The following is a 71,139-nucleotide window of genomic DNA, read 5'->3' on the forward strand; positions in this document are numbered from 1 at the left end:
GGAAATCAGAAACTACCCCCCTTGGCTATTGGTGTGCCTTGAAGGTTGGAAAAACAATTTACAGATAAATATTTTCTACCTTGTCAATATTTCTTCTTCATTGCTCTGATATTAATAATTAGCATCTTAAATATTGTGCTAAGCACGTTATGAATACTTTAGATCTTGCAATACTCTTATGAGGTAGGTTTTCTTATTATCCCTATACTGCAGATAGCAAACAGAGGCTTGGCAGTCTTTTTTTTTTTTTGAGGCTTGGCAGTCTTAAGCAAGGTTACACAGCTAGTAAATGGTGTACTGGAATTAAATGACTTCTCTTGCGTTTGCTATGAATAAATAAATAAATAAACAAATAAGCATAGATCTGTGTGTGTATATATAAAGCATGTGTATATTAAGAATGTCTATGAGCACCTGGATGGCTCAGTGGTTGAGCATCTGCCTTTGGCTCAGGTTGTGATCCCAGGGTCCTGGGATGGACTCTTGAATCAGGCTCCCCACAGGAAGCCTGCTTCTCCCTCTGCCTATGTTTCTGCCTCCCTCTCTGTGTGTCTCATGAATAAATAAATGAAATCTTTAAAAAAAGAAAGAATATCATCTATCTACTTATCTTTGTTTGAACTGAGTTTTCTCCTAAGAATTTTCATCTGTCTAAAGGGAGCATTTGTCATTTTTGGCTACCCCGCATGTGGATGTCCTTATTTTGATGGGCTTCCCAGCATTGTGAATCTTGATGGAAGAGGATCCCACCTTTCAGCAGGAAGCTGTGGGATATACCCTCTCCAGCATCAGGAGCAGCTTGGACAATGAATGATATGTGGCTTAAGTAAATCAATCAGATGCTCCAGCCCAGGACTTTGAATTTCCAAGCAAGTGATACAATTCAAGGGCAGTTTAGAATTCACTTTTCCAGCAGTGGTAATGGCAGTGGCATCTATGGTCCAGTAGTTGTGCTGGAGCCGGTACAACATCTGCTGGACAGTGCCACTGATGAGTGGCTGGCTAACTGGATCCTTCCTGGAGTCTGATTTTGACTTTGGTGCTAGCAGCCCAGCCAGTATCACTCCTCTGCTTCCTACCCGTTGGAATGAGAGTTGCAGCCAATGCAGCATCTACTTCTTCCCTTGCTGCTCTCTTAAGAAACTTCCCTCTCCTTTAGTTTATTTCAGGGGGCTGCCCCAACGTCAGCTCCAAGGCAGGTCCAGTCCAGTGAGTGCACAGCATTCCCCTGGTGGCACTAACTCACGATGGACCAGTCAGACCTAGAGGAGGGTTTATATGGCATGGTGGAAGAAGGTGCTCTCTTTCTTCTTTCTTCTCTGCTCTATATGGACAAGAGGACATGCCCCCCTGATCACTGATAGTGATCTTCAGGAGGCCACCTTCCTAGGGTTGAAACCAAAACTATGGTAGCAGGGCAGAGCGATTGTTAGGTCCAGGGTCCTCGACATCATGTAGTTGCTGAATCAGCTAATCCTGGAGCATCCCTATCTGGGACTTCCTTTATGTGAGAAGAGATTTCCTTTTTTGTTTAAATCAATTCAAATTGAGTTTTCTGTTTTCCATAGCAGCAAGTATCCTAACTGATCTTGCTTTTTGTCCCCCCCAGAACTGAATCTCTAGGCTCAACCTTTCTCGAACAGTTTTTTAGTCTCAGAATGTTTTGGTTTCTTTTTGATTTCCAGTCTTAATCAAGATGAAGGACCTCAAAGAGCTTTTGTGATGTAGGTTATACTTATTGGTATTTACTGCATTAGAAATTAAATTTTTTTTGAAATTTATTTTATGTTAAGTAATTTCCACTCCCCACCATGGGGCTTGAACTAACGGCCCTGAGATCAAGAGTCATTTGCTCTATGAACTGAGTCAGCCAGGAAACTGCATTAGAACTTTAAAATTGAGAAAACTGGAGTGTCTGGGTGGCTCAGTTGGTTAAGCATCTGATTCTTGCCTTTGGCTTGGGTCGTGGTGTCAGGGTCATGAGTTCGAGCCCTGTGCCTGGCTCTGCACTCAGCAGAGAGTCTGCTTGAGATTTTCTCCCTCTCCCTCTGTCCCATAAATAAATAAATCTTTTAAAAAATAAAATGGAGAAAACTTAAAAATACTTACTAATTCATTTAAAAACAAAACTACAAATACATTAACATGTTAACATCAACATTGTCATGAAAAATAACTGCTTTCTCAAAAAAAAATTGAACAGTGGCATTCTTTTAACTTTATTCCTTGCAAATCTCTTTAATGTCTGTCGTAAGAGAAGATAGATGAATTTTCATATCTACTTTTGCTTTCAATCTGTTATGATTTGTTGTTTTGGTTGAAGAATATGAAGAAAATCCAGCCTCATTCAGATACATGGTCAAAAAAGGGAGGAGAATTTTAATAGCCTTTTCAGAGAGTATGAACATTCTTTGATACTACACCAAAACTTGCAACTAGAAGTTTCTTTTTTTGAGATAGACAGAGAGGCAGGGAGTGAGAGGAAGAGAGAGAGAGAGAGAGCTAGTGAGCACAGGAGCAGGGGGGAGGCGCAGAGGGAGAGAGAGAATCTTAAACAGTCTCCATGCTCAGCATGGAGACCAATGTGGGGCTGATCCCATGATCAAAACCTGAACCCAAGTTGAGTCAGATGCTTAACCAACTAAGCCACCCAGGTGCCCTGAAACTGGTAGTTTCTTAGAGATCAGTTGCAACATGAAATCTAAAACCATGACAATGAACTTCTGTGCTTTGTTTCATTGAAATCCATTTCTGTACCTCACACTGTGAATGGATCTGTTACCCACACGCGATTTTTAGAACATTGCCCATTGGCCATTTAGAAAAGTTGGCTTGTTGATTTATGCAGATCTTCTAAATTTTTACATATTTCCTTATATAATTCTAAATCAGAAAGCTAATCAGAAAAAGTCTTGAAAGATTGGGAAGCAGTCTAGCTCGCTGCAAAAAGCATCCTAATTGACAAGTTTTCTAAGAATTCAAATTTTCACTTGAAGGTTTGAATTTTTTAATTGGCTACAATACTGTCAGTTGTTGTCCTTGAAGTGACAGGCTCATCCTGCTCATTTTTGAGAAAATCCCTGCCAAAGACTAGGTCTGAAAGTTTGTCAAGGACTCTTTTGATTGGAAATGGTATTCTGTGAAAAAACTGGCTGTTTGGTTTGCAACTCTAAGAACTGCACATGTGCTTTTTCTTAAGACAATCATTATGCTTCAGTGTGCAGAAGTGATTTATTCATACTTCCCATTTAACCACATGTAGTATTAAAATGTTCTGTTCTCAGGGGTCAAGATTTAATAATTTCATGGCTAAATCAAGGATATTCTAAAGTGAAACTGGCTCTTTTTTTTTTTTTTAGCAATTGTGCAGGTTGTGAAGAATACAATTACTATGAGTATAGTTTGTCATGATACACGATAAGAAACCATCAGTTTTAAGGTTTAAATTTTATTTTAATTTATTTTATTTTAGTTGACAGTGTTATAGTAGTGTCAGGTGTACAATATAGTGATTCAACACTTCCATACATCATCCAGTGCTCATCATGACACCTGCCCTCCTTAATCCCCATCACCTGTTTCACCCATCCCCCACCCCCTCCCCTCTGGTAACCATCAGCTTGTTCTTTTTACTTTTTTTATTTTTTTTATTTATGATAGTCACAGAGAGAGAGAGAGAGGCAGAGACACAGGCAGAGGGAGAAGCAGGCTCCATGCACTGGGAGCCTGACGTGGGATTCAATCCCGGGTCTCCAGGATCGCGCCCTGGGTCAAAGGCAGGCGCCAAACCGCTGCGCCACCCAGGGATCCCCAGCTTGTTCTTTATAGTTAAGAGTCTGTTTCTTGAATTGTCTCTCTTTTCTTAAGATTTCATTTACTTATTCATGAGAGGCAGAGAGAGAGAGAGAGAGAGAGAGAGGCAGAGACATAGGCAGAGGGAGAAGCAGGCTCCATGCAGGGAGCCTGATGTGGGACTTGATCCCTGGACTCCGGGATCACGCCCTGAGCCAAAGGCAGATGCTCAACTGCTGAGCCACCCCAGGCATCCCTGTCTCTCTTTTTCTTCCCTTTGTTTGTTTCTTTTGTTTCTTAAATTCCATATATGAGTGAAGTCATATGGTATTTGTCTTTCTTACCTGACTTACTTTTCTTAGCGTAATATACTCTAGCTCCATCCATGTCCTTGAGATTGGCAAGATTTCATCCTTTTTTTTATGGAAAAATACTATTCCATTGTATATCAATCTATCTCACATCTTCTTTATCCATTCATCAATCAGTGGACACTTGGACTGCTTCCATATCTTGGCTATGGTAGATAAGGCTGCTATAAACATTGGGGGGCATGTATCCCTTTGAATTACTGTTTTTGTATTCTTTGGGTAAATACCTAATAGTGTGACTGCTGGATTGTAAGGTAGTTCTATTTTTCACTTTTTGAGGAGCTTCCACACTGGCTGCACCAGTTTGCATTCCCACCAACAGTGCATAAAGGTTGCTTTAAAAAAAAAAGATTTTATTCATTTATTTATGAGAGACACACAGAGAGAGAGGCAGAGACATAGGAAGAGGGAGAAGAAGGCGGGGAGCCTGACATGGGACTCGATCCAGGACCCCAGGATCATGACCTGAGCCAAAGGCAGATGCTCAACCACTGAGCCACCCAGGTGCCTGACAGTTCTTTTTTTCTCCACATCCTCACCAACACCTGTCATGTCTTGTAAGTTGTTGATTTTAGCCATTCTGACAGGTGTGAGGTGATATCTTATTGTAGTTTTGATTTGCATTTCCCTGATAAGTGATGATGAGCATCTTTTCATGTGTCCGTTGGCCATCTGGATGTCCTCTTTGGAGAAATAAGACACCACCAGTTTTCATCATCATTGCTTTTGCACCATTAGTGCAAATGTTAACTCCATGAAAAACTCAAATAACATTTTACTATCATAATGGCATTAGTTTTCACTTAGAAAATTCCTTGGAAGGGTCTCAGAGACCCCAGGAGTCCACAGACCACACTTTTAGAACTTCTACTATAGGTTACAGTTGATTCTAGAAGCAACACAATATGCTGCCGATTAACTCCCTTTTTCTGAAATCAGCCAGAGTTGGTTTCTGTTTGATGTCACCAGTGTTCCATGTTAAAAATGTCACTGTTTATGGATGGTTGAATCTAAATGTTTAAGGAGCTCTAATTTAGGGCAATTTATAAATGTGTCCTTTGTTATAATGATTTGCACAGCAAATAATTAGGAAGGATGAAAGATTCTAAAGTTTCATTTTACTAAAAAAATCTAACATTGATGCTTTTTACAGTATTGGTGTTAAATCAATGTTAAATAATCAAATAAGTCTACATAGGTCCAGGAATTGTGGCAAAATAAGGATAAGGGTACTAATATTTTTCTCCTTTCTAATGAGTGCTTCAAATGATCTTATGGAGCTAAGTATTATTGTCCTTATTTTAGACATTAATAAGAACTTAGATTTGCTGGTTAAGTACCTTGGCCAAGGCCACTTATGGTCAAACCTCTCACCCTGGCTGAGAGATTCTAAAGCCCAGGACCTCTTTGCTCTACTTCATAGGAATTTCTGATAAGGACACAAATATGAGCCCATGACATAGGAGGTTTATGCCTTTGAAGGTGGTGTCGCAAAGTCATGGGCGTCAGAGATAGCACTTTAAGGAACTTCTTTTATAAATTCTCTCATGGTGATATGATAATGCTGGCTTTCTACCAAAGCAACATTTCTGACATACCATAAAGTGGTATTTTAGAGTTGGGAGAGATTCTGTCCAAATTTATCACCACTGGCGCATGCCCCAATACTCAACACACATTTCAAATAGCATTCCCTGGGTGCTAACCCGATTATTGCTCATTCCACTAAATCAAAATGAATCACATACAGTGGCAGGCATCTTCTTGGATGGCCCAAATAATCCCTGCTTCCTGATATTCACACCCTTGTGTCATCCCTTCCCCTGTGACCGTGGACAAGAGCTGTAACTTGCCCCCAAGCAATAGAATATAGCAAAGGTGTTGGAATGTCACTTCTATGATAAGTGTCATAAGATAGTGACTTCTTCCTTGCTAGCAGACTCTTGGCTTGCATATTTGTACGTTTTAATGAAGCAGCCTGCCACATAGGAAAGCCCCATGTGGTAAGGAACAGAGGGCAGCCTCTTGCCATCAATCAGGGAAGAGCTGAGGCTGTCAGTCCAACAGCCTGGGAAGAGTCGAATCTGACCAACAGCCACTGATTGAGCTTCAAAGCAGCTCCTTTATTCCCAGTTGAACCTTTGGACAAGACCCCAGCACCTGCTAAGGCCAGAGTACACCTATGCGAGAGATCCTAAAACAGAGAACTCAGCTATGTCCAGATTCCTGGCCCACACAAACTGTGAGATAATATATTGTGTGCTGTTTTAAGCCTCAAAGTTTTGGGGTAACTTGTTAGGCAGCAGCAGGTAACTGATACACATTAGTAGCTTTATTTATCTGTGTCTTTCTCTAGCAGGATCAGGAGAGAGCTGTTTGAAGTTAGTTCTTTTCAATGTCTTTACCTGTTCGGCCACCACTACAAAGTATCCTGTCAGGATCCATCTTCAAGGTCAAAGGTGGAAGGTTCTCAGCCTAGTTGCTAATGCTCTAGGAAAGCCCTCTGTGCCCTCCATCAGTACCCACACTGGAACCCTCCGCTACTGTCTTTCTCCACTTAAGCATCATTTAGCTTAAGATGGAAGCAAGTGAGTTACTTCTTGAGTCCTTAAAACTTCAGCCTGGGATGGAGATTATTCATCCCCCCAACCGCTGTCCCGCAGCAAAAGGACGAAGGCAGAAGTGCACCTCCCAAGCCATTTCATAAGTAGAGGTGCAACATGTCTGAAAATTGACAAGGAACTCTTTTGAGAGAAAGAAGGAAAATGGGGAGATGCTAAAATATAATGCAACGCATAGACATGGGGGCAACCCCTTCCCTCGGGAGGCTTGATTCGTCGTCTGTAAAGCGGGGGTTTACCTCCAGGTCCCATGGACGTTGGTTCTTAGTCCGCCACAATCTAGGCTGCTGTGCGCTGGCTCTCTGAGTCCTAAATCAACGGTTAAATGAGAATGAAGAAATACCTGTTTCCTAAAGGGGTTTTAGGCTCCGATGAAAGAAAGAAGAGGTAAACGCCGCAGCACAGCGCTCGCACAATAGCGAGCCCGACCGCGGCTTGCTGCCGGGCAGGGGTCCCAGGGCCCGGGGCGGCGCAGCGTGGGGGGGGGGGGCGGGGCCCCGGGGGAGCGGGCGCAGCGCGCACCCGGGCCCCGGGGCCTGCCCCGCCCACGTGGGGCCGCGGCCCGTCGAATGACTCGGTGCAACGTGGTGGCGGCGGCGGCGGCGGCTCCGGCTCGGGTTCTTCCGGGCGCCGCAGCTTCCTGCCGAGCACCGCGCACCGCGCACCGCGCAGCCGCCTCCGCCGCGGAAGCCCCGGGTGCAGGCCTCGGCGCGGGGGGCCCCGGGCTGAGCCGCGCGCGCACCCCCGCGGGGCCCGGGCCGCCGACCGCACGATGCGCGCCGCGCCGCCCCCGCCCCCGCCGCTGCTGCTGCTGCTGCTCGCGCTCCTGGCCGCGCCCGCCGCCCGCGCCCGCAGAGCCGAGTCCGCCGCGGCGCCGCAGCCCCGACCCGAGCGCCCGCCGCGGCCGTCGGCCGGCCCGGGGCCCGGGAACGCCACCCGCACGGGGTCTGGGGCGCCGGCGGGCGGCGGCGGCGGCGGCGGCGGCGGCGGCGGCTCCAACAGCAGCGGCGACGCCCTGGTGACCCGCCTGTCCAGCCTGCTCCGCGACCTGCCCACCCTGAAGGCGGCCGTGATCGTGGCGTGCGCCTTCACCGCGCTGCTCATCGCCTGCCTGCTGCTCCGCGTCTTCAGGTGGGTCTGGCCGCCCGCGCCCTGCCCCCCGGCCCCGCGCTCCCGCCGCACCTGCGCGCACCGAGGCTCCGCGGGGGAGCGTCCCGGCCTGGCCCGCGGGACCGACGCGTCTGGTTTCGCCGCCTTTAGCAACGGCTCTCGTGAATCCTGGATCCTGAGCTCCGCCGATCCTTAGTGCTAACAGTAGCGCCACCAATTCGGACAACGAAGCATTCATATTTACACGGAATTTATTTTTATACCCATTTGACAGATGGAGGAAAAAAAAAAAAAAAAAAAAGCCCGGGAGAGGAGGGGTGGTTTATGCAAGTAGACTTAGCGGTGGTGGTAGAATTTGACCCAGGTCCGTGTGCCTTTAACTTACCCACCTTACTATTGTTCCCTCCCTTGCCTCTGCGCCCCCTCAATGCCCCAGCTGCCTTCTCCCTCTTCCTTCCCTGTGCTGCCAAAAAAAGCAGTGTCTAGCGCCCGGTGATGTGCCCAGGACCTGTGTTGGATGTGCGCTCGGCGCTGGGGATTCCAGCTGGACTCCAGGATGCTTGGTGACCCTGGGTGGTCCCAGCGACTTTCTGTTGGCGGGGGATACCGATGGAGAGGCTCTCCGTGCTCCTGCCTGAGAGCTTGCCCCCTCGAGACTCACAAGGGCCTGAGGGGTCTTGGAGAGGCTTTTGTGGGTTGCTTAAGTTCAGGGAGAAAGTGTCTGGGCAATGAGGAAGGAGGACCTGGGTCCCTGGAGTCGAGGCAGAGCTACCTGGGATGCCAGGAGGGCGTCCCAGAATGCCTGGGAGATCCTGTTTTTGCAGGAAATGAACCAAATGTATCCTGTTGCTTAGGCGGTGCTGCTGGGAAGTCTGGGTGTGTGTGTCTGTTATTCACTGCCCACCGCCCCATTCCAAGTGTACACAGCGTCCTTTGCTGTTTGATCAGCTGTTGGAGGTTTGGGGCCAGGGGCTGGCTCTCCCCGGGGGAACATTTTCAGCATAGCAGCGGAAACCAGACCTGGAAAGGCAGGGTCTGGAATTATCTGTGGAGGTTTTGCTGTTGCCATGTGATTCCGAGTCAAGGTGTTTCCTTGTGGGTCTGTAGGATTAAATGTCAGAGGTCCTGAGAAAATGGGGAAGGGGGTGCTGTGTTTCCACATCCATCCCCCCATCCCCTGCCCTGGCATAGCTCACATTCCTCACTGTGTTGGCCTCCTCTGTGTGCTTTTGGCATTGAATTGCTGCCCCCCTCCTTTGCCCCATCCTTTCCACTGCCCTCACTCCTCTACTTAAAAACTTCAGTAGCTCCCGGTGTAGCTGTCACCTGGGTGTGGCATTCAGGGCTCTTACAAACCCGCCCCAGCCCATCTGGCAGCCATCAGCCAGCCCTTCTCAGCCTCCTTGCTGCCACTTGCTTATTTCCTTATTCTCCATGGCATAAGCCTCTGCTTTCCCACTCCCGGGTCAGTTTCTGTTGTGTATCCGCCATGAGGGCACCAAGGCCCAGCTCCCATGCTCCTTCCTCTGTGTGGTTTTTGGGACATCCGAGTGAGGCCCTTGTTTCCTTTTCTGGCCTGCCCCAGCCCTAGCCTTGCGCATCTTCTGCACAACCCTTCTCACGCTGTGCTGGGTGGCTGGGTTTAGTGCCAAGCTCCCATGCTCAGCAGACAGCCCTGGGGGACACGGGTGTCCTGTCCTCCTTGTGTCTCGGTGCCTGATGCCAGCCTGGCATTCAGTGGAGGCACCTTTACTGATTCCGGATTGTTCAGTTGGAGGTGAGCTTTGATGCCCGGAGCAGCTCTGAGCATGGAGGTTTGAAACATTTAGCTCAAAATAGGCCTCCCAGCCTACAAGGCAGTGTGCTTTTTAAGAAGGTATTTGAACTATTTTGCCAGTCTGCTCCTTATTACCCAGGGGTGGAGGAGAAAAGCAAGCAGCATGTGGCCAGATGTGAGCTGCGTGTTTGAGGGGGGCAGGGGGAGCTGATACTCAGCCCTCATTGACTTGTTGGCACAGTGTTGGGAGGAGGTTCTGATTTCACAGAAGCTGGTTATGTACATGATCTACCTCTTCTTCCAGGGAAGATGCTGTTGTTGGGGTGAGTGTGCAGGTGGACCGCTGCCACTCTAGTTTCTGATGCAGACAGGAACTCCCAGCATTTTACAGCTGGAAGGGGCCTCAATGACACACATTGAGCAGAGTTAGTTACCCACCCACTAGTTTAGAGAATCTTCTAGAACGTGGCATAAATCTGTGGCTGAGGCAGGGCCCATGCCCCATCTTGCTGTTGGTCTGTACTGTGGCCTTTCCTCTTCCATGGTCCTCAGCAGGGTCAGTTCATCAGGACTCCGGACCACCTGCTGCCCTGGCTGAGTGTCCTGCTTTCCTTTAGTCACTGAGTCCTGGCCATTCCACCCTTGGTGTAACCGCGAGGCTTTCTGGCCTGTGCTCACATCTCTCCCCCTGTGGTAGTGCCCCCACCTGCCAGCATTTCGGCCTGGCTTGTCTCCCCACTTCTTGTGTCCAAGTCATAGCAAGAGCCTTCATGTACACTGCTGTTCTTGCTGCCAACCCTGTCCCTGCCCATCTCCCATCCCTGGTCTCATCCTTCCTCTGCCCATCTGCACCCCCAAGCACAGCTCCTTAGTCTACGGACAATGCTGGCTTTTCATCAACAGGGCCCTGCCTCACTCTCGAGCCCCCTAAGTCGGCTCTGCCTGCAGCTCCAGCCCTGCTGGGCTTCCAGAGGCTCTCCAGTGGTATCACGTGGCCCGGGACCTGCATGTCTTGCCCCACTCTGACCCTCTGCCTGGGGTCTCTGCCACCATGACTACAGGGCCAGCTCATTGCCCTCCTCTGTTCCCTCTGAAAAGCTTCCACAAAAAAAAAAAAAAAAAAAAAAAAAGAAAAGAAAAAAGAAAAGCTTCCACAGCCAGGAGTCCAGGGCTCCCAGAGCATACTGGAGTTTTGAAGTTCCCATGTGTAGTTGTAACAGCCACTGAACATATGTCCCTCTGCTTTCCAGCCTGGGGGCTCCCAAGAGCAGAGCTGGACCTTGATCATTTTGTGTCTCTCTAACACCAGGTAGCCTCCAAGCACATGCTGGCATCTAATGAAGATATTTTTAGCAAATGAATGTTGAACTCGTAAGTAATTTATGTTACTGATCCTCCTCAGAAAGTCCTCTGTGACCAAATGCATGGCTGATGCCGGAAGCCTGCGAGGTAGGAATTTGCTTGGATGGTGACCCTCCATTTCCTTAGCAACGCAGACCAGGGAGGAAGAGTATAGTCAGGTTACTGCTTATAAAGCAGCAACCCAAGCCCATTTGTCTTTTCCGTGAAGGAGCTACCTTGCCAGACAACAGAAACAATGTGGATCCAAGGAAACTATTAAAATTGAAAGCACAGAATATATGTAATAATGAAAAAGATATATACGTTTTAAAAAAGATTTTATTTATTTACTCATGAGAGACACACAGAGGCAGAGACATAGGCAAAGGGAGAAGCAGGCTCCATGCGGGGAACCTGATGCGGGACTTGGTCCCAGGACTCCGGGATCACACCCTGAGCCAAAGGCAGATGCTCAACCACTGAGCCACCCAGGTGCCCCAAGATGTATACTTCTTAATGGAGCAGTTCCATCCCCCAGGTACACATGTTTTTCATGTACTATATCTTTCTTCCAATTTTATTCATTAGAAGAGGAAGCAAAGATGCATGGCTAGTGAAGTTCAGAGAAGTTCTGTTTGGTAGTGAAAATATTTCGATAACCTAAGTAATAATTGGGTCTTGGTTAAATAATTTATGGAAAGTACGCAATACTGTACAGCTCTTAAATATTGTGACTATGGGGGTGCCTGGGTGGCTCAGTCAGTTGGGTGTCTGACTTTTGATCTCAGCTCAGTTCTTGATCTCAGGGTCATGAGTTCAAGCCCCGTGTTGGGCTTCGTCCTGGGCATGGCACCTACTTAAAAGAAATGATGACATTGATCTGATACTATATATTATCAAGTGGAATGGGTTACAAAGCAGCATATTTAGGGCAGCCCGGGTGGCTCAGCGATTTAGCGCCACCTTCAGCCCAGGATGTGATCTTGGAGCTCCAGGATCAAGTCCCATGTCAGGTTGCCTGCATGGAGCCTGCTTCTCCCTCTGCCTGTGTCTCTGCCTCTTTCTTTATGTCTTTCATGAATAAAATCTAAGATTTAAAAACAAACAAACAAAAAAACCAAAGCAGCATATTTAGTATGATTTCATTTAAATAATAAACATATGATGAATATGCAAAGAAATTCATGCGTGCATGCACATTTGTGGATGTGGGTAATTATTATTTTTCAGGTCATGTTTTTACATGATCTGAATTTCTGTACAATGGGCATATGTTCATTACTGCTCTCCCTGTCTGTACTGTTGGCTCCTGGCTGTGTCTTTGGATGTGCCTTCCTAAGGACCTGTATGAAAGAGTCTGGGTTATACATCACAAGTGAATTTTTGGGTCTCAGGGCTGCTCATCCTTGATTTTCTTGAGACTGTACCAGTCAACCCTCCCTCCTGCAGTGCCCAAGGGTTCTCCCGTCAGAGATGGGAGATGCTTAGTACCATCTGACTTTCTCATTGTTCCAGTTAGGTGGTGTAATTTGGTCCCATGTTGGTTTGCTTGGCATTTTCTCATTTTCTACTGAGATTGAGCAGCGCCCTCTTTCCTGTACTTATTAATCAAGCACATCTCTCCATCTGCAGAATCCTTGACACCTTTTTCATGTATCTGAATAATTAAGGAAGACTGTTTTAAGACTGGTGGCAAAATGGAAGGAGAGAAAGGCAGTTTGTATGCAGGGTACCCTCTGTGTGTGTGTGTGTGTGCGTATGCATGTGTTCACGTGCCCCTCTCACCCATGTCTTTGCACGCGGTTCTGCACAGCTGGCAATGGGGCTGCCCCCCAGGTCTGATACCTGATATGTTTCTCTGAGAGCTAGAAGGAAATCAACAAGGAGGCTGTGTCTAGGAAGTAGAAAACTGCAATTCCTCTCATTTTTGATGTTTAGAAATATCCAGTGGATTGCGTGGAGTTGGGGATGGTACAATGTAGCCAGGATTGTGCCCCAGGTGCTTTCTCTCTTTCTTTTTTTTAAAAAAAGATGTTATGTATTTATTCATGAGAGACACAGAGACACAGGCAGAGGGAGAAGCAGGCTCCCCACAAGAGCCCAATGTGGGACTCGATCCAGGACTCTGGGATCATGCCCTGAGCCAAAGGCAGATGCTCAACCACTGAGCCACCCAGGTGCCCCTCTCCACCTGCTCTCTGGGGTCCAGCTTTACCCTTCGAGATCTGGAAGGAGTCTGACTTGACTCTCTAGCACCTTACGAACAGAACAGGGCAGAGACAAGGCAGGGAAACCATTACCTCCACCACGACTCTCCTTTTCCATCCTGGCAAGCCTCTGAGCTCTGCTGCCCAGGCCACATTTCTCCCAGATCTCTGCTGGCTGCTTTCCCAGCCACTTCTTATTTCAAAAGCTTTGTAAAATCCTCTTATGTGGAAGGAGGGTTTTGGTGCTTCCTGGGGGATGGGCAGGCAGTTGAATCCTAGGTGGTCTGACACTGCCTGGCTGTCCCACTTGCATTGGTGGCAGGTGTGTACCACCACGTCCTGAAGGTGTTGGGACTGCAGAAGCTCATTTACTTTCCTATGCCAGCACTTTGGAAAGGAATAGAGACTTTCCTGCTTATCCCAGATTCTCCCAATTTCCCATCATCTGTGTATTTACACTTATAATAAGAACAAATGTTATTGAGAGAAAACGTAACAGCTTCATACTTTTTGGGATTTGGGGAGACTTAACCATTCTGACATGTTTTTAGTTATGGCTTGTTAATATGAGAATATTATTTTATTTTATTTTTTTTAGAAGATTTTATTTTATTCATGAGAGACATAGGCAGAGGGAGAAGCAGGCTCCCCATGGGGATCCTGATGTGGGACTTGATCCTAGGACCCTGGGATCACAACCTGAGCCAAAGGCAGATGCTCAACCACTGAGCCACCTAGGCGTCCCGAGAATATTATTTTAATAAACCAGAGCTTGAAGTGGAGCGTGGTTAGCAAGCGAAGTCACTTTTTATGAGTTCAAGAGAGATTCGGGAGCTTGTGTAGTGTCAGGTTATTTTTTGATGATGTGACCAAGGTTTTTTTTTTTTTTTTTTTTAATTTTTTTATTTATTTATGATAGTCACAGAGAGAGAGAGAGAGAGGCGCAGAGACATAGGCAGAGGGAGAAGCAGGCTCCATGCACCGGGAGCCTGATGTGGGATTCGATCCCGGGTCTCCAGGATCGCGCCCTGGGCCAAAGGCAGGCGCCAAACCGCTGCGCCACCCAGGGATCCCTGTGACCAAGGTTTTGAATTGAGGGAAAAGCTATAGAAGTGAAACCTATTTATCCTGATTTGATTTTAATTTTTAGTGGGTTTTCTGCTTGATTGCTTTTCTCATTTCATTGAGATAAGATGGACGTAGTGCTTTGTAAGTTGATGGTGGACTGCCTAGTGGTTTGACTTACATTTATTATGAAAGGATTAGCACGATAAGTTTAATGAACATCTGTCACCTCACAGAGGTACTAAACAAACAAAAACATTTATTTTTCTTTATGATAAGAACTTTGGGGATCTACTCGTTTACCAGCTCTTGGGTACAAAGTACAACATCATGTTTACATTACACCCCTGGGGCTTACTGTCTTATAACTGGAAGTTTATACTTTTTGGCCGCTTTCATCCAATTTCCCTCCCACATTTAATTTTATATACCACAGAGAAGAAAGAACATTAAATAAATCTAAGACAGCAGAAATACAGATTAAAAAAAGAGTGTAGAGTGGTCCTTTGATTCTGTTTTCCACCAAGTTAAAAAAACAAAGTCATAGCACATAGAGGTTCCCTCAAATTGTTCTCAACCAGCGAGGACTTTTGCCCTCCTGGGGTCACTTGGCAAATGTCTGCAGATATTTTTGATCGTCATGACTTGCGATGAGGGATGCTATTGGCATCTAGTATTTAGAACCAGGGATGATGCAGAACATCGTGCAGTGCACAGGGCAACCCCTTAACAAAGAACAGTTCAGCCTGAGATGTCAGTAGTGCCAACGCTCCCTGAGAGTCCGGGCTGCAGGCTGTTGGTTGTCTGACGTGAGCGGTTTACTGAGCCTTTCCGGGCTTTCACGGGCTAGCTCTAATTGCAGTACATGCCTCCGAGGCCTATCGGGATTATTTAGAATGACATGGAGTCAACCAAGCCCCTGGCTCCCTGTTAAATAGCTAAGTGTCCTATTATATTTAAAAATACAGACCTGAAAACAGATGTAATTTATACCAGACCTTTTGGTCTTGCTTCTGCCTGTAAATGAGGATATGGCCATATGGCCAAAGTTGTCAGGCAGGTGCATCTGCCTCTGGGCCTCTTTCAAATGTAATTGGTGACTCTTTAACCTGCGTGAGCCTCCCTGGACACGGCGGACCCTGGGTGGAGGAGGTACCTCATGACTACCCTTATAAATGCGCCTGTGAGGATCTGGCACCTGTCACCTCTTTCTTCTATCAGATTGGAAAGGGAGAAAAAAAATCCCTCTTTAATTTAACCCTGAGCCCTCTGCCTTATATGGCTTCTTTACCCGTAAACTCTCATGCCCACAAATGCGTTGGTTTCACAGGGCTTTGCAAACGCAGATCCTTCTTGGCACACGAGGCACCCCTAGGGTGGGACTCTCCCTGTTAGCGTCTACATAGCACACTCCTGGGTTTAAGGAGAGAAAGCTTCAGGGGTTGTGCTGGTATTTTAGTCTTATGGCTGATGCTTTAGTTCTTATTCTTTGCAGAGGGAATTTCTGGGACCATGAATTTAGAATCATGTTGTCATGGTTTCACTTAAAAAAAAATCTGTGCTTAATCTAAGGGTGATCTGCCAGGAACCTGGACTTGGTATTTATTTTCCCCTGGGTGGGGCGAGGGTTAGGGAGAGGAAATCCATGCCCACTGGCAAGTGTGGAGCAGAGAGAGGCTGTAGCACACAGAGCTCTCCTGACCTCCCTCCTTCTACTCCATTGTACAGATGAAGAAACTGAGGCCCTGGAGGGGGAAGGGTTTGTTGAGGTCATCCAGTGAGTTTGTAGGAAAAGCAGAACTAAGGCACAGGTGTTCTGATGCTCAGCTTGGTCCTTTCTGGGCCTCTAAGCTGCGGTGGGCTGGATTTTGGTCTGGTACAGCTGGGTCTCTCCACCAAGGACCCAGGAGAAAACGTGGCTGAATGGATGGAGCTTTCTTTTCACTGTGAGCATAGGGGGCACATGCTATGGGGAACACCCCAGAGGCTAAGGAGCTTCCAGTTCAATCTGGGAGGTGGGATAATGCTCTTGGATGATTCTACTGGGTAGGTAAGAAGGACTCCAATTCAATTGGGGAAGGATGTATCAAAAGTAATATTTGCAAACAAAAGTATAAATTGCAAAAGGATGGCCTCAGGTGCTTTGACTGGGGACAGGATGGTCTGGGAAGGAAAATGCGGGAGGAGGAGGATTAGGCTTGGTGCAGGGATAGGATGAGGAAGTTCTTCCTGGACCAGATGGCCAAGCAGGATTTGCCATGGGGAGGGTTGAGGAAAGGGATTGCTTGGAAATGGTGATGATGTGGGACACCTGGGTGGCTCAGTGGTTGAGCGTCTGCCTTTGGCTTGGGTCGTGACCCTGGGGTCCTGGGATTGAGTTCCGCATCGAGGAGCTGCTTCTCCCTCTGCCTATGGCTCTGCCTCTCTCTCTCTCTGTCTCTCAAGAATAAATTCTTTAGTATATGTGCTGCCAAAATGAGCACTAAATAAAATCCTTAAAAAAAAAAAAGGAAATGGTGTTAATAATAGTAGCAGCTGATCCTTATTAAGCCCTTACTATATAGCAGGCTATGTACTAAATGTTTTCTCTGCATTTCCTCATTCCTATGATCGGTGTGCCGCTGGAGCCTCTTCAATTTACAGATAAGTAAATCAAGGCACAGAGGATGGAGTCTTGCTCAAGGCCAAGCAGCTGGGGAAGGGTCAGGGTCTGACTTTGGAGCCAGCGGTCCCCACCCTTTCCTTTCGCAGCTGGATTTTGATTTTGGAAGATGCAGATTCTAGTTGTAGGATACGGGGACTTGTATTGGGTCAGAGGAGCAGATGGAGTAATCCAAGTGCTGCTTTTAGTACTGCCAACCCTGCTAGGGGTTTCATAAGTATTTGCTGAGTGAGTGGGTGAATTGGGATGTGGTTTATAGTGGGGACTCAGGATGGCCACGGAGATAGGTAGAAGGTGCCGGAAGGACAGGTGGGGAGGACTGGATGCCTGAGTGGATGAACAGAAAGAGGGAGAGGGGAGTGTCAGGGAGTTCCCTGGAGGTCCTGGAGGAGGGCTAAGGTGAAGGGAGTGGTCAGATAGGGCAGAAGGGGAAGCAGAGGATGGTGTGCTGTGGAACTGCTCACAGAAGTGCCAGCCACACATCCGGACATCTGGGCCTGGGGTGAGGAGGTTGGGAGCTTCTGTGAGAAGTGACTGTCCCTGAAGTGGGGGTGGTGGCGGTGAGTAGTGACATTCCCACGTCTCCTCTACCATGTGACAGGGACAAGTGGATGCAGAAAAGGTTGCTCATGACATATGTCCTAAAGCATAGTGACCTCAGAGTTTCCAAGCTGTGGTTGGGTCTGCAGGGTCCAAAAGTGTCCCTCTTGGCCATCTTGCCACTGCCCTTGAACCAAGGGAGCCGCTTCTAGAGGGCACGTGTTGCATGCCTTGCTTCCCTCACCTGGCACCTCATACAAAAACTAGGAGGACCCAGCCCTTTGCAAACACACCTGGGAGCCGGAGAAACAGGTCTTGGTGTATTTGTTGTACTCATGTTGCATGTGACTCTTCAAACAGGTTTAAATCCGGGGAGTGCTTATTTTGTCTTGAAAGAATGAAAGTTGATGTGTCCCTCAGGTATTGACAGAGGGAAAGAGGAACAAGTGTGGAGAGCAGATGGAGGCCAGAAGCTGTAGCGTTGTTACTGGAGAAAAGCCCTAAGGCTTGTGATTGAGCTCTTTGGGGTTGCGTGGTCCATGTTGTATGATCTGTGCTTATAGGAACTGTAAGCGCGCCCAGGGCACAATGTGCATTGTGTGCTGGATGCCAGTGTCAGGCTCAGTCAGAAATGGCACCTTTCTGTTAACCCCAAGGGGGTGGTGCCCAAAGGGGAGGGAAGCAGATAGGTTGTATAAATGACTGGTCCCCTTAATCAAATGAACTGCTGGTGAGCAAGTACGAGGAAGACCTCTGGTGAACAGGTGTATCATTCCATCTTGCTGGGCTCATGATCTTTAGTTGAGTTGTTCAGTATCACCCATGCTTGGCGTCTGTGACTATGGCCAGGAGAGTCAGGGGTTGCAAACTCATGGTCCCCAGATGAGTTCTTTTTGTTTTGTTTTAATGTGCACAGTGTTTTTAACAACTGAGATGGTTCAGAAGTCTTTGCATAAAAATCTAGGTCTGCTTCTCTGGACAGATCAGAATATCTGGAAACACAGGGCCTGTGTTCCATGTGACAGTAACGGGGGGCATCCGTCTCGGCCGGGCTCTTGAGCACCGTTCCTTGTGTCTTTGGCTCTGAGACAGAGGATTGGTTGTCCTGTTTGTTCAAATGTTTGTGTCACACCAGACCTGCTTCCTGGGTTTCCTGTGTCCTGTGGGGCTCTGGGGCACTTGAGGTTGTTTTTTTTTTTTTTTTTTTTGACATGGTGCTTTGAGGCATTGTGCTTGCCTGGGATCTGGGTGCTGGAATGGAGGAGCCCTGGCATGGTGGGGAGGGTGCAGTGCTGGCACAGGGGTAAGGTGTGGAGGTGCTTCTGACCATGTCTGGATGGTTCTCACTGTGTTCTGGATGGTTTGACCAGAACCGTCCTAGGGCAGGGTCCCTGGTGACCCTGAAGCTCATGCTGCAACTGGAGGAAAAGCTGTGTCTCCTGTAACTGAACGGCAGATGCCCATCTGGAGCAGGGCGAGACAAGGTTCATATTGCACTGGGTTCACCGCATTCAGTGGCTGGCTTAAACTACTTTATTTTTTATTTTTTAAAGATTTTATTTATTTATTCATGAGAGACACACACACAGAGAGAGGCAGAGACACAGGCAGAGGGAGAAGCAGGCTCCATGCAGGGAGCCCAATGTAGGACTCAATCCCAGGTCTCCAGGATCACGCCCTGGGCTGAAGGCGGCGCAACAACCACTGAGCCACCAGGGCTGCCCTCGCTTAAACTACTTTAAAAAGAAGGTGTGGGGTGGAGCACAGAGGCCCCCCAAGGCAGGGTGGGAAGGAAGGTTGGACTTGGGAATTGTATCCTGACTACCTGCCATGGTGGGAGGCAGTGGTGGCCTCACCGCTGGAGCTTGGAGTCACCCCTACTGATTGCCCATTCTCCAGGGACCCCGTTGTCATCCCTGCCTCTCCTGGCACTTGCTTCCCTGCAGGGAAGCTGCAAGGTGGTTTTAGAATTGGGTTCTTTCTTTCTTCAAGTTTCCTTAGTTTTCTAGGGAAGGCTCAGTTATGTCTTAGGCTCTGGGGCCGCAGGTGCGGAGTAGAGATCAGAGTGAAAAATGGGAAAAGCCTCTGACCCCAGAGCAGAAGCCCCACCAGGCATGAAGGCTGCGTGGCCGCTCAGCCAACTACCAGCAGCTGCTTGATCTGGCCTCCCCCTCATTTTGTTCTCATTTTCTTTATTAATTTTTCTAAATGTCAAAGGGGACATATGTCCTCTGTGACAAGTAGTGTGGTTTTGGCCACAGACTGGTCCTTGAGCCAAAGGACCACTTAAAACAAATTGGCTTAAAAACAAAATCAGCCAGGTTGGAGGGAAGGTGTGGCTGTTGGGTTTGACTCCTAAAGTCATGGGATGTGCAGAGGTGACCTGCAGTCTCTGGGCTGAGTAGAGGGGCCTGGGCCAGCTCCAGGGAAGAGCAGGCCTGACTCATGGCTGCTGCATTGAAAAACATTATCTTCGGGGCACCTGCGGGGCTCAGTCGGATAAGTATCTGCCTTCAGTTAGGGTCATGATCCCAGGGTCGTGCATTGGGCTCCCTGCATTGGGCTTGCTGCTCAGTGGGGAATCTCCTTCTCCCCATCCCTCTGCCTGCTGCTCCCCTGCTCCTGCTTTCTCTTTCTCTGTCAAATAAATAAATAAAATCTAAAAAAAAAAAAGTTATACCATTAGTGACTTCAAATTTTTACTTCCCTGTTTGTTCATTTTAAAAATAGGTCGTATATTCACATGGTTCAAAATTCCTGAGAAGCCAGAGAATATAATTTGAATAATCTTCTCACCTCTTATTCCCTCAGCCACCATGCCTCCTTCCCTGGATGCTATCAGTTTCCTGTGAATCTTTCCAGAGGTTTAAAGTGTAGAAATGAATGTAACGTGTGTACATATTCATATAAATATATATGTACCTTTCCCTATTTTTATTTATTTAATTATTTATTCACTTATTTTTTTAAAAGATTTATTGTTTATTTTTTCATGAGACACACACACACACACAGAGAAAGAGAGAGAGAGAGTCAGAGACACAGGCAGAGGGAGAAGCAGGCTCCCCACAGAGAGCCTGATGTGGGATTTGATCCAAGGATCTGGGATCATGCCCTGAGCCCAAGGCAGACACTCAACCACTGAGCCACCAGGCGTCCCCTTTCCCTATTTTTAATAATAGCATTATGAGATATAATTCCCATATCATACAGTTTACCCATTTAGAGGGTCCGAGTCATGGTTTTTAGTGTATGCACAGTCACCATCACCTCAGTAGATTTTAGAGGGTTTTCATCACCTCAGAAAAAAGCTCTAAGGCCATGAGCAGAACGCCCATTTACCTCCCAACCCCCAGGCTTGGGTAAACATGCAATTGGGATTGGTTTCCTTTCATACTCCTCTTTTTCAGAATTTTCTTGGCTGTTCTCACTACGTTTTAAAAATTTTTCCTTCTCTGAGCTTTGGCATCAACTTGCCTAGATTCCCCAGCAAAAATCTGTCAGTATTTTATTGGATTTAATTAAACCTGTAGATTACTTCAGGAGCCCTGACATCAGTACGGAGGTTGAAACTTTCTTGTCAAAAGTACGGCGTGTCCTCTATTTGTTGACACAGTCATCCTGCTGGTGGCCTCTGGCGGTGGCAGGAGGTGGCGGGCACTCACTGTTGGACGATCAGCTGCCTGAGAATGACGTGGCGACACCAGGTGTCTCGGCTGCATTTCCTGTTCTCCTGAGTTGGAGGTTCTGGCATGTGGTAGACCTAGATTTGAGTCCCCCTTGTGGGCCGGGTCACTCAGCGCTTTCTGGCTTTTGTGTCCTTGACTCCACGAGGCCTTGCTGGCTGGAGGCTCCGTTAAGACCATGCCTGTGATGCCTGGCACTGAGTGTGCCCCATCGTGGTGGCTGCCATTATTGTCACCTCGGTGCAGTGATGAGGCAAGAGGGCCACATGGGTTTCAGAGTTGCATGTAGATGGTGCCCCACAGTGGGGGCAAGGCCCATGAATGGAGATCCCAGGAGTCTGAAGAAGGGGTAAACCAGACTCGTGTCGGGTGTCCTGGGGATGTCTTGTCAGGGAAACAGGAAAGCTGTGGCTCCAGGGGGTGATTGGTGGTTGGGGTAGGGAGGTACCACGAGGATTCATCTCTGGAGCCCCAACTGAACCTGGCAAGTGGTAGAAATTGATATGAAGGTAGGATTCGGGTGAGTGAGTCGCCCAGAGGCACTTAACAAAGGAAGTGCAGAGCTGAGGTCCAAACCCCACCTCGGGACGTGTAGTCTGTGGATCTTCCCTCTGTGCCCCCAAGCCAACATCTCATTACAAGCTAACCCTTTAAAGGTCTGTGTGGTTGGGTTCCTCTTATGGGGCAGGGCTGGGACAGAAGGCCCCACTCCTTGCTGGCCTGCTGGGCTCCGATGCTCTGCTCCGGGCCTTCGTGTTTGCACAGGCGGGGCAGGCTCAGTCTCTCTGGGAAACCCACTTCTGACCAGATGCTGAAAGGGCCTTTGAGTAAACAAATCCTCTGGCTTTCGGATTACATTTCCGAGGACAAGAATCTTGAACTTCTCCTCTGTCTTGTTAAAAATGTGTGTTTTGGCTTGTGTGGAAGGGTCCTTTGTCTCCTAGAACTTCTCTGGTCTTGCCTATTCTGTGAAGCACAATGTGAGCATTGACTTAAAGCCACCATTTGCCATCTCTTCGTTGAGGCCACTCAGTTTAAAGGGACCTTGTTCCAGGAGGGAGAAATAGTGTCAAGGGGCCGTGCTGGGGAGCACAGGCCAACTGTATCTTTTCCCTTCTTTGATTCTCCAGATCTCCTTCCTTAACCAGAAGCTATATGGCCGACAGTTTGGGCAAGCTGCTGTCCTGCCTTGTGTCCCCCCCACCATGATGGTTGGGTTACCAACTCAGGTCTGACTCTACACCTGGGCCCTAGAACCAGGTGTCTAGAGCCTTCTTCCTTGGGCTGGTGACTGAGAGGAGGGCCGTGTCCACAGGCTGACCCGCTGTCCCCTGAAGAGATGTAGGGGACCTCAGAGTCTTTGTGGCCATGTAGCCTTTGCCTTCTCCTCCGGCCTCATAAACTGCCCTGTGGGAAGGAGTCACCGGGATGTTTGTCTTCTTGGAAAACCTGTTGCCTGGTGGCCCTAAAGGCAAAAAATTTTGTGATATTGTCACTGAAGCACTTTGTGTGGTTCTTTGTGTCTAGTGCAGGGATGAGTCCCAAAATTTGAAAGGGTTTGATGAAGTGAGAAAATGATATTTACATGTGGAAGTTTTACTATTAGAATGTCAGAAAATCCCAAGATGGTGTGCAGTGTGACAGCACTGGTTTCCCAGCATGCTGTGCCTGCTGCCTGCTTTCCTTCCAGACCCTGTGGCATTCTGGATTCTCTACATTGTGTGTCATAAAAACCCTGGCCCAGATTGGCTTTGGGAGCTGTCAAGGAGGTCTGGCTTTCTAGTAGATTTGGAACTTGGTCTCTTTCTCTCCCTATCTGCCTTCTGCTATGTTGGCTTTCTTTTCCATTTCTAGAAAGTGGCAGGATGGCTTACTTCACTGGGGTCTCAAGGCCAGTGGACAGAACACTTACTGCCCTGTCCTAGCCTTGCTGGCAAAGGCCCATTGGCTCGGATTGGCCCCCACTCCCCACTCTCTTGCCCTGGCCTGGGGATTGTGACACACTTATTGGCTCCGGCTTTGGTCCCGTGTCTACTCCTGGAGCTGGGCGTGTGGTCAGTGGCCAGGCCTCCTCCACCACGGGGCCCTTGTGGGAAGGGGATTCACCCAAGCCACTGAAGACACAGATGCCAAAAGGAAGGCAGAGGTAGCCTGCCTCAAAGGAACTCCTGTCCTCAGGGATCCATGATTCAGAAAGAGTTTATTAGAAGTGTGCACTGATCAATTCCAAGTAGAAATGTGGGAGCTGTGTTAAGTGGCAAGTTCCAGAAAGTCCGATGGGAGAGAGAGTTTCTTGGTGTTAAGGTTGAGTGGGTGTGGAGTCTGGTGGGGGTGCAGAGTGGGGCTGCAGTTGGATGGAGAAGTAGAAAGAGTCACCTGGCACCTTGCCTCTTGGCAGGCATGGGTGGTTCAAGGTGACCCTCAAGGAGCTCTGTTCTGGGGTGGCCTTTGGCCAGGGCCATGGTGATATCTACCACCCTGAGCCTCCTTTTCCTCAGTTGTGAAGCATACAGCAGCACCTTCTAGAGTGATTTTTAAGTTTTACACGTGATTGTATATGTGAATGACTTAGCTAGCACCAAGTAAGAGCCCAACTATCATGAACTAGCATTAATTTGAAAAGATGAGGTAGGGTGTCCACACTCGGAGAGGACAGAGCAGGACTTGGTGAGGTTATTTAGACTGGAGAGCTGTCCATTTTCTGTTTTCCCACATTCTCTCTCTCTCTGGATGGCCCTGTTCTGCAGCCCCAGGACACAGTCTGTGGGAAAGGCTCCTTGATGGTTCAGACATTTCCTCACTTCCTACTTTTGTACAGCTATGGAAGGAGGGGTCGCCTTCTATGGTGAGAAATATGTGGGGAGCCTCCCATCCTGCTGCCTCCGATGCAGGGTGTACATATGTCGGACAGTGACTGCCCACCCACCTGCCCGCCCATGATGGTACTTGTCCACGGAGGCCTCTGCCAGTGAGTCTGAGGCTCTGCAACTTTACACAGGTCCCAGTTTCCCTGATCACACGTCCAGCAGTGGACAGTGACATTGCTACTTGTTTGTGAAGGGTTTTTGGGTCTCAGAGAGTTGATTGTTTGAAATGTAATTTCTTCAGCTCATGAGGTCAAAACTGGCATTTAAAGCACATGTGAGGGGATCCCTGGGTGGCGCAGTGGTTTGGCGCCTGCCTTTGGCCCAGGGCGTGATCCTGGAGACCCGGGATCGAATCCCACGTCAGGCTCCCTGCAGGGAGCCTGCTTCTCCCTCTGCCTGTGTCTCTGCCTCTCTCTCTCTTTGTGTGACTATCATGAATAAATAAATAAAATCTTAAAAAAAAATAAAGCACATGTGAGGGCTCTTGCTAATGGCCTTTTGCACTTGTCAGGGTTCTCTAGTGAAAAGGACCAAGAAGATGTATATATCCATAGATCCATCTATCTATCTGTATATCTATCTATCTATCTATCTATCTATCGAGAGATAAATGGGTATATATCAATATGTAACAAATGAATTATATCAATATAAATTAATCATTCATATTAATATGATCAATAGATTAATACATATCTTTTAAGTAACTGGCTCATGAGTTTGTGGAGGCTGACAAGTTCCAAGATCTGTAGGGTGAATAGATCTGCATTCTAGGCACCCAAGAGTCTACAATGACATAAGTTCCCATCGTAAGGCTGGCAGGCTTGAGACCCAAGAAAGCTAATGTTTCAGTTTAAGTCTGAGGCTAGGGAAGAAACAAACAAAAAACAGAGTCCCAGCCCCAAGGCAGTCAGGCAGGAGGAACTCTTACTTGTGTGAGGAGCAGCTTTTTTTTTTTTTTTTTTTTTTTTTTTTTTTTGAGGAGCAGCTTTATAGTCCGATCAGGCCTTCAACTGATTGGATGAGGCCCACCACACTAAGGAGGGCAGTCTACTTTTACTTAGTCTGCCAATTCAAATGTTAATCTCATCCAGAGTTACCATCACAGACACACCCAGAAATAATGTTTAATGAAATGTCTGGACAGCCCGTGGCCAGTCAAGTTGACAAATACAATTAACCACAATATCTTCTATGTAATCTTGGGGTTTAAAATTCTTTTCTGAGGTCTTGTGGTTGGAATAGTTGGTGTGAAAGCAAGTAGACTGTGGCATTCTAGAGACTGGTGGTGTTTTCCAGCTTCTCCCTTCTCCCTTCTCCCAGCTTCACTGTTCAGGGGTCTTATTTTAAACTAAATAGGTTGATTTTTTTTTTTTGTATATATTTTTTTATTGGAGTCTATTTGCCAACATACAGCATAACACCCAGTGCTCATCCCATCAAGTGCCTCCCTCAGTGCCCGTCACCCAGTCACCCCAACCCCCCACCCACCTCCCTTTCCACCACCCCTAGTTCGTTTCCCAGAGTTAGGAGTCTCTCATGTTCTGTCTCCCTTTCTGATATTTCCCACTAATTTTTCTCCTTTCCCCTTTATTCCCTTTCATTATTTTTATATTTCCCAAATGAATGAGACCATATAATGTTTGTCCTTCACCGATTCAATTACTTCACTCAGCATAATACCCTCCAGTTCCATCCACGTTGAAGCAAATGGTGGGTATTTGTCATTTCTGTTGGCTGAGGAATATTCCATTGTATACATAGACCACATCATCTTTATCCATTCATCTTTTGATGGACACCAAGGCTCCTTCCACAGTTTGGTATTGTGAACGTTGCTACTATAAACATCGGGGTGCAGGTTTCCTGCCGTTTCACTGCATCTGTATCTTTGGGGTAAGTCCCCAGTAGTGCAATTGTTGGGTCGTAGGGTAGCTCTGTTTTTAACTCTTTGAGGTACCTCCACACAGTTCTCCAGAGTGGCTGTAGCAGCTCACATTCCCACCAAATTCCCACCAACTGTGCAAGAGGGTTCCCCTTTCTCCATATCCTCTCCAACATTTGTTGTTTCCTGTCTTGTTAATTTTCCCCATTCTCACTGGTGTGAGGTGGTATCTCATTGTGGTTTTGATTTGTATTTCCCTGATGGTAAGTGATGTGGAGCATTTTCTCATGTGCATGTTAGCCATGTCTATCTCTTTTTTGGTGAAATTTCTGCTCATGTCTTTTGCCCATTTCATGATTGGATTGTTTCTTTGCTGGTGAGTTTGATAAGTTCTTTATAGATCTTGGATACTAGCCCTTTATCTGATAGGTCATTTGCAAATATCTTCTCCCATTCTGTAGTCTTTTAGTTTTGTTGACTTTATTTTTGCTGTGCAGAAGCTTTTTATCTTGATTAAGCCCCAATAGTTCATTTTTGCTTTTGTTTTTCTTGCCTTCATAGATGTATCTTGCAAGAAGTTGCATGGCCAAGTTCAAAAAGGGTGTTGCCTGTGTTCTTCTCTAGGATTTTGATGAATTCTTGTCTTGCATTAGATCTTTCATCCATTTTGGGTTTATCTTTGTGTATGGTGCAAGAGAATGGTCTAGTTTCATTCTTCTGCACGTGGCTGTACAATTTTCCCAGCACCATTTATTGAAGAGACTGTCCTTTTTCCAGTGGCTAGTGTTTCCTGCTTTTTCGAATATTAGTTGACCATAGAGTTGAGGGCCCATTTCTGGATTCTTTATTCTGTTCCATTGATCTATGTTTTTGTGCCAGTACCACACTGTCTTGATGATCACAGCTTTGTAGTACAGTGGGAAATCTGGCATTGTGATGCCCCCAGCTATGGTTTTCTTTTTCAATGTTCCCCTGGCTCTTTGAGGTCTTTTCTGATCCCACACAAATCTTAAGATAATTTGTTTAAACTTTCTGAAGAAAGTCCATGGTATTTTGATAGGAATTGCATTGAATGTGCAAACTGCCCTGGGTAGCATAGACATTTTCACAATATTAATTCTTCCAATCCATGAGCATGGAATATTTTTCCATCTCTTTATGTCTTCCTCAATTTCTTTCAAAAGTGTTCTATAGTTTTTTAGGGTATAGATCCTTTACCTCTTTGGTTAGGTTTATTTCTAGGTATCTTAAGCTTTTGGGTACAATTGTAAATGGGATTGACTCCTTAATTCCTCTTTCTTCAGTTTCATTGTTAGTGTATAGAAATGCCACTGATTTCTGGGCATTGATTTTGTATCCTGCCACACTGCTGAATTGCTGTATGAGTTCTAGCAATCTTGGGGTGGAGTCTTTTGGGTTTTCTTTTTTTTTTTTAAAGATTTTATTTATTTATTCATAGAGACAGAGACAGAGAGAGAGAGAGAGAGGCAGAGACACAGGCAGAGGAAGAAGCAGGCATCATACAGAGAGCCTGACGTGGGACTCAATCCAGGGTCTCCAGGATCACACCCTGGGCTGCAGGCGGCACTAAACCGCTGCGCCACCGGGGCTGCCCTCTTTTGGGTTTTCTATGTACAGTATCATGTCATCTGGGAAGAGGGAGAGTTTGACTTCTTCTTTGCCAATTTGAATGCCTTTGATTTCTTTTTGTTGTCTGATTGCTGAGGCTAGGACTTCTAGTACTATGTTGAATAGCAGTGGTGAGAGTGGACATCCCTGTCGTGTTCCTGATCTTAGGGGAAAGGCTCTCAGTGTTTCCCCATTGAGAATGATATTTGCTGTGCACTTTTGGTAGATGGTTTTTAAGATGCTGAGAAATGTTCCCTGTATCCCTATACTCTGAAGAGTTTTGATCAGGAATGGATGCTGTATTTTGTCAAATGCTTTCCCTGCATCTATTGAGAGGATCATATGGTTCTTGTTTTTTCTCCTGTTGATATGATCTATCACTTTGATTGCTTTATGAGTGTTGAACCAACCTTGCATCCCGGGGATAATGGTTGGTGAATAATCTTAATGTACTGTTGGATCCTATTGGTTAGTTAGTATCTTGTTGAGAATTTTTGCATCTGTGTTCATCAGGGATATTGGTCTATAATTCTCCTTTTTGGTAGGGTCTTTGTCTGGTTTGGGAATTAAGGTGATGCTGTCCTCATAGAATGAGTTTGGAAGTACTCCATCTCTTTCTATCTTTCGGAACAGCTTTCGTAGAATAGGTATGGTTTCTTCTTTAAACGTTTGATAGAATTCCCCTGGGAAGCCATCTGGCCCTGGACTTTTGTGTCTTGGGAGGTTTTTGATGACTGCTTCAATTTCCTCCCTGGTTATGGGCCTGTTCAGGTTTTCTATTTCTTCCTGTTCCAGTTTTGTTAGTTTGCTGTTTTCCAGAAATGCGCCCATTTCTTCTAGATTGCCTAATTTATTGGCATATATCTGCTCATAATGTTTTTAAAATCGTTTGTATTTCCTTGGTGTTGGTGGTGATCTCTCCTTTCTCATTCATGATTTTATTAATTAGAGTCTTTCTCTCTTTAATAAGGCTGGCTAATGGTTTATCTATCTTATTAATTCTTTCCTGGTTTTGTTGGTCTCCTGGTTTTGTTGGTCTCTTCCACAGTTCTTCTGGTCTCTATTTCATTGATTTCTGCTTGAATCTTTATTATCTCTCTTCTTCTGCTGCTGAGTGTAGGCTTATTTGCTGTTTTTTCTCCAGTTCCTTTAGGTGCAAGGTTAGCTTTTGTATTTGAGTTTTTTCCAATTTTTTTGAGGGATGCTTGCATTGCGATGTATTTCCCTCTCAGGACTGCTTTTGCTGTATCCCAAAGATTTTGAATGGTTGTATCTTCATTCTCATTAGTTTCCATGAGTCTTTTTAATTCTTTTCTGATTTCCTTGTTGACCCTTTCATCTTTTAGCAGGATGGTCTTTAACCTCCATGTGTTTGAATTTCTTCCAAATTTCTTCTTGTGATTGAGCTCAAGTTTCAAAGCATTATGGTCTTAAAATATGCAGGGAACAATCCCAATCTTTTGGTATCAGTTAAGACCTGATTTGTGACCCAGTATGTGGTCTATTCTGAGAAAGTTCCATGTGTGCTTGAGAAGAATGTGTATTCAGTTGCATTTGGATGTAAAGTTCTGTAAATATCTGTGAAATCCATCTGGTCCAGTGTATCATTTAAAGCTCTTGTTTCTTTGGAGATGTTGTGCTTAGAAGATCTGTCATTTGCAGAAAGCGTCATGTTGAAGTCTCCCAGTATTAGTGTATTATTATAAGTATGTCTTAACTTTGGCTATTAATTGATCAATATACTTGGCAGCTCCCACATTAGGGGCATAAGTATTCATGATTGTTCTCTTGTTGGATAGACACTTTAAGTATGATTTAGTGTCCCTCTTCATCTCTTATTACAGTCTTTGGGATAAACTTTAATTTATCTGATATGAGGATTGCTACCCCTGCTTTCTTTTGAGGATCATTTGGATGGTAAATGGTTCTCCAACCTGTCATTTTCAGGCTGTAGGTGTCCTTAGGTCTAAAATGAGTCTCTTGTAGACAGCAAATAGATGGGTCTTGTGTTTTTATCCAGTCTGAAACCCTGCATCTTTTGATGGGATCATTAAGCCCATTCACGTTCAGAGTTACTATCGAAAGATATGAATTTAGTGTCATCATAATCCCTGTTCAGTCCCTGTCTTTGTGCATTATTTCTTTGGACTTCCTCTTTCTTTTACAGAGTCCTCCTTAATATTTCTTGCAGACCCGGCTTGGTGGTCACATATTCTTTCAGTTCCTGCCTGTCTTGGAAGCTCTTTATCTCTCCTCTGAATGAGAGCCTTGCTGGATACAGTATTCTTGGCTGCATGTTCTTCTCATTTAGGACCCTGAATATATCCTGCCAGCCCTTTCTGGCCTGCCAGGTCTCTGTGGAGAGGTCTGCTGTTAATCTAATATTTCTCCCCATATAAGTTAGGGATCTTTTGTCTCTTGCTGCTTTAAGGATTTTTCTCTTTATCTTTGGAATTTGCAAGTTTCACTATTAAATGTTGAGGTGTTGAACGGTTTTTATTGATTTTAGGGGGGGATTTCTCTATCTCCTGGATCTGAATGCCTGTTTCCCTCCCCAAATTAGGCAAGTTTTCAGCTATGATTTGTTCAAATATGTTTTCCTCTGTCCCTCTCAGTGCCCTCTGGAACCCCAATTAAACGTAGATTTTTCCTTCTGAGTCTCATTTATTTCCCTTAACTTTTCTTCATGGTCTTTTAATTGTTTTTCTCTTTTTTTTCTCAGCTTCCTTCCTTGCCATCAACTTGTCTTCTATGTCACTCACTCTTCTACCTCATTAACTCTCGCTGTTAGGACCTCCAGTTTGGATTGCATCTCATTTAATTGATTTTTAATTTTGGCCTGATTAGATCTAAATTCTTCAGTCATGAAGTCTCTTGAATCCTTTATGCTTTTTTCCAGAGCCACCAGGAGCTTTATAATTGTGCGTCTGAATTGGCTTTCTGACATGGAATTGTAATCCAAATTCTGTAACTCTGTGGCAGAGAGTACTGTTTGTGATTCTTTTGTGGTGAGTTCTTCTTCCTAGTCATTTTGCTTAGTGCACAGTGGCTAAAAATGAATTGTATTGGAAAAAGGAAGAAAACAAAAACAAAAAACAAAACAAAACAAGGCGGGGTATCCTCTGGTTCTATATACTGTAAATCCCTTGACTTCCCCTGGAGCTTTCCAGGGCTGCTCCGCCAAGAACTTGCTTTTCCCCTGTCCTTCCACCTGGTCTTCTGGGGGAGGGGCCTGCTGTGCTGATTCTCAGGTGTGTGCACCTGGGGAGCTGCCTCGCCCCTGCCTGGTGCACCACTAGGTGGGAGCTGTTTACCCTGTTCCCTGCGGCCCTGCTCCGTCCCAGGCTCAGGGTGACACCAGGAGGGACAACTCCCCTGGCAGCGGCCAGCTCTCCAGCCCTGGAGTCAGCTCCCCAGTAACTCCCGCAGCTCCCAGTCCGCGGGAGCCTGGATGCTCCGGGTGTGGGGGGCGCTGGGGTGGGCGGCACCGATCTGCACAGCTCGGGGGCGCCTGGTGGCAGGAGCGTCCTTGCTGTCCTGGGCCCTCGCGGCCTCCGCCTGTCCCGGGGGAGGCCGGATCCTGGGCTGTGTCCCCCGCGCCCTGGGCTCCGGGGCCTGCGCCTGGAACCCCCCCGGGGTGCGCAGCCCCCTCCGCGGAGCCGCCGCCTGCCCGACCCGCTTCTCCCGAGGCCCCGCCGGGCGCGCTCCAGCCCTCAGCCGCGCTCTCCCCGGGCGCACCTCCTCTGCTAGTGACCCGGGAACCTGGGGGCTCCGCTGCCCCTCCTGGGTCCTGCCCGGGTTCCCTGCTAAGGGCCTCTCCCTCCGGGAAGAACCCGGTGCGGGTTTTTAAAGTTCCTGCTTCCCCGGGGCTGGGGTCTCCTGCCCCGAGGCTCTCGCCGCCCCCTTGGCCCGGCTCCTCGCGGGGCCCCTCCCCCACTGGATTCTTTCTCTTTCTTTTTCCATCTTCCTACCTTGTTAGAAGCGCAAACTCTTCCCTCTGTAGCGTTCCAGCTGTCCTCTCTAAATCTCAGGTTACATTCGTAGGTTTTCAGGATGATTTGAAAGTTATCTGGGTAAGTTGGTGGGGACAGGTGACTTGGGGACCCTACTCCTCCGCATCTGGTCCCGCCCCCCCTAAATAGGTTAATTTTCTCATGACAAGACTATAAACAATCAGAAAGAAGGGAGGTGACTTTATAGGTGATAGGGACCCACTCCCATGAAGCAGAGTTAAAGTCAGAGCTCCTGGACCTTCTTCTAGGGTCAGCTGTCAGTCCTGCCCCAGGGCCAATGACTAAACTAGGTTTGAAGTTCCAAGTGTGCAATGAGGTTTTCAAATCAGATTTTGCATTTTCTAGGCTTCACAATCCCTGGAAAAGAGTTACAAACAGCACTGTGATTCCTTTATCTGAAACCATCAGTGTGTCTGTCCCTTTTGGCATCCACAGGGGGCTTTTGCAAGTCCTCAGGTTTATGGGACATCTCCTTTTTTAATGTTCAGATGTGTGTTTGGAACTGGGTGACCCAGGCACAGGTGGGGTCAGCAGAAGGGCAAGCCCTGCTCCTTTACAAAGCTACGTTTTGCCAACAGCTCTGAACAGTTGTGAATCATCTGGGTGGACATGTGGGCTGTTTTCTTGACAAAGGTGTGGTATGCGGGTCTGCATCCATGGGAGGGGGTGTTGACTCTAGTCTTGAGGGCTTGGGGACATAGGTGGTTCCTTGTGCTTTGTCTTGGGGGACTTGTGGTATATGGAGCAGTTTCTCATTTCTCCCATTCAGTATTGGAGATGGGATTGGTCAGGGATTATGAGTCAGCCAGGGCAGCATGCAAAGGCTTATTTTGCTCTTTTGTGGAAAGGTGGACAGAGAAAAAGATTCTGTTGATGGTGAGCATGTAGGACTAGTGGTGTCTACAAGGTTAGCATTTATACTCCTGCACAGAACCTGCTTCTAAAATGCCACTGTCGCAGGGCCACTGGGGAGGCGATAGGCTCTGCCCCTCTTACCTTCTGACTCCAAGCTTGACATTGACACTGTGCTTTATCTCTTATTTGAAATCCAGGCACTCACACACACCCATGCCTGTGTGTACGTGCTGTGCGTGCACACGAGTGCACGTGCCTCAGGGTAGGACGGATAGCTTTATGATCAGGTGTGGGGATCATCAGGCTTTATAGCTGGTTTCTTCCTGTCTCTCAAAGTCTCTGCCCAGAGGACCATGAGGAGCAGGTGCTTTTTGCCAAAGATACAGATGCACATACAGATAAACATATTTTTCTACATAAATGACACTTTCATGTTTTTGGTAAAGCGTATTAGGTAAGACAAGAACAATCTGTTGTCACGAAGAAATTTTGAGAAACCTGAAAGCGAGCTTCTCATTTCATCATTTTATAAACTCAGCGAAGGATTTCTGTATGCTGGGGACAAGGAGATCTCGTGTGTGTCCTGGATGTGGCGGCCACCTGGGAATAGCTTACAGGAGCTATTCTGTCAGCAGGAGCATATGATTCTTCAGTGCCCCATTTACGACTTTTTTTGGTGGGGCAAGGGGCTTGGCTGGTTTCTCATAGTATCAAATGTACTCAAAAAGGAGGAGGGACATCATTGAATACAAGGCATTTGGGAAAACATTTGAGATAGTGAAGAAATAAATGCAAAGAGCATCGGTAGTCAGGATAATAGTATTATTCCCAGTGGCGTCATACGCTTTCAGCCATGCCCTGATAAATATTGTATCCTTTGTGCAGAGCAACTAATGCCAGAGGCTGAAAGGCTTGTCTTAGCACTTTCCCTGTGGCCCACAGTGGCCCTTTACCATCCCAGAGGTAAAAGCGTAGTGTTGTAACTCACTATCCTCGTAAATCCTCATGATAGAAACAGTATTGACTTGTTTTTACAAGTCCTTGTCATACGAGAGAGGCTATAGCACTTCTGTTTATTTATTATTATTACTAACGGTAATTTTTGCCAAGAGCTTCCTGTGTATAGGCTCCTTCCATACATGATCTCATTTAATCTTCTCTTGCCTGTGAGGGATAAATACTATCCTTATCCTTTTTTATTTAGGGGGACACTAAGGCTTTGGGTGATGAACTGACTTGTCTGTGATCACACAGGTAGAGGATGCCCAAGCCCTGACCCAGATCCCACCCGGTTACCTGCGGGCACTGCTCTCAATGCTGCCTGGGTCACCTGTGTCATCTGTGCATGCAGTGGTGACACACTGACACAGCAGGGCCAAGATGAGGGTGAGGGAGCAAGGGGGCCAGGGGACAGGTGTGTTATACCCCTGCAAATGCAGTGCTGGATCCTGCCTTCATTGAACAATTTGATCTTTTGCTCATCTCAGATTTTCTTTGCATTAATTTTGCCCTCTTAAAAATACTGCGTTGGGGATATTATTTATCTTGATGATGGGACTTTGCAGTACTCAAGGCAGGCATAATCATCTCTACTTTGCAGGTGAGGACCATGAGGACTAGGGGGTCAGGAGTCTGGAGAAGTCCCATGGCCAAAAGGGCGGTAGCTGGGAGGTTTGCCAGGGCTTCTGGGAGCGGGTTGGAGGTGGCTACGTGACTTACCCTGGGGGATCATAGTTCTCAGGAATGTGTTTCTCTTCTTCCAGGTCGGGAAAGAGGTTGAAGAAGACCCGTAAGTATGACATCATCACTACTCCAGCTGAACGAGTGGAAATGGCCCCATTGAATGAGGAGGATGATGAGGATGAGGATTCCACAGTATTTGACATCAAATACAGGTATCGGGTGGGGACAGAAGCTTCTTCCTGGGCTCTCAGGCGTTGGGGTGGTGGATGGCTCATCTTGGAAAACAACATGAGGCCAGGTGTGGTGTCTGTGTGTCCTTGTGCTTTGGTTACTTGTTTAACCTTGGGACATTCTGTGTATGGAGGGGACACCTTTGATCCCCTCTTAGAACATACAGCACCCAGAAAGCCAGCAGAGAAATGCTTGCAGAGATGTGGTTATTCCCACTTTCCCCAGATATGAACGCTGGAGAAATCCACTTTGCATGAAGACAAGGAGGGCTGAGTGTCAGACAGAGAGCTTGTCACATGCTGCCTGGGGGGATCAGGTCCCAGCAGCTGTATGTGTTACACACGGTGCACACAAATGGACACTTTTCTTTCAGCTGCTCTAAAACTCATGGCTGAGAGCATGGGATGGGGTGGACCTAAAACGGTGGATGGCATTTACCAATGAGCTCCAAAGGCAGGGGTGTGACCTAAAAAGGTAGCCCATAGGAAAGTCAGAATGACTGTGACTTCAGGGTTGTAGTTAGGTTTTGGGATCCTTTAGGAGTGTCCTCTTGATATATGAGATTCTCATTGTAAGGCTGGGGGTGAGTGTAGTTTAGAGATGAGGGCTCAAAGCCTCAGAGAAGAGGAAGCTGTTTGCCCAATGTTCCAGTTATTACCAACAAAGGGGAGACACAAATCTGGGCTGGACCCCATCCTGAACTTTCTACGCCAGAGTTCTCCAGAGAAACAGAACCAATAGAAAGATGTATTATAAAGGTCCAAGCCTGAAGGTCTGAGAACCAGGTCCACGTGAAGGAGAAGACAAGCGTCCCAGCTTGAAAATGGTCAGCAAGGAAAATGAATTCGTCTTACTTACCTTTTGTGCTACTCAGGCCTCCTATTGATTGGATGAGGCCCACCCACACTAGAGAGGGCAATCTACCTCACTCAAGCTACTGCTAAAATTGTTAATCTCCTCAGAAACACCCTCACAGACACACTCAGAATAGTGTTTGGCCAAATATCTGGGCACCCGTTCGCTCGGTCAAGGTGACATGAAAGGTTAACCAGCACACACAGCTTTGCTATACATGAGAAGGCAGGTCCTCCACACCTCTCCTGACTTGTTCTCCATCAGCACAGCCTCTGCTGTTCTTGGCTTTCCTGTATAAATCAATTGTCAGATTCAACAAAACGATGTTTGGGATTTTGACTCCATGCATCAGTTTAAGAGGGAATCGGTCCCTTTATGAGAATCTTCCAATCCATGAATATGGAATGACTGTCATTTGTTTAGGTATTTATCAAAGATTATTTATTTATTTACTTATTTGAGAGAGAGTGAGCGAGAGAGAAAGAGCACAAGCAGGGGGAGCAGGAGAGGGAGAAGCAGGTGTAAGTATATATATGTGTTGTGTGTATTTTTGACTTAAAAATACTATTTTCTTTATCCTCACGTCTGAAAAAAAGGCTGCATTATCATGTTTATATACATACCAATATTAGAAACAGAGTTTGTCAATGAATCACACCTAAATTTTATTAAGAACGCGCAAACATTAAAACACGGATTGCTTTTTTGTGAGCAGCAGAGCAAACCGTTAGCTGTAGTTTGCGTGTTAGGTAAATAGTAGCACTCTTTGAGTAGAATCAAAACAATTGGTGGTATTCATTCATACTGGAACATAATAGACACATCAGAAAGTCAGTGATTGTCCTGGTTTTATTGCTTAGCCATTTTATCTGTCTCACATTCATTGCACAGAAATGAAACCTAATGGGAAGCAAACTATGTCCTCATTATTAGCCACGATGAAGAGGGTCCTGCTGCATCCCACAGGCCAGGAGCATCATACAATAGAGAGCACTTGAGGGCTTAAGTGGATCAATGTACTGTTTTGATTCTGAGATACTGAATAGAATCTCATCCATGCTTAGTGATTGAACCAAAGGTGGAAGCCTTCCATCTCACCAAACAGGAAAAAGACCCTAACAAAGAAATATAACAATCAATCTGTGCCGATACTCTATCTTTAGACTCCTACTTTAGTGCAAGGTGGAAAAAGGGGCCCTTTCTTGAGTACTTGGATACAGGGGTTATTGTGGTCTGGAGACTGCTGGGTTGATACTGAGGCTGGGATCATGAAAAGAAAGTGCATATTGAAACCACCACCGGATTATGAACATTTCCCAGCTCATCTTGGTTCTTCAGACAATGGAGCCAGTGCCTTTCCCAGGCTGACACTTTGTGCTGTATTGACACTGGCACCTTGCTAGCAGTTTTCACATATACTGTAAAGTAGCTCTAGCCACAGCCAGCATGCTCTGCATTATATCTCCAGGACTTGTTTATATCCTAATTGGAAGTTTGTACCTTTTGACCATCTTCACCCAAATCCCCCACCCCCAGCACTCTGCTTCTGGTCACTTACATATCAGATCTCTTTCTCTATGAGGTGGTTTTTTTTTTGTTGTTGTTGTTTGTTTTCTGGTTTTAGATTCCACACATGAGTCAGATCATAGTATTAATTTTTCACTGTCTTGCTTATTTCACTTATCATAATGGCTTCAAGGTCCATCCATGTTGTTGCAGATGGCCTGATTTCCTTCTTTTTTTATGCTGAATAATATTCTGTTGTGTATATATACCACATTTCCCTTATTATTTTTTTAAGATTTTATTTATTCTTTTCAGAGCTCACGAGCAGGGGCAGGGGCGGAGGGAGATGGAGAAGCAGACTCCCCGCTGAGCAGGGAGCCCCATGCGGGGCTAAATCTCAGGACCCTGAGACCATGGCCTGAGCTGAAGGCAGAGGCTTAACCATCTGAGTCACTCAGGTGCTCCTATACTGCATTTTCTTTATCTGTACATGTGTCGACGGACACTGGCTGTTTCCATGTCTTGACTATTGTAAATACTGATGCAGTAATGCAGGGAGGCAGATATCTCTTCAACATAATGATTTTATTTCTAAAAGCAAATGATTAAATTGAACCACCTGGTAGATGTTAAGGTAACATATTAATACTTTTGTTTTTTGAAAGTCTGAGTTTGCTCCCTGGTCTGATGTAAGGCAAGAGCAGGTAGGAAACTATGTCTCAGGGCATGCTCTGGAGCATTGTCATTGGCCACTTTAATAATGAGCACTCCACCTCTATCTGACATGACAATAGCATGGAGCCCCTCAATACATGCTAATTTTTTTTAGATTCTATTTATTTATTTATGAGAGACACAGAGAGAGAGGCAGAGACATAGGCAGAGGGAGAAGCAGGCTGCCTGCAAGGAGCCAGATGCAGGACTCAATCCCAGGACCCTAGGATCACAACCTGAACCAAAAAGGCAGATGCTCAACCACTGAGCCACCCAGGCACCCCATCCCAGTAATTTTTTTTGTATATTTTTTATTGGAGTTTGATTTGCCAACATATAATATAACACCCAGTGCTCATCCCATCAAGTGCCCCCCTCAGTGCCCGTCACCCAGTCACCCCATCCCCCTGCCCACCTCCCCTTCTACTACCCCTTGTTCGTTTCCCAGAGTTAGGAGTCTCTCATGTTTTGTCACCCTCTCTGATTTTTCCCACTCATTTTCTCTCCTTTCTCCTATAATCCCTTTCACTATTTTTCATATTCCCCATGAGTGAAATCATATAATGATTGTCCTTCTCTGATTGACTTACTTCCCTCAGCATAATACCCTCCACTTCCATCCATGTCAAAGCAAATGGTGGGTATTCATCGTTTCTAATGGCTGAGTAATATTCCATTGTATATATAGACTACATCTTCTTTATCCATTCATCTTACAATGGACACCAAGGCTCCTTCCAGTTTGGGCTGCAGGTGTCTCGGCTTTTCACTGCATCTGTATTTTTGGGGTAAATCCCCAGTAGTGTAATTTCTGGGTCATAGGATAGCTCTATTTTTAACTCTTTGAGGAACCTCCACACAGTTTTCCAGTGTGGCTGCACCAGTTCACATTCCTACCAGCAGTGCAAGAGGGTTCCCCTTTCTTCACATCCTCTCCAACATTTGTTTTTTCTTGTCTTGTTAATTTTCCCCATTCTCGCTGGTGTGAGGTGGTATCTCATGTGGCTTTGATTTGTATTTCCCTGAAGGCCAGCGATGCGGAGCATTTTCTCATGTGCTTGTTGGCCATGTGTATGTCTTCTTTGGTGGAGCTGTTCTGAAGGATAGAAAGGGAAAGAATACTTCCAAACTCATTTTATGAGTCCAACATCACCCTAATTCCCAAACCAGACAAAGACCCCACCAAAAAGGAGAATTATAGACCAATATCTCTGATGAACACAGATGCAAAAATTCTCAACAAGATACTAGCCAATAGGCTCCAATAGTACATTAAGGAGATTATTCACCATGACCGAGTGGGATTTATCCCTGGGATGCAAGGTTGGTTCAACACTTGTAAAACAATCAACGTGATAGATCACATCACCAAGAAAAAAAACAAGAACCATATGATCCTCTCAATAGATGCAGAGAAAGCATTTAACAAAATACAGCATCCATTCCTGATCAAAACTCTTCAGAGTGTAGGGATACAGGGAACATTCCTCAGCATCATAAAAGGCATCTATGAAAAGCCCACAGCAAATATCATTCTCAATAGGGAAACACTGAGAGCCTTTCCCCCTAAGATCAGGAACACGACAGTGATGTCCACTCTCACCACTGCTATTCAACATAGTACTAGAAGTCCTAGCCTCAGCAATCAGACAACAAAAAGAAATCAAAGGCATTCAAATTGGCAAAGAAGTCAAACTCTCCCTCTTTGCAGATGACATGATACTACTGTACATAGAAAACCCAAAAGACTCCACCCAAAATTGCTAGAACTCATAAGCAATTCGGCAGTGTAGCAGGATACAAAATCAATGCCCAGAAATCAGTGGCATTTCTATACACTAACAATGAGACTGAAGAAAAAGAAATTAAGGAGTCAATCCCATTTACATTTGCACCCAAAAGCATAAGACACCTAGAAATAAACCTAACCAAAGAGGTAAAGGATCTATACCCTAAAAACTACAGAACACTTCTGAAAGAAATTGAGGAAGACACAAAGAGATGGAAAAATATTCCATGCTCATGGATTGGAAGAATTAATATTGTGAAAATGTCTATGCTACCCAGGGCAATTTGCATGTTCAATGCAATCCCTATCAAAATACCATGGACTTTCTTCAGAGAGTTGGAACAAATCATCTTAAGATTTGTGTGGAATCAGAAAAGACTCCAAATAGCCAGGGGAACATAAAAAAAGAAAACCAGAGCCGGGGGCATCGCAATGCTGGATTTCAGCTTGTACTACAAAGCTGTGATCATCAAGACAATGTGGTACTGACACAAAAACACACATAGATCAATGGAACAGAGTAGAGGACCCAGAAATGGGCCCTCAACTCTATGGTCAACTAATATTCGAAAAAGCAGGAAACACTAGCCACTGGAAAAAGGACAGTCTCTTCAATAAATGATGCTGGGAAATTGGACAGCCAAGTGCAGAAGAATGAAACTGTACCACTCTCTTACACCACACACAAAGATAGACCCAAAATGGATGAAAGATCTAATGTGAGACAAGAATCCATCAAAATCCTAGAGAAGAACATAGGCAAACACCCTTTTGGAACTTGGCCATGCAACTTCTTGCAAGATACATCTATAAAGGCAAGAGAAACAAAAGCAAAAATGAACTATTAGGGCTTAATCAAGATAAAAAGACTTCTTCACAGCAAAGATACAGTCAACAAAACTAAAAGACAACCTACAGAATGGGAGAAGATATTTGCAAATGACCTATCAGATAAACGGCTAGTTTCCAAGATCTATAAAGAACTTAATAAACTCACCAGCAAAGAAACAAACAATCCAATCATGAAATGGGCTAAAGACATGTCCCAGTAATTTTTAATGCAGGAATTACCTTAAGTACCTAAGGCACCTTGATGTCTCTCCTCCACCACCATTCTAATCCATTTTAGGGGGTAGAGGAAAGACATCAGGAAGGACCTAAGGTCCCATTGGACTCAGGTCCCAGCCAATCCACTTGTGTTAGCCTTCTGTCCCAGATCATTAGCCCTATTGAGCCTGTGTCTAGCAGGCTTGTTGTCCATGCTTGGGTTTCTGTTTCCGGGGCTGCTGGCTTCTCTCTCCTGCTACTTTGGGGACAGCTTCAAAGACAGGTTCTTCTGCAATCCACTGTCACATGATTTGTGACTGTGTCTCCTATATTGCTTAAAAAATATAATTTTCTCACTTTTTGTTCATGGTGTCTGGAATTATGGTTGATTTTTTGAAATACTGATTTCTTAAAAAATCCAGAAACCTCACCAAACTCTCATTAATTGTAGTAGTATAAATGGGGATTTGGGGGTTTTCTATGTAGATATATCAACCTGGACTCATGAGAGCCCCCCCACAAATCCTTCAACATTTCATCTCTTTTTTAAGCCTTTTTGTACTCACTTTTGGCCTCTAAGTCACTTAGATAGAAGTGATGATAATAGACATTCTGGATCTTCTTTTTAAAGATTTATTTATTTACTTGAGAGAGAGAGAGGAGTGGGGAGGGGCAGAGGGAGAGAATCTCAGGCAGAGCCCAACAAGGGGCTTGATCTCCTGACACCGAGATCACGACCTGAGCAGAAACCAAAAGTCAGACCCTTACCCGACTGCCACTCAGGCGCCCTATTCCATCTTATTCTTTACCTTAAAGCGCATGCTTTCCATACTGACCACTAAGAGTGGTGGTCACAGTAGGGTGGTAGGTAGAGTTTCTTTTCTGGGAAGCTCCTCTCTGTTCCTGGTTAGCTAATGTCAAATTTTATTTAAATGCCGTTTCTAGTTCTATTGGGAGGGTCATATCGTTACCTTCAGTCTGTTAAGGTGGTGAAATTATCTTTGTTGGCTTTTCTGATACTAAACTGGCTTTGCATCCATGTGATAAGATGAGCTTGATTGTGGTTGTGGTGCCCAGTCACGCACGCTGCTATCTCCAGTTGGCTGATATTTTGTTTAGGATGCTGTTGGTTCTCTGAGTGACCAAGATTGGTTTGTCTTTTTCCTACTTTGCAAGGTCTTGGGTAGGCTTTGTTAAGAGTTTTAGTAGTAGAACAAGTTTTCCTGATAAAAGAAGTTAGGGTGCATTCTTTATTTTCCTTGTCTCTGGACTAGTTTGTGTCAGATTAGAATTATTTGTTTCTAAATGTTTAGTAAAACATGCTGAAACCCACTGGAACTTGATGCTTTCTTAGTGCGAAGACTTTTTAAAAACTATTGACGTTTGGTTCTTTGAGTCATGATAGGACTATATAGTCTTTATCTGTTTCTTCTTGGGTCAGTTTTGATGGGTTGTATTTCTTGGACTTTGTCCACATCATCTAAGTTTTCAAATATATTACCCTAAAGTTGCTCACAACATTCTCCTATCTTTTTAATCTTGGTAATGTACAGACACAATCCTCTTTCCATTCTTAATAATTCTTGATTATATTTGCCTTTTCTTGGTTTCCTAGATCAGTCTTACTGGAAGTTTAATTTTATTTATCTACATAAAGAACCATGTTTTGGCTTCTTTGATTTGCAACTTCATGCCTCCCTTCTTCTTCTTCTTTCCTCCTCCTCCTCCTTCTCCTCCTCCTCCTCCTTCTTCTTCTTCTTCCTTCTTCTTTCTTCTTCTTTCTTCTTCTTCCTTCTTCTTTCTTCTATTAATACAGTATTTGTTTGTCTTCCCTCTGTCAAATGCTGAGCCAAGCACTTTCCCCAGGCTGCCTGGGGAGGTAGAGAGAACGGAACATACTGGGCAGATGAGACACGGGAGAAAGACCTATGGGAAGCGTGGATGGCTCTTTTACGTGGCGAAGAGGATGAGAAAGGCCACCATCAGGCAGAAAAGCCCCATGACCTCCAGGAGGGCAAAGCCCAGGATGGCATAGGAGAAGAGTTGTTGCTTCAGAGAGGGGTTCCTGGCCTAACCTATGATGAGGCTCCCAAACACAGTCCTGAATCCACCCCCAGAGCCAGTCACCCCTACCATGGCGGCCCCGGGCCCAGTGCACTTGGTAGCTGTGCAAGGTCCTTGAAATGGCACTGGTTGGGAAGGAGTGAGGTCAGGGGACATGAGGCTATCATGCTGCTGGGGCTCTCATCTGTCATTGTCTCCGGTGAATTTAGCACCACTGCCAACAGTGAGAGGTGCTCCCATCCTCGAAGCAGGTGGAGGTGAACTTGGCACAGGTGTCTGTTTTCAAGGGCTGAGGGATGGATGGCAGGAGAGTTGCTCCTGGTGTGGAGAAGACAGAAGGGGGCGGGGGCTCTGCCTCCCTTCCTAAGCTTTCTTCAGGTGTGTTCCATTATCTTTTCCAGTGTCTTCCATTGAGCAGTTAGCTCTTAATTTGCAGCTTACTTTCCTGGTGTCAGCATTTATCCCGTAATATCTCCATTTGCTGACTCCCATAGGCTTTCTTTGTTGCCAGGCGCTCGCCTGCCTCCCTGTGTGTTGTGCTTCAAGCAGCTCCGGGTAGAAGTTTGTGTTGTTCGTGGTTGAAATGATACCAGGATGCGCATGAACTTGGAGCCAGGTCACTAGACACAAGCCTGCTCTGGTCCTCAGGCCCAAAGGTGACGGATGGTTCAGGAAGACGGAGCAAGACCTTTCCTAGTATAGATGTAATGTATGCTGTAGATGTGGCCGATAAGAGAAAGGGAAAATAAAATCACCTGTAATCTCACTGCTTAATGGTAACCACTAGAGTGTGTGTGAGTTTGTATCTGTGAATTTTCTTTTTTGTAGAAGTTGGACCAGGTTACACATGCTGTTTTGAAACCATTTTCCATCAGAACAGCATATTGCAAACAACTTTATAGGTCAGTAAGTTTGAAAGAACAAGAATTTTAAGACCAGTTTTATGTTCGCTTTAGCATTTTTGAGAACTTCCTGGTCTGCACCTGATAATCTGCTCACAGGTACTTGTCTTTTTCTGTGTAGATGTAGCTGATGAGTATTGAGGTTCCCTCTGGGAAACGGGCCATATTTAAATTGGTGCAGCTGAATGGGGACCTTGGGTTATTTTGTGTGAGTACAAAGAGGAGAGTTGTGTTCTTCATGCCAGAGCGGTGAGGCAGTAACTTGGTCCATGCTGTTGCATGGCCAGTTCTTTGGTAACATTTTGTGACTTAGAGCCTGGACGCATCAGCCAGGCAGGGAATGAAGAGGAGGTGGCCAAGTGAGGCTTCTGTGCAGAGCCCTCTTGTTAGGCTCTGACGCAACTGGGATGTGCTCATCCTCGAGGTAAGACCCCCGATGTGGTGGTGGGGATTGGTTTGGAGGGGTGGGGAGGGAAAAAAGTCTGTAGAAGTGTCTTTCCAACTCTGCACTTCAGAAGCCTAATTAGAGGAAAGAACTGATGGCTGAACAGATTATGGAGAACCCTGGGGTTTTGGAATGATTCTGGATTTCACATGGTGTTTTGAGTTCTGGCTCTTTGTGCTTTGAGCTTGGTTGGCCTGGTGTGCAGCTGTGGCTGATATTTTGGGATCCCATGTGCCCCTATGCTTTATTACAGGAGACTTCTGTGCCCCCTCACCACCCCCTCAGGTGAGGCAGATGCTGCCCTTTGTCCTGTCTTCCGTGGGTGGTAAAAGTGGCCGTGGCAGGTGCAGCCCGAAGGGAGGCTGCTGGGAGGCTGGGAGACACACTGCTCCTACCTGCATGCTTCCATTCCCTGTTCCTTTGCCTCTTAGGTCTGGAAAAGCTGTGGCCTGTGGGAATACTGTCATGCATCCTAGAAATGCCTGCTTCCCACCCTCTTGTGGGTAGAGCTTCCTGTGGGAATCTCATTAGAAACCAGTGGGATTTCTGCTGTGATGCCGGGCGCTGTGCCTGGCATCTTGTCTTTGGAACAAAGGGCATTTGGTGGCTGTTTGCAGCAAGAGGCCCCAGGAGGCTAGGCTGAGAGCAGGAGGAAACAGATTGACTTGCTTGTCCTAGACTGAAACCCCAGGGCTCAGAGTCCCCATGGACACCCATGGCACTTGCTAAGCACACTCAGAGCAGTGACTTCTGCAAGGTTGGACTCGGAAGGCCCTTCTCCCTATCCCGTGCTTCCTCATCTTCTGGAACGAAGATTTTAGAGTGAGGAATGGCACTGTTAGGAACATCAACATGTGGACAGCTGTGGAGGCGATGGGTATTGTGAACTTCTGAGGCCTGGAAGGCATCGGTGACCCAGGCCCCTACCACCCACTGAGGATGCTGGGGGAGTATCCTACCTGGACCTGAAACAACAAACAGGAGTCCTTCCCGGACCAGTTTGAATGAAGCTCTGTTAGTCATCTTCCTTATAGGATGCCGAGCTTATATGTGTAAAATGGGCATGTCATGAGACATTTTTGTTTCTTTGAAAAGCCATATTGGGAGTCTGGGGTCAGTTCTTGATAAGGTATCATGCACCTCAAAACTCTTTGAGTTTCAGGTCTATGAGGGGAGAACCTATGCAAACAGGAATTTGTGGGGCAGCCCGGGTGGCTCAGCGGTTTAGCACTGCCTTTGGCCCAGGGCCTGATCCTGGAGACCCGGGATCAAGTCCCACATCGGGCTCCCTGCATAGAGTCTGCTTCTCCCTCTGCCAGTGTCTCTGCCTCTCTCTCTGTGTCTCTCATGAATAAATAAAATCTTAAAAAAAAAAACCAGGAATTTGTGCAGCAATGAAAATTTACCGTTAAGTGAACATGACTTACTCAGTTTCTTGCCTACACGCACACGCACACACACAGAATTTATATAGATCTATGTAAGAATCAGGCACAAAGAAAAAACAAAAACAAGAACCCAGCACAAATAATTCTCACCAGCAGTGCTTTTTAAAAAAATAACTAGCCACATTATTCAGTTGTTCCCTTCTCTGGCGTCCTGGGTTGAAAGCTGGAGGAGTGCTCACAGGTCGTGGTGATCCTTCCGTCTGTCTCCATCTCACACATCCTCACAGCAAGGGCCTGGGCTCCTCCCTTTGCACCTTTGTCATTTATTTCTTGTGGCCGGTGTGCCCTTTCCTGAGGTGGCCCTCACTGCTGCACTGAGAGGTCAGCTGCCAGGGTGCTGGCCAGGGGCTTCTTGTGTTGAGGACTCTTTCTGCTGCCAAACAAAGCATGGGAGGGACATGGACAGGTTGGGACACGTCTCTCTCCATGATGGTTATAACCCAGTGTTGTTGGGCAAGAAGGACACTTGGAAGTTTTTGAAGGGAACAGGCATGAGGCATGGCGCCTAACCATGCCTTCACTTCTCAGGGAGCTTCAAAGGAGGATGGGGGTGGGCTCAGCATCGAGACTCTGTCGGGTTTATTTTAATGATGAAGCAGGAGTGTCAGTAGCAGTTTGGCTCTTCTGGAGGAGAGAAGGAGGCTAAAAGAGTCCTTTTAAAAATCTTCCTCAACTGGGTGTTATACTCTGTGTTGGAAAATTGAATTTAGATTTAAAAAAAAAAATCTCTGCTCACCCCGCACTCCATGTGTCCAGCTTGGGAGCCTGCTTGTTCCATTGGCCATGAGTGAGGCAGGCTGAGCCCAACCTGCTCTTGGGAAGCTGGTGCTGAGATGAGGAGACAGCAGGAGCACTGACAGCCTGAGAACCACAGGGGAGGAAAGAATGGGGTGCTGTGGACAGCCAGGAGGGGTGCCTTTCTTGGGCAAGAAGCTCTTTCCAAAGGAGAGGAAGATGGTGGTGGGTTTGAAAGGAAGCACCCCAAAGCAGATTGAGGGCCAGGGAGGAGCGAGGGCGTTGCAGGAGGAGTTAATAGCATGTGTGAAGTGTGCAAGTTTGAGCGAGTGGAGGGAGCACCAGGTGAGCTGCAGCTGTGAGCCTCTGCCCCCCAGCCCCAGAGCTCTCCAGAGGAAAACCCCAAAGCTGCATGACCTTGGGGAGGCAGCAGGATGAAATGAAGAGACGTAGTGTCTGTGTCCATGGTCCCCTGGAACCTCCTGAATCAGAGCATCACTGGAGAGTCTGAAGCTAAACCCACTGCTCAGACTCGCCATGGGGCTCCCCTCCTTCTTAAGAGGCCAAGGAGCTGGTGACCCCTAAAGGCAACTGCATGTGTCCAGAGTGACTGCTCCCCTGTGCAGGTGTGTGGAAGCTCTGTTTTCTCCTTTCTGGTGGCAGCCCTGCAGGTTTAGCTCTGCTGTGGAGGAACCGAGGAATTGTGCTGAGTGTGGTGATTCGTGGGGAGGGGGGATCCCTGTGTCTGCTCCATTCTACCATCCACTGTGTGCATTTATTCTATAAGCACAAGTGTGGGGTGCCTGGGTGACTGAGTTGGTGAAGCATCTACCTTTGGCTCAGGTCATGATCCTGGGGCCCTGGGATTGAGTCCCGCATCCGGCTCTTTGCTCAGTGAGAAGTCTGCTTCTCATTCTCCCTCTGCTTCTCCCCCTGCTTGTGCTCTCTCTCAAATAAACTCTATTTAAAAAAAAAAAGATTTAAGTACAGGGGTGTAAACAGCTGCCTGGGAGGATGTGCACTGATAGAGATCCTGGCGGAAAACCCGGGGACAGGCTCTTGTAGCATCCCCAAGATGTGCTGTCACCACATCAGCAATATTGGCATGCCCATTCATGGTTTGGTCTTTGAAAGCTTTGAAAAGTCTTTCCTCTGTCCCCCGGTTCCCCTAGCCCCCACCGCCCCATCCTCAATGTTGAACCTGCAGTGGTGCAGCCTGATAATTGTGGGGAGGCCTGGTGGGAGTCTGAACACTTGAGGTCTGCAGGCTACATCTGTAGAATGGGGGCGGGGGGCGAATACCTGGGCTCCCTGGATGTCAGCCGTTCGGAGGTTACCCCCACCCCAGCCTGGGGGGCAGTGCCTGTGGGTGTTGGAGGAAAGCCACCCTGCACGGCTTGGACATGGCTATGCGATTTGCCTTGTTCACCCTCCAGTCTGTTGAGGGAGATACCCTAGTGGCCAATATGAGGATACCCTTATCTGTTTTTTTTTTCTTTTCTTAAAAGAAGTTTTTATTCAGAAGTAATTTCAAACTTAAAAAAAAGTTGCAAGAACAAAAATAGTATACTCTTTACCCAGATTTTCCTGGTTTCACATTTTGCCTCATTTACCTGGTGATGGCTCTGTGTGTGTGCATATGGATTTTTTTTTTTTCTGAACTCATTTGAGGGTAAGTGACATACATCATGTCCCTTTTCCAGCAAATATTTCCTAAAACTAGGATGTCCATGTCCTTTAAAAGACAGTCACCCAATAATGATGATATTTATATTTGGGGTCATGTAACATTTTGAAAAGAAATTCATTATTTTGTAACTTCTGTTAAATCCCCACTGTTTTTATATGTGTGATTTTGTGATGCCCATGATCCAGCGTGAACAGAGAACATTGGTGGCTCTGACCTTGCGGATTTCCCCTCCTTTCTTGTATCTCTTTGGATGAATGAGGTCTTGAGTGGATCTGGTTTCCAAGCTTTCTTTCACTTGCTGCATGAATGTTTTTCGTATCCCCACATTGCCTGGTACCGTGTGCTTGGTGCTGGAGGTTAAAGGTGAGGGAGCTCAGACAAGGGTTTTGCCTGCGAGGAGCTCTCAGCCTAAATGAGTCAGATATGAAGCAGGTAATGATGTAAACCAGGGGTTCGCAAACTATGGCCTGTGGGTCAGATCTGGTGGTCTGCCTGTTTTTGTGTGGCTCACGAGCCAAGATTTTTACATTTCTAATGGTTGAGAAAGAATTAAGAGACAACAGTTCACGACATGTACAAATTGTTTACAAATTAAATTTCAGTGTCCACAAATAAAGTTTTATTGGAACACTGTCATGCTCAAGCTTCTTTCTTTTTTCTTTCTTTTAATATTTTATTTAAGTTCAATTTGCCAACATACGGTGTAACGCCCAGTGCTTATCCCATCAAAGATTTTTATTTATTTGAGAGAGCACAGGCAGGGGAAGAGGGAGAGGGAGAAGCAGACTCCCTACTGAGCAGGGAGCCAGACATGGGGCTCAATCCCAGGACCCTGAGATCATGACCTGAGTCAATGCAAATGCTCAACCAACTGAGCCACCCAGGTGCCCCTCAAGCATTTTCATGCCCTCTGTGGCTGCTTTTGATCCACAAGAACAGAGTTGAGTAGTTGTTACAGAGAATGTAGGACCTAGCAAGTGAAAAATACTTACTCTCTGGAGTTTTACAGAAAACTTTTGCTGAGCCCCGATGTAAACACTGGTTGAATTGCTAGGAAGGAAGGATGCAAGGAGAAAAGAAGTGATGTACTAGGGAGTCTGCATAGGGAGCTAGGATCCTGAGGTAGGAGCTGAAGGGAATGAAGGAGTTACCTTCCAGACAGCATGTTCAAAAATCCTGTGGTTGGTGAGTGTGACCTGCAGGCTGGAGACTTTAGGCTCAGAATGGATGCAGGATTCTGCTGAGGGCACTGACTGGTTCTTCCTTTTCTTTCAGGTAAAACCTATTTTCAGCATGTTGGCATCCTGTGGAACGTTGGTCAGCTGCAGCCTGGGGTGTGAAGGATCTGGAATCTGTCTCGTTGGAGGTGTTGAAACCAAAACAAATGTTGTTGATGAAACTCTGGCACAGTTGTGTCGAACATCAGCTCAGAATATCACTGCAGGAGTCTCCTCTACCACGCTCTGGAAGCCCCTTTAAAATGCCACCCTTTCCTCCTCAAGAAGGCTTTTGCCTTGCTAAGGGGCAGAGGTCAAAACACTTTGACTTAAAAAATAAGGTAACTGTTATTAAAAGTAAAGAGTAAAGATCAGAAGTTAACAGGAACCTAAAAAAAAAAAAAAAAAAAAAGCCTGAAGAATTCAGCTTTTAATTTTCTGACATTCTGCTCTCCTGGATCTACAACATTCTAGATGTCTGACCTTTTGGTGGTCTTCCGGGCTTGGCCAAATTCTGGCCTGCTTTTGGTGATGGCTGTGTGAAAGTTCAGTTGAAATGTCATGAGCTGGCCAGCCCTTGCAGAAGTATACTGGTGTTTGTGGCTCCTTTTCTTTCCTTTTTAAAAAGAAGGGTTCAGCAGAATCAGAGCTAATTCACAAAGAATTTTGAATATCAGGGAAAAACCTATATGTATGCGTGTGTACATGTGCATGCATGAGTGTGTGTGGGTGTGTGTGTCTGTACACCTAGAATTTCTCCCTTTCTGGGGGGAGAAGAGGCAGTATAAGGCAACTTTTCGTTAGGAACATCCTCTGTGTGTTTCTCTGCCCTGTTCTACACTGTTGCTCTTGGTAATGGAATTTTAAAAAATCACTGTGGTGATTCAGATGAATGGGGGTTGGGTTGGCTGGAAAAGGCACAGTGTTGGGGGCCAGGTTTGAAGTTGGTGTAGGCCAGGCTGTCCTGGAAATCCTCCTGAACCCAGGAGGTTACAGCAGCAAGCCTCCTCCTGCAGGTGTGGGTGGGGATGGTGGGCGGTGGCTTGTTTCAGAGCTTGTGGGCCCAGACGTCTGTGGGCTTCCAGAAGCAGGGCTGACCTCTCAGGTTGGTGAAGACCTTGCATTTTGCTGTTTCCTAAGGGTTGAGGTTATCTGCTGCAGCCAAGCTGCTTCTGCTAAAGCTCTGTTTAGCAGTGCCTTTGGGGTCCTGGCAATCTGTTCTGGAGAGGGGTTTTGCTTTTTTTTTTTTTTTTTTTTTATCCCCTTGTTTCTTTTCTGGCATTGTGCAGGGTTTGTGCATTTGCCTGTTGGTAGTCTGCCCTGTTGCTTTGGATGAAAACTCTGTAGGCTTTTCTGATTCACCTGTTCTTAGAAGGGCCATCAGGTCTGCTGGGTCCCTGGGTTCCTGAGGCCCTGACTCTTGGGAAGGCGTGAGGGCCTCTGCAGGAAAGAGGGGGTGCCCGGGGAGACGGCTCGAGCGGAGTGCAGTGCAGAACACACCTGTACGACCACCTGTCCCTCTGCCCACTCTGTCTCATGTGTTGGTTTGCTTTCCTTCTGCTCTCCTCCGCCCTGTTTGCCTCCCCTCCACAGGGTACTCCTGGGCCAGAGTGGTGACTCAGGGGGACCAGCCGCCAGCAGCTGGGCACCCTCTGAACCTTGGAACTGGAACTCCATGCGGGAAAGCTGGATTCTTCCGCCTTACACATCAACACCGGGCCACCTGCTGGCTGGCCGAGAGTGACCTTCCAAATTCTTGAGCTTCAACACTACAGGCTCTTAAATAAAACCCTTTTGGCGTGACCCAGGTGTGCATCAGTTTGGATGTTTTCTGAGGAGGCACCAGCAAGGTGCCTTTTGGGGCTCAGGGGTATGGGCTCAAGGCTGGGAGGAGGGCAGAGGTGGGGGGCTCAGGGGGAGATGCCTGGTCTTGGTGTTTAAATTTTTGAAAAGATTTTATTTATTCATGAGAGGCACAGAGAGAAAGGCAGAGACACAGGCGGAGCGAGAAGCAGGCTCCCTGCACAGAGGCCGACGTGGGACTCGATCCAGGACCCCAGGATCACGATCTGAGCCAAAGGCAGATGTTCAACCACTGAGCCACCCAGGCGTCCCGGTCCTGGTGGCTTAGAGGACAGCTTAGGAATGCACTCGGGCTGGAGGACAGGAGGACACATGGTGGATGCTTCCAGATGCATGTGTAGGTGCATCTGATCATTTCTTGGAGGCTGCCGCTTTGGCAAGAACATAACTGAGACCTAATGTGTTTGGAGAATCTTGGGGTATCTCCGGAGAAGAAAGAACCAGTTGTGTCAAAGTGCCGGCTGATTATTGCCTCCTCCTTACCTGGCTTGGCTTCAGCTTGTGAACAGCAGGAACGGGCGGAGTCCAAGCCGGGTCAGCAGGCCTGTGGGTGAGCGCCAGAAAGGATAGCTCATTTGCTTCCATCCCGACGTGGGGTCCTTGGAACTTAGGGAGGAGCTGGCAGCGTGCTCTACCTTACTCTCCCCAGAGAAGCAGCTCGTTCACTTCTCTCGCAGCTGGAATTGTCAGGGTGGCTCCTCCTCCCAGTGGGGCTATGGGGAAGCAAGCCCCTGTGGGAAGGTCCCATTGGGTAGGGTCTCCTGGGGGTAGGGGCCTTCAGACACCCAGGGAGGGGCCAGCCTGGTTGGGGGAGAGGGTGTTCCAGAGTTGGTGGGCCCCAAGAGTTGGCCCATGCTGCACCCTTGCCTTTTATTTTGGCGAATTCAGTTGGGGGATCAGCCCCCACAGTGCCCCTTTTTACGCAGACAAAACTGGTCTTTCCCAGTGTGTCATGTGGGGCCTGCAGAGAGCCTGAGGGGAAAGGTGACTCCTAGTGTCAGAGCCCTTCCCCCTACCGCCTGAGTGTTCTTTCAGGAGTATATTCACAGAGCTATTCCCACAGCGTGTGGGATGGGGGAGAGATGGGAGTCTTGATGCCAAAGGACTTTTGTTTTAAAAGATTTTATTTATTCATGAGACACATACACACAGAGGCAGAGACACAGGCAGAAGAAGAAGCAGGCTCCCTGCAGGACTCGCCCAGGACCCCAGGATCATGCCCTGAGCCAAAGGCAGACACTCAACCACTGAGCCACCCAGGAGTCCTGCCAAAGGACTTCTTATAAGGAATTGGCACGTTGTCCCTGAAAGTCTTTGTCTCCTCTCCCTGCCCTCTCCAGTGGGAGTCCTGTGTTTGGATTCCATTTAAGTGGAATCAGAGGGAGATGGCCCTGAAGAGCAAGATCCGAGGGATGGGATATACCCGTGCCCCAGACCTGCCAGCGAGACTGTGGTGACCATGTCAGCAGATTGGACATTGGTGTTGCCCTGTCCTGAAGAGGGAAGAGAAGGGAGGAGCGGGGAGGGGAGGGAGCGGGGAGGAGAGAGGAGGAGGGGAGGGGAATGGAAGGGAGGAGGGGAACAGGAGGGGTAAGGGGAGGAGATAGGGGAGGGGATTGAAGGACTGGGGAGTGGAGGAGAGGAGAGGGGAGGGGAGAGGGATAGGGGAGGACTGGGAGGGAGGGGAGGGAAGAGGATCAGCTCTGGAGCCAGAGGTAGTACTGGGCTCTGTGAGGACCCCATGCTGCCTCTCTGACTGTGCCCCTGCAGCCACCTCCCCCTGGCGCATTTCTTCCTGGAGCAGAGTCATGAATTTGCAGGACCCAACATTGCCTACATTTCTCACCATTAATGGTCTCCTGGGTCTTCTGAGGGTGTTGGAGTTAGGTCTTGTCTTCGGTAGTTAAGTGGTTTCATCCTTTGAGGGCGATGGGCGAGTGAGCTCTGGGGTTGGGGAGGTGTCTGCTGCAACCCACCAGGGCAGAGAAAAGGTCTGCCCCAGCAAACCCCCAGATGGCTCCTGAGACCGGTGGGGCCAGGGCTGACCTTGGGCCTGGCAGTGCTGGCATCTTGAAACATTCTTGTGGCTTTATGAATGGACTCCAGAACATGTGGACTCAAGTGCACATGTGAAATGCAATAATGCACACATTGCATTGTTATTTTTTTTATTATTTTTTGAGAGTAGGGAGGGGCAGAAGGAGAGATGGAATCTTAAGCAGGCTCCATACCCAGTGCAGAGCCTGATGTGGGTCTTGATCTCATGACCCTGAGATCACGACCTGAGCTGAAATCAAGAGTCAAATACTTAACCCACTAAGCCACCCAGGTGCCTCTATTTTGCATTGTTTTGGGGAACCAGACAGACTCCAACATTCCTGAGCTTATCGTGAGCCACACTCTACATCACTACCTGAGTCTTTGGTCCACCAAGTAGCTGGGTGTAGGTCTCCTTGGAAAGTGTACTCTAAATGTGCTGAGGTGAGATACTGTGTTAGGTCTTCTCTGGGTGTGGTTGGTTGGCTTATCAGCAAGCTCTGTTCTCCCAGGGATGGGTCTTTGATGAGCTATGTAGACATGATGGGAACGCAGAGAGCTCTAGTGTGTTGGCAAAGCAGGGTGTCCAGAATCTTGGCTGCAAGGTCTAACCACTGACCCATCATGGGAGCTGCGGGCAGGTAGGGAGGGTAGTGAGTTTTCCTCCGTGTCTACAGGAAAGCCAGCCCAGGTGCTGAGCCTGGTGAGAAGAATCAGGAGGTAGACAGACCAGTAGAGGGGTTCCTGGCCTGGCTGCCAACAAGCTGTATGGGCCTGGCCTCACTCCTTCAATGGCCACCTGGGAGCAAGTCTGCTTCTTTGATTTTTGTGATCATTAAAAGAGTAATCTAGCAAAGCACATGCTGCATGTGCCTGGCACGGAGTCACTCAGGAAATTGTCACTGCTGCCACCCCCATCAATGGTAACGTTTGAGTCCTCCCTGTGGGCCAGGTGTGTTTGCATCCATCCAGTCTCTTGTTCCATTCCTCTGGAGGCCTCTCTGTAGGTGTCAATCCTGAAGCCGACTTGGGGTACTTCTGTCATTTCCACAGGTCCTGGGCTGCTCCCATCCAGAGCTGCACCTCCTCCCTGGTTCCCCATTAAGAAAACACATTTCATGTTGGCCCAGCACTTTCACAGCCTGGGAGTCCAGCCAACCAGGTGGGAAGGCTGGTGATGGTCTTTGTTTTCTACTTGGAGGCACAGGACCAGGATGGTTTTGTTGCTGTGCAGGGTTAGCTCCTTAAAAGGGACAGGTCTTGGGTCTGAATCTCCTCCCCTTTCCAGCACTTTCCCCTGAAGGAAGGAGGCAAGGGGGCGTGTTTTCAGAGACCATAGCAGCTTACTTGTAGGATGGCATAAGACATCTGAGCTCTAGGTCAAGGACTCTGGCACCCCACAGTCTAGGGAGCCCCATTCTGGCTGTGGCTTCCTCAGGGGATCCGTGCTCTTCCCTTTCCAGATCCCCTGCTAGAATTCTGTGCCTCAGTGTCCCTGGCTCCCAGGACATCCTGCGTAGGGCCACTTGCGTGCCTGTACCTTGGCTGAAGAGTGGCCAGGGGTGCCTGGGACAAGGGTGTGCAGGCTGGTGTGTCCACAGGGGCCCCCCACAATACAGACCAGGTGGAGATGGTAAGAGCAGGGGAGCAGGATGCTGAACAGGGGCCTGCACTGGAATCCTGACCTGCGTGCGACAAACCTGGGCAGTGGATTGGCTCCATCCATGGAACCTGATTTTGGCTGTGCGTTGGGAAAGATAGTGTTTGGCTTTCATTCTAGTTCTGACCTCCTCAGCATTGTTGTACAACAACGTTAGAACTGATGGTGGGGAGATAAGCAGGTCCGACAAGCCCACTCTAGGTGCCTGTGGGGTTAGGAAGAACCATTTGTCAGATTGTGGAGTCTGGTTCACAGGGGGATCTTCTGTGTCTTTTTTTTTTCTCCAATCAAAGATATAGTAGGGGTGTGCTTTAAGTTTGTCAGTGTTTTGTGATTGCTTTTTTTTTTTCTTTTTGTGATTATTCTCTTACATGATGTGAGGCCGTGGTCAATTCACCTGGCCTTGACATCAACCCTCATTTTCCGATGTTCTTGCTGTCCCTCCCAATTCTCTCGAGGTCTTGCTGAGGCATCAGGTACTTTTATTTCCTTATTTTACTTGGAGTCACTATCCATGGAAACAATTGCTACAAATCTTCCAGAATAGAAAGTGAACAAGAACAGAGTTGTACTAGTACTGCATAAAGTAATGAAGGAAATGGATAATCTCTCTTCATTTGAAAGCTACCCAAGGGGCATGTCGCTCTGCCTGGAGAATCAGTCTCCCTTTGTCCATGTTCACCCATCCTTGTGGAGAGGCTGCGAGGGGAGGCAGGCCATCCTGGGGACACTTGGCACCTGGCTCGGGCCTTTTGGCTGAGGCAATTCTCAGCTGCCCATACAGTGTGTGTGTGTGTGTGTGTGTGTGTGTGTGTGTGTGTGTGTGTATGTGCACGCGCGTGCGCATGTGTGTGAAAGAAAGAGAGAGAGAGAGAAAGAGAATTGAATGGGATAAGGTACCCATGGTACATACCTGATAAATGGGATGTCATTGTATTACACATTCAACAGGTGTTCAGGGAACCACAAGGCATGACACAGGGTCTGCTGGGCCACAGAGGTGAATGGAACAGGTATGCTTCTGTCTTGTAAGGCTTGGAGTAGGAGGAGAGAGGTTTGCACACATCCTCTAAGATGTCTGTGGCAGTAGAGCATCAGCTACAATTTTTTGTGCTTTAAATAGCTTCCAGGCAACACTGTCTTATGAACTCAGGCTCTGAAGCCAGACACAAGGGCTGGTTCTAGTATTTACCATGCATAGGATCTGGGGGATGGCTCTTACTTCCCTGGGAGCCCCTCTGCTCACCTGTAAAAGGGGCATAATAATAGCATCCGCCTCATCTGGGCCTTGTGAAGTGGGTGTTCTGTGGTCACCACCAGGCTCAGAGCACTCACATGTTAACATATATGGCTCCCCTCGAAAGTAGCTTCTGTTAGTATTTCTGCTTTACAAGCTAGGAAACCAGGGTATGGTAATAGACTTGCCCAACTCCAAAGCCCTGGGTGCTGTGCACAGTGCTGAATCACTACCAGGTGCTGGGTCTCGGTCTGAGCAGGGCTGCCTGGAGGCCCTGCTAGAGCACAGTTTCAGAGGCACAGAGGATGCTGTCCATGGAGGGCTCTCCTCAGGCTGTTCTTTTTCCCCTGGGCAAAGCGTTTGTGGCAACAGGTGCTTGGTGCTTGAGAATGTGTGGTCCACAGATGTAGCCCCTGGACAGAGAGGAGAAGTGAGCATGGGGCTGGGGCAGGAGGCTGCAGAAGCACCTTTCTTGATCTGGAAAATGCAGCTCCTCCTCTGGGATGACAAGATTTATTTCCTAAAAGCAGAAGGAGTTCAGCAGTGGAGAAGCAAAGTCAGGTTGGAAGGAAGATCAGACCTGGGTAGGGTGTCTTTCTCCTTTACGTCTCCCTCTTCCCATCTTTACTGTGGATCTTACAGTGGGGCCAGCCTCAGGGGGAAATGGGCCCACTGTCCCAAAGGATCCCGCCACACCCTCAGTGTTACTGCCTGTTCCTTAGATGTGGGGATCTTGCCCAGATTTGTTAGGCACCTTGATTCCAACTACTCAGTTCTAGTTTTTTTTTTTTTTTTTTTTTTTAAGATTTTTTATTGGACAGAGAAAGAGTGAGTGAGCACAAGCAGGGGGAATAGCAGAGGGAGAGGGAGAAGCAGGTTCCCTGCTGAGCAGGGAGCCTGAAGTGGGGCTCCACTTCAAGACCTTGAGATCATGACCTGAGCCTGAAGGCAGACACTCAACGGGCCCCAGTTCCATTTCTTTTATGAGCATTTGGGAACTTAGGAGATCCTATGTCCCAATGTTGGCTCTGGAAGAAGTGACTGTATTATAGATACAACCTTGTTCCGGTGTCTTCTAGATTCACCTAAACTAGGACTTGGAAGTTATAAGAAAACATTTTTTTTTTTTAAAGAAAACATTTCAAACTGATTTAAATAGAATTTTGATAAAAAGTGGATGTATTATAAAAGTGATTTTTTTGATTGGTGAAATTTTGGAAGACTGATAATTATAAAGAAGATAAAATACATTACCCAGAGAATAATAACCCTCAACATTTTGGTGTGTTCCCCTCTGAACATAATCTCTTCCTCCTCCTACTCCCCTTTCCTACTCTTCCCCTTCCACCTCCCTCCCCCTTTTTCTCTCCCTTCTCCCTCCCTCTTTCCTCCCTCCCTCCTTCCCTTCTATCCATCCATCAGTTATTCACTCATCATTTGCAGACATTTACTGAATGCCCACTCATGCCAGGCTGTGTTAGTTTGAGAGGTTCAGGAAGTGGAGTCTAGGGAAAGACCAGACACGACCTCCAGGGGTGACAGAGAAGAAAGGATTGTTACAGGCACTGTGAGGTGGGGTAGGGGCTCAGAAGCCCTGATGACCAAGGGACGAGCTCTGCTTGGATGGCGAGTGATTTCTGGACTCCTGCATGGGTGACTTTCACAGTCTTCTCCACAAAATTGGGTCATATTAACTGATTTTTTGGCTTAATATTATGAGCATTTCCAGTGTTACTATTATGTGCATTTCTGGCATCCATAAATATTTAAAAAATTCTTTAAATGAGGGCCTTAGAATTGTATTTTGTAGGATTGCCACAGAATGACCCCATCTCTAACCTATATTGGCATAAGCTACAGGAGGGGAGAGGCCCCATGCCAAGTACAAGGAGTGAGGCCTCTGGGGTCTGACCTGACTCCCAAGTAAAGCTCAGATGATGGTTAGTTCCCTTTCCTCTTCCTCTCTTCTCCCTGTTATGTCCCTTTCACTACTTCTGGCTAGAGCCTAGAGGAGGATGGAGCCTGTGTGAGCAAAGAGCTCAGCCTACCGCAGTCCGTCATTGCTTCCATGTGACCAGGGAGCTTCTGCTGGTGGCCAGACCTGGTGGTCATGGCTGGGCTGTGTGCAGTCCTGACCTCCTGCTGTCCTTCCCCTGGCATACGGCCACTCAGTGACCCTCAATGTGGCACGGAGTGGAGCCCATAAAGGGCAGTTGCTGGCCAGGGCAGGTGCAGGCCCAGGGAGTGAGCTGGAGCTCCACACCCATCAGAACCCTCCCAGCTCTGTCCACTCCCCGTAGATATGGTTCCCTTTCTCTCTCCTGGGAGCCTCCAGGGTTCTGATGTGCAGATGGGGTTCAGAACCAGTGAGCTCTCTGCCCAGCCTGAAACAGCCATCGTGTGAAATTTGGATTCAATCTTATCCGTTTTCTAGTTGTCCCTGCAGCACGGACTTCAGACACTATCTCTAATACCCTAAGTTCTGTGTCAAAGTTTTATGTTTAAAGCCCTTGCATCTGGGCTCTGTGGTATTAATAATTACTCATGGGACTGGGTCCAGGGCCTGGAAAGGTCCAACCTGAAGTCCTCCATACTGGAAGATGGAGCCTTGCTGTGCAGGATGACACCTGGGGACTTGTCGTGTGGGCATTCAGGTCAGATGGGGTGCTGGGGAGGGGTGGGTCACAGAGTCCAGTGTCCTCGTGCTACACTTCAGGAAACTGGGGCTCACAGAATTTATGAGTATTCCAACTGTTTCTCTACAGGAGGGTAAGGCTCCCTCTGAAGCCAGATCATCTACACTCAGAGCCCTAAGCAAGACTCAGCAGGAAGCCACCGGCCTCCTCTTCCTCCAGGCTACACCTGTGCCTCGTGGTTTTTCCTGCTCCATTTAGGTGAGGGTACAGATGCGTGAGTCAGTTGGGTGGGCACACCTCATGAGAGTCCAGACCGGGAAGGTGTGGCCACTGTACTTGGGGCAGAGAGTGGATTTGGGCCCATCTATATAAAGAAATAACAAAAAATGCAGATTCACAATGTGGAGCTACCAAAAGAAGTCAGATGTATCCTGAAAGCAGCTCAGTGGCCAAGGGACCCAGGAGTCTGAAAGCCTCGAACTTCATCCTGAGGGGGACCAGGAAGCACTGTGGAGAGTAGTGACCCTGCCCCACTGGCTGTGGCCAATGCTGGCTTCTGCTGCTGGGGCTCTGCTGCAGGTTTTGCAGTCTGAAGGCCCCACCAGCATGTGCCCTGCGCCGGGAGGAGGAGGTGCCAGGGCTGGGTGTTCTGTGTAGGAGATGGCAGCCAGGCCCTGGACTGCCAACAGCCAGCCTAGTGGGCCCCACAGGAGGCCCACGTGGGGACTGCTGTGAGGTCCATTGGGCTAAGGCCACACAGCATTGAAGATGCATGGGAACCTGCTGCAGGAGCCCAGGTAGGTTCAGCAGGCCTGTGGCCCAAGACTCTGCATTTCCAACAATCTCCCCGGAGAGGCCAGTGATGCTGGCCCAGGGAAACATGTCCTGAAGAGCAGTGGTTTGGGTTGCTTTTTCCCCATACCTTGCCTCATTGTTGCTCCTCAGCTTTCTGAGGTCACCCCTGACCTGACCCTGCTTCTGCAATGGTCCCCGATACCATGAAGCCTGCTGTATTAGAATCACACGGAGGTTCTGGCCAGACAGTCCCACGTGCTGACTCCACAGACCATCCTCAAGACCCAAGGGCAGAAGGTTATGAGGCTATCCCTGGTGCCCTGAAGGAGTGCAGGGACCAAGGAATCGAGTGGGGTGACGGTTTCCTTCCTATGCCCAGGAGGGCCACCTTATTTGGAGGAATGGATTCTCTGCGATGAATTCTCTGCTCCAGGAAGAGACCTTGACATTTGAGAAGCAGCCGGAGAGGAGGGTTTGTTGTCAACCCACGCGGATATGTGGCTCTCTTTGGCGAACATATACATATATATATTAATTTCCTTTTCTTCTTAGCAACCTACAAGTGAAAAACCTCTCCCATTCAGGAAGCGAGGGTCTAGCCCTTGAGGGACCCCTGGACATGGCAGGCACGATTGTCAAAGAGGTGATCGATCTCGCCTTGGTGTCCCAGCTCCAGTCCTAGTGCCTTCCAAGTGTGACACGATCAGGTCTCAGGCTAAAGGGGCCACAGCCGGGACCTGCAGTCATTGCTGTGGCATGGACAGATTGGCACTTGGGCGGGAGAAGAGTTAAAAATGTAAAAAGGTGCTACAAGATGCATGTGTGGTGCGAAGAGTTCACTTTTGGGAGAGGAAGACACAGTGTGGTTTCCCACCGTGTCCAGGGAAATGCTGAGCATGGAGAGGAAGAACAGAGCAAAGTATTTGGAAACTAGCCAAGTAGCCACACAAAATGGCCAGAGGAAGACATAGATGTAGAGGGGAGAAAGAGAAGTTGCCCCCAAAACTTCAGTCACGATAGTTGAAAAGTTATGAGTTCAAACTTTGCAAGTAGAGGTAAAGAATCATGAACCCAGAGCTAGAGGACTGTAAACTAGTTGTTGGGGAGATTTTCAACATTTTCAATGTCGCGGGGAGTTTCAGACACTTGCCCCCCTCCCCCGCCCCCATGCTTCCTTTGTCTGTTGGTGCAAAAGAAAAGGCAAATGGGCAGCCAGGTGGCTGCACAAGACTGTGAGTGGGGTCGGGAGGACAGCAGGGTGCTGGGCCTCTGGCCTGACCCCCAGGAGGAAGTGAGCTACTGGACAGGGCAGGTGAGGCCTCACTCCACTCTTAGTGCTGTAGGCTGGGGTGTGTGGGTGGCACCCAGTGGGGCATTTTGGAGTGGCGTGCGTCTCCATCCAGTGAGACGTAGAGGCCTTTCCTAGGGCAAGGCCACATGGCCTGAAGTCTCTGTGCACTTGAGAGGACACAGGATGAGTGAGAGGAAGTTTACATTTGAGAAAAAGCAGCGTGAGTCAAGAAGATCTCCCTGCCTCCCTCCCTCCAGTGTGCTCACCTGGCACATTTCCCCGAGCCCCAGCTGCCTCTCTCCAGGGTCCCCTGAGGTTCCAGACCTCTCCCAGGCTTCAAGGTCATCCACATCATCTTTGATTCAATGTCTGCCCTCCTCCCCCATCTTCCGGCCTCCAGCCAGCTGCTCCCTCTGGGTTCCTGTTACTTCCTTTGCTCCCCTGCCATTGTCAGCCTTAGTCTCCCTCCTCCCCTCCAGGCCCTCCTTCCCCTAGTTTGAGCTCATGCAGAGTCTCCCAACTGCTCTCTGGGCTCCAGCACCACCCCTTCCCCCCAGCTCAGCTTGGCCCCAGGGTCTCTCAACCCTCACCCTTGGGTGGGGGGTTGGTCTCAAGCACTCTCTGACCGAGGCACTTCTGTGGTCAATAAACCTTCACTGGCTCCCCATTGCCAACAGATTAAAAGTCCAAACTCTTTAACTTAGCTTAGGAAGCAATCTGTAGCCTGCTCTGGTTTCTACAGTCCGCTCCATCAGCTAGCTGCCCCCTAGTCTCTGTGCAGGCCTTGTCCTCAAGGGTTCCTGGACACGCCACATGCCCCACCCCTCCCAGGCAAGGTCCGGTTCCAGCCCCACTTTTACGGGGTGCCCTGGCTTCCCCCCAGGGCCCTATCTCCTGAGAGCTGTCTTCTCCCCGGTGAGATTTAAGATCTAGGGAACTCAGACACAATCCTACCACCATTGTGGGCTTTCTTTGGAGGCCCAGGGACTTGTGACCGTGGGGTCATGGTTGCCTTCTGCTTTCTGTCTTCTGTCCATCTGCGCTCTCTTTACCAGATCATCCTGGGTGTCAGGTGCCACCAAAACCCAATCATGTAACATAGTTGGGGGCAAGGTTTCAACGTTTCTGGAGGAGCTGGGGACGCTCCCGAGAGGCCTGACTTTGTGCACCGCAAACACATGCACACACTTTTACAAGGGGTGCCTTGGGCATCCTGCCTGGAAGCATTCTTTCTGCCCCTCTGCCACTGGAATGTCCCCTTGGCCCAGGTCTGCAGCATCCAGCCTCATACTCTTGCCAACAGTCGTCCTCTTTCTCCCCTGCCCCTCTTGCCTCACCCTGCTCACTCCTCCCATCCCTTCCCCCAACCAAAAAAAGTCCCCAGTCCCCCTGTTTGTTGTGTGCTCACCTCTTCCTTGTACCAGCAGGCTCTGGGACCTCACCTGCTGCCACAAGCATGGATCGAAGCCTCTCCAAACTCCCGTGCCTGCCCCGAGCAAATAGCCTGCTTCCTTTAGGGAGGGCCAGCTGGTCTGCTCTTCCCCAGGCCCTTGACAATGCATCTGCAACATCATCAGAGCGCTCACTGGCCCAGCCTTCCCCCTCAACCCTCCAGTTTCTGCGGGGTGAACCCAGACCGTTAGTTGTCTTTCTGCTCAGAATAGGGGTCTTGCACTTGGGACAGCGAGGCAGTGACCATTTTTGATAGTGACAATGAGGGTAATATGAGGACATCGCTGGTAAATGGATCTGGGAGGGTTCTTAAGCCAGAAACGAGTCAACTAGCACTTTACTATAAAGAGTACTCTAAAAGCACCTAGTGAGCCAGGGCCCTGAAAAGCCTCATATAAAAGGAGGAGACAAAAGAAGAGGAAAATGAAGGGGGGTGAGGAGAAGGACCCCCCCAGTATTCCTGAAGGAGGAGGAAGTCCATCACTGAAGCAAAGAGAGGGAGGGGCGCAGCCCTGTAAGCTTGACTGTCTCGAGTCTCTGGGCTTCATAGGGAATGCTGTGATTTCATTCATTCACTCGGAAAAAAAGTGAGCTCTACTCCCATGTCAGGGCGCTGTTTTAGGGGCTGGGAGCACCCCTCGTGGACAAAATAGACTTGGCTTGGGTGTCCTTGGGGTTTGGACTAAGCAAAAGGCAGACCTTGAGCCAGGAAGTCCCTTCTGTCGGTGAGAACACTAAGGGCTGAAGGTGGTGGTCAGCCCCGAATGGGAGTGGAAGGCGGAGAAGGGATAGGACGGGGAGGAGGCCTGGGAGTGAGGCTTTGGAGAAATGTCCCCAGCCTATCCCATCAAAGAGCCTGGAGCCCGTTCCCAGGGTCTCACACCCTCCCCAGGCACAGCCACCCAATTCTTAAGAGATCTTCATGGCTCCCTGCAAAGAAAACCGGGGGATAAGATGGTCATGGGTTTTAGTGGTTTCTCATTTTTTTAAGTGTTTGACGTCCTCTCATTGAGAAGAGGCCTCCAGCATGGACGCAGCTGATTTCACAGACAGCCTGCATCTGGGTCCAGCTTCATCCCAGAAAAGGGCACAGTGAGAGCTCACTGTAGCGTGGGGAGGGGCTCTGTTTGTGTCTGTCCGTTCCTGTGGGGCACACACCCCAGTGTCCTCGTGAGGTGACCACCATGTCCTTTTAGGGAGGTGGCCTGTCAGTAGTTCCTGGGGAGGAAAGACTTCAAGACGGCTGGCTCTTTCTTTGTAGGAACAGTTGGAGGCCCAGGGTGATGTTACCTTCTTTCAGAGAAGACTCTTCTCTGCTCCTGAGAAATGCCTGCTGGCAGGACAGGAGTGGGGCTGCCACCATGGTGGCTTGAGGCCTGGGGTTTCCTGGTCAGCCAGAGGCCAAGGAGGTCTGACTCACTCCTAGTTTTCCTTGGTTCTGGGGATGTAGCCCTTTGGGGTCAGTGTGAAGGAGGTGGTGGTGGTAAGGGGGTGCTCGTCAGGGCCCCAGACTACAGTGGGTGTCGCTGGCCTGTGACTTTTGTCCCCGAGCCCATTTGAAGCACAGGTCAGTTTCTGAGCAGATTCTTCTGGAGCCTCCGGTGCCCTCAAGGCAAAAGCAGCTTCAAGAGCTGGGTTTACTGTTCTGGGTTTTCTTCTCCGCGACTCTGCTCAATAATTCCTCACTATCTTGTCATCTCTTTGATGCCTTTAAAAAGAGTCTTTCTTTTATAATATCTCATCTTTTTTTAAATAACTGTTTCTGGGGTTAATTCAATGGCCTTGTGGGCCATTTCCAGCAGCTGAACCCTTAGTGACTTCTCTAGGCTCCTCCTGGCCATAGGCTTCTCCTTCATCTTCAGAGAGAGATGCTCACCCTGGGGAAATGGAACTTGGGAGGAAGGCTGGCTGGGCTCTGGGGCAGGGGCTGAGCCTGGTGTATCCTGGCCTTTGAGAGGAGGAAGAGCTAAGGAGGTACAGCCTCAAGCCCAAACCTCCCGGGAAGGCTTGGAGGGTCTGGCATTGGAGCCTCCAAAGGAAGGGAGCCTCCAGCACTGGCATCCTCATTCACCAGCTGGCGAGTATGTATTTCTCCAAGGGTTCTTGGGGACAAGGACAGCCCCCAAGGAGAGAGGAGGAGTGAGGAGTGCTGGAGGGTCCTGCAGACCATAGAGAATCAGTGAGGAGGGATAAAATTGCCTGCAGATATAAAGAGCTGGCATATTTCTAGGGGACTCCTACCTAGGCCTTTAGGTAGGGTATTCTGTGTTTTTCTGAACTTAGGCATTGGTATAGAAAAAGAGGCCCATGTGGAAATCAAATTACATTTATATTTCTTCAAATTCACCTCAATTCTTTTCTCATATATTTATGTCTTTTACATGTACTAAAGGATATATATATATATATATAGTGCCTTCTGACTGTGGCTTGTTTCTGTCATGGCTTGTAAGTGATGTGCCAATGACCCCCATCCCCCGCCTCAATTCGCCCTGGGTACATTGTGTTTAGGTCTCTCTTCTTATAAATATCTAATAAGGAAGAAGAGAGAGGCCATGGGGGGTGCTGAGTCCAGAGAGTCTAGCCCATAGTCTAGCCCAGGAGGCTGGAGGTGAGCCCAGGGAGACACGGGGCCAAAAGCTGACTATAGGAATTTCTTTCCTGTTTGGAGTAACGTGCTGTGCAAGCTGCAATATAAGTCATCTCTGCAAACCCCTACACTGCCTGCAAATTTAGAAAATTCTTTGCAGGCATGGTTTAATTACATTTGGAGGTTCCTGTCATCTCTTGGTCCTCTGGCGTGCTGAGGGCATGGGTGGGTTTCCTAAGGACCAACCTCTGATTTACCCCTTCTCTCCCGGATGTTCATGTAGCTTCCAACTTCTTATTATAATTAATGCTTTGAAAAACATCCTTTTGCAGGTGTGTTACGACCACCTTCTCTCATCACTTCTAAGGATAGATTCCTGGAAGTGGGATCATGGAGGGCAAAGATTCTTGGTATATAAAATCATCGCTTTTGCTTTTTCTAGGCAGTTCCTCCTACCACTCTGCACTCTAAGGAGCCACATACGATGATGTAAAGCTTGCCCAAGTGCCCCGCATTAATGTACCTTGTCCTGATTCCACACTTCCCACCCCCCAAGGTAAATCTCCTGGCTCTCCTGGAGATAGCCCAAGAGGGGAGAGGGGGGGGCATTCCTGGGCGGTAGAGGCACTGCAGACCTCAGACCTCAGAGGATCAGAGAGGAGGGTGCAGATACTAGGGAGGTATGGCTGCAGGACATGCTCATGTCACCTGGGACAGAAGTCTTTCTTTTTTTTCCTAATGATTACCCTTGGCCTTGGAATTTATCAATTTTGGATACCCAGGAAAACCAGGTTTCTGAGCTTGCAGAAACCCAGCTTGCTGGGTCCTCCTTCCTTCTCCCATTCTCCCATGGCCTCTAGAGGGAAACATGCATTTTGGTGGTGAGCCAGCTGGCCTTTTTGGTATCTGCCTTGGGCTGCTTAACTGGCATGGACCCTCTTCAACTTCATAATTCCACACTTCTACTTTCAGTTGGTAAGGAACCCATCTTGATCGATTCATTCATTCATTCATTTCACAAATATTTACTGAGCACCTACTATGTGCCAAGTCCAGTTTGGGGCACTGAGGACACACCAACCTACAACAACCCCCCCAAAAAACCCTGCTTATGTAGATTTAACATTCTCAGGAATATTCTTGCACGAGGATGCATGTAGGAATCTTTCACTCTCCTAAATAATCAGAGTTGGATTCCCCCCTCCTTGTGCTAGAATCCTGCTCCTTCCCATCACCTCCCACCCAAGGTTAATTGTTCTTGAGAAATCACCATCCCCTCCAGGACTTGTATTTGCCAATCCAGGTGGGCAAAGTTTCTTTAGCTTCTATCACTAGCCTTGTGGGGCCGGGCAGCTCCCTCTGTGGGGTACAGCAGAGCTCCAGGGTGGCACCAGCAGGCTTGCATCCAGGGAGGACTTCAGGGCTGGGGGGTGGGCTGTGAGCTACTCATTGCCGGGGGCTCAGATGCCAGCTAAGAGAACTACAGTCAAAGCTCATTTAGCTGGACGGTTAGAACCCAGGGTCGTGGCATTGCTGGGGTTTAGAGGTCTATCTTCAGAAGGCTGGCAACTGAAAAAAGACTTGATGCAGTCACAATATCTTCTGGATACTTTCTTTCTTTTTTTTTTTCTTTTTCTTCTGGATACTTTCATTTGCATTTTCTTTCCATTACATGGATTAAGAAATGGGATGTGTAACATATTTGCATGATTGCAATTTAGCACTTCTCAAGATGTGTGAGTGACTGAGAGCGCCCTTAAGACATGCCTGTCACTTAAGACATGAGGCTGCCTTGCAGGATGGGGGCGGCGGGGGGTGGGGGCTTGAGGCAGGAGGGCTGGTCTGCAGGACACGTCCCTCTTGCCCAGACCAGGAGGGGCACTAGCTGCAGCTTGGGGGACCGCATTATCAGCCCTGCTCCAGGCTACAGTTCTACAGACGGCCGAAGCACACCCTTGTAAGTGTTCTGCCAGTTTCTGGAAAGGGTCTTCTCCCTGTCCCCTGGCCTCTGACTTCCACTTGAATTCGTGCTGTCCATGTCAACAAGTGTGAAACACAGCCCCTTCATCTTTGCCCTGGGTAAGCCAATCCACCCCACCCGCCACACCAGGATATTTCTTGGTTTCTTCTGTAGATGTGGCTGCTTCTGTGGCGGGTCACGCTGAGCCACATACAGTTTCCGGCAATGTCACCAGTGCCCGCCTCCCCCACAGCATTGCGACTCCCCGTCCCCCACTACTACAGGAGGGGAGGGGGAACGTCCTCCTGTGTAGGTACCAGCTTGCTCATCCTCGCCCTTAACGGCACCCAGGAAAGTAGAGGGCTTCCCATTCCTCAAGCCAGCTCCACTGAGGAGGTAATAAAAATGATTAGAACTTTAGGGTCGGGAAAGGTGGCCAGGGGGTGCTCAGCTAGAATGGCTTTTCCAGGACGCAATCCACCCGTTGCCTGCCAAATCTGGCTGCGAGCCAGCGCATCAGCAGCCATTCTCTGCGGTCTGGATAGGATACGAGGGATGGGTCTGATGAGGGCAAGGCTGGGGCACCATCCTCTCCCCCCGCAGAACACAGTCTCCAGGGCAGGGAGGAGTCACCTCAGGTCTGGTGAAGCTCCTGTGTCCCAGAGTTAGGCGCAGACAGGTGAGGAGGAGGCAAGGGTTGTTTTGCGCCTTCCTAGGTAAGAGGGCCATCCGTGCGTCTCCAGGGACACGCTTCTCCATCTGCCACCATGAATACAGAGGGTAGTGAGGATCTCCCCCAGTGCAAGCACATTTTTGGGATATTTTAGTTGAGACTTGGGGAGAGGGTGTATATCAGGTTCTAGCATACAACATGCCAACACACACTTTGTGTGTGCTTTAAAATGTAAGCTCTGAAAGTATCCTGAGGGTTCAGGAAGACATCTTAGCAGCTCTGTCCCCAGCCCAGGGATCCCCCTGCATTCCTACTGGTCCTGATTGGTGCTGTGCTGACAGCAGTAGTTTTCTTCCTAAGACACAATTCTCCCCCAAAGGAGAATTCTAAGGGTGGAGAGCACTGCCTTTCCTTCCAGAATGCCTTGGTTTTTCTCTTCTATACAACACATTTGCATGGTGTCAGTATTCTCCAGGGCCGGGAGGAAGAGCTTGGCAGGAGAGAACTGGTTGGGTCACTGTATTTATTTGAGTGCCTTTTTTGGAGCCCAATAAAGGGTCCTATTGTTTCTAGGAGGTCACTTGAAACATATATGTGGTTCTCTGGCAACCACAATGTCAAGGACTAGTGTGAAGCCGGGCCTCATAGAGCCCTGCTCTAGCTCCAAAGATTCCTATAAACGGCTTCAGACAGAATCAAACAAGGTGTGCCCAGAGCCAAGAAGCAGCTGGCTCAAACTGGAAGAAAGGGCAGAGTCCTACAATAAACTGTTGATACTTATCTATTACATGGCAAGTTCACCGGGGTAAGAACTGGCTGCTGCTTCCATTTTGTATCCAGCTCCCTTTCCAGGAGCTGCCTTTACCTGGGAGACTCTTGGGAGATGTTTGCTGAGTTGAAATCAATAGTCCTCAATTACACATCTCCTTAGAACCAACTTCCAGATCTGCCTTCAAATTCAAATGGAGATATACAAAGCTAAGGTCGACACCTCCAAAATATTCTAGAGCAAGTTTGTGAATGTGTAACCCTTCATTTTAAATCACCCACCAAAAAATAAATCACCACCTAAGTTTCTCTTTCTGTAGGTTAACAGTACCCAGAATTATAAGTAATTGAGTTTTATTAATTTTTCTTGAGTCACTTGTTTGATAAAGGAAAACTCAGGTCTTTGAGATTATGTTAGGATAGGCCAAACTACTATAACAAATAGACCCAAATACCATGGCCCAAGGGCAAGAGACATTTAATTTTCACATGATAGTCCAGGGCACACGTCCTGGAGAGTTGGAGACGTGGGAGGAAGTTCTGCTCAATGCATTCCCGTAGGACCCAGGCATAGAATGCTTCTGCCATATTCAACAAATGATTTCTATGGTTGCTCTTCTGATCATCATTCCAGTTCATGGGATGTGGGAAAGCATAGAGCTTTCCTGGGCTACTTGGAAGTCATGTACCCCTTCTGCTCACATTGGGAAGAACGCAGCTGCACCCAACATCATGACTGGGAAGCAGGATGGCAGCTCGTCAACCAGACACCTTACAATCTTGGAAACAGAGGATCTGGAAGAGATCTTCAGTGTCTCCTTGTCTGTTGGCCAACCCAGTTACAAGCACTAATCCCTCAGACTCACAGGGCTCTGTGCCCCTATTATGATTTGAAGCTGACTTCCTGATCTGGAACATTGAGGAAGGCTAGGCATCAATCTATGGGAAGGAAACAGGAAGGATCTCTTTTTTCAGACACATTCTTTGTCACTTGACAAAAAAGGTAACACAGAGGAGGGAGAAGCTACTTGCATGGGGGAGAGCCCCGGGAGACTGGGATTGGTGCTATCCCCATGCTTGAGTTATCCTAGAGCTCACAGAAGTGTCAGTGATGACGTGACAGGATCCCTGGCCCTGCAGTGATTTGACTGGTAATTGCTGCTTCTGGCTGGCTGTGGTTGCGTTTCTAGAAGGCTAGCTATTGTTTTGTTATTTTGAAGAAAAGGCAGCATCTTTTCTTCAGGCATGGCCGCCCACCCTCTCTTCCCCTTGTGTTCCTTCTCCCCCCATCCCCATCTACCTTCCCATGAACTTTCTCCCACAAACCCTCATTTCTGGCCTCATGGGGTTGCTGATTGTTCTTGGACTTGTGTGTTCTGCCTTACTGGACCTGTGCTCAGAGCCGATCCCCCATGCATGGCTTTCCAGTCACCCTGCCCAGCTCCCACCCCCACTCATATGTGGCTGGGTTGCTGTCTTCCCGGTGGCACTGTAAGCTCCTTGAGTGTTTGGAATCTGTCTTGTCTCCTTGTTTCCTTGAGCTTGCACGCAGTATAGTACATGTTCTGTAAATACTTAATATGATGATGGTGGCTTGTGAGAACTTGGGGGACCCTGCACTGGCTTGAGCCGGAGATGAAAGTGACTCTTGGATGTCAGGGACTGATGACAGCCCTCCCATGGGCCGGCCCCTGGTGGCTAGGAGCAGAAAAGGAGAGCATGACAGAAGGAAGGGCTTCTGACTGGGCTCAGCAGTAGTGAGCCCAGCTCTGGCAGGGTCAGAGCCTAGTGTGCCACCCGCCACCCCACCCCGGGGCTTGGGGCCAGCAGTCTGAGGGATGTTGCTGGAGACTGACCACCACATTACTGAAAACACTCAGCTCAGTGGGTAGGACCAGTTTCCCAGAAAGATGGGTAGGCAAGGCAAAGCCAGGATGATGAGAATGGCCCTCAGCCTGAAGCAGGGCTGGTGGCAGGGCTTTGTGCCACTTTCTCTGCTTCATTCTCTGCCTTTTAGATGATGCTTCATGCCCTGAGAGAGTGAAGACGGGTGCCGGGAGAGGGAGTAGTCACTTAGCTCTTGTGTCCCCAGTGAAAGAGTATCAGCTGAACTCACTCTTGTCTTCCTCCAGCTGGAATTTAAAGGAGTCCCAGCTGCCCCTAAACTCTGGTCACTTAGGGACAGGCGACAAGCTCGACTCTATTTGAGACTCGGTGCCTGGGAGCCCAGAATTTCCTGAAGGACATCCCATAGGGTAAATAATCTTTCCTTAGTAGGGAGGAGGATGGGTGCCTGGCATGGGAACAGAAATGGTCTGGAAAACACAGGTGCCCATGCTCCTGCTATGCAGATTGATCCCTGGCCTGGGTATGGGACATACTCTGAAGTGGGTTCCCTCAGAGTCTCCGTCTCCTCCCAGAGCCTTTCCCACAGGCACCGGCCCCTCACCCCCACCTGGGCCCCCCCTACACCTAAAGAGTGACAGTAAGTATTCAGGGATGAATGTTGGCAAAATATGAAATCCTGGAATGGTATCCACAGAATGTATGCTGCTGAGACGATCTATGTTGTGCCTTTTTTTCCTCTGGTCCAGATTCCATTATCAAAATTTCCAGCATCTAACCCCCTGACCTGGCAGCTCTGTTGGGGGTCCTGGCTGCTTACAATGACTTAGCACAGAGAAACAGCAGTATGGGAGGCCCTTCTCTAATCCCAATTCTCATGGTTCCTCTTCAGCACCCAAGAGGAGGCTGTCAGGGTGCTCGGGGCCCTGTCTCCTAGGGCAGGGCTCCTTAAACCGCCAGCTACCACCCAACAGTGAGCCATGACAGAGTTTAGTGGGTCTTAATAATATTGAAATGGTAATAGAAAGTACCAGAGTGTACTTCACAAAGTAGGGTAAGTATTGTTTTGTGAAACTTATGGTTCGGCTGTGAGTACACAAGTGGGCGTAATGGTTACCCACATAATAGAGCTTCTTACTGTGGTCCTGGTTCACAAAATATCTTAATTGCCTCTTAGAGGGTCTCAGTGGACCCTGATTAATCCTGGTGTTGTGCAGAGTGAGTGCCAAGCCCAGAATAGGGTGTGGGGCGGGTCCCAGAAGAAGGGGCAAGCCTTCCCATCTGCTTCCTCGACTAGGTGTAGCATGCCCTCTATGCCTCCTCACCCCTTGAGCATCTGAGGTCCTTGGACACAGCCTTTCTGGGCCCAAGGGACTGTCCGGGAGCCCTGTGCTCCATCACATCTTGGAGCGGGTCCTGGGTAAGAGGGGCTGCCCTTTGGGAGTTTGATTAAGAGGGATTCAGTGTAAATGACATGTCCAGGCTTTTCTTCATCTCTAGAATCCCTGTGGATCTCTGTGATGCACAAACTAGAAGAGGGGTCTGCTGTAGCTTGGAAGGAGGAGGAAGAAGGAAGAGGAGGCCT

At 47.9% G+C, this 71,139-nt stretch overlaps 1 protein-coding gene across 1 annotated transcript; it reads left to right on the forward strand.

Annotated features, from left to right (window-relative positions):
• The first annotated feature begins 7,541 nt into the window (after positions 1-7,541).
• On the forward strand, positions 7,542-50,550 carry FAM174B (family with sequence similarity 174 member B). The gene is made up of 3 exons (XM_025437342.3): positions 7,542-7,915; positions 34,185-34,316; positions 48,806-50,550. Exons 1-3 carry the CDS (start codon positions 7,557-7,559, stop codon positions 48,807-48,809), a joined length of 495 nt encoding a protein of 164 aa, XP_025293127.3. The 5' UTR covers positions 7,542-7,556; the 3' UTR covers positions 48,810-50,550.
• The last annotated feature ends 20,589 nt before the right edge of the window (positions 50,551-71,139 follow it).

Source organism: Canis lupus, chromosome 3 (assembly GCF_003254725.2).
Source record: "Canis lupus dingo isolate Sandy chromosome 3, ASM325472v2, whole genome shotgun sequence".
NCBI classification, from domain to species: domain Eukaryota; kingdom Metazoa; phylum Chordata; class Mammalia; order Carnivora; family Canidae; genus Canis; species Canis lupus.

Bases quoted from the DNA above. Each gene is read 5' to 3' on its own strand.
- FAM174B (XM_025437342.3), top strand. From the start codon at position 7,557: ATGCGCGCCGCGCCGCCCCCGCCCCCGCCGCTGCTGCTGCTGCTGCTC. The intron at 7,916-34,184 runs GTGGGTCTGGCC...CTCTTCTTCCAG, and splicing joins CTGCTGCTCCGCGTCTTCAG to GTCGGGAAAGAGGTTGAAGA.